The sequence below is a fragment of the Papaver somniferum genome, unplaced genomic scaffold (assembly GCF_003573695.1).
Source record: "Papaver somniferum cultivar HN1 unplaced genomic scaffold, ASM357369v1 unplaced-scaffold_21, whole genome shotgun sequence".
In the NCBI taxonomy this organism is placed as follows: Eukaryota; Viridiplantae; Streptophyta; class Magnoliopsida; order Ranunculales; family Papaveraceae; genus Papaver; species Papaver somniferum.
The window spans coordinates 1,497,444-1,569,532 of NW_020631041.1; the positions used below are offsets into that span (position 1 = coordinate 1,497,444).

The window sequence follows — 72,089 nt, forward strand, 5'->3', positions numbered from 1 at the left end:
GGTTAGGTGTTGTAGTGTAAGGCGGAGATATCAAACGTTGATGAACAGCAAGGGAGCGACCGTTGGATTCGACAACCATCTAATCTGAAGGCTTGGAATTTCAGCGCTGTGGTGCTCGGCAGAGACTTCAGATTTTGATGATCTATGAAGGAGCGACCGTCGGATGCTTCTGAGAACTGATCTGATGGCTGAGAACGGAGGCGCTTTTGTGTGTAGAAAATGAGGTTGTGCGCACCATTCTTCGCGGCTTCCTTGCGTAATTTCTCCCGGCTTTTCACTACTTTTCTGCTCTTTTCGCTCAGCGACTCATCCGAACTTTATTTATTACCTAAAAATGCAAAATTAATTAATAAAAATATTTATTCTTGAAAACAATGAAAATACAGAATATGGGATAAAATGTAGAATTAATGCACAAAAGATGAGTTAAATGCCAACAAAAAGGGATAGATATATACAATATTTGGCACTCATCAAATACCCCCAAACCTGAATTTTACTTGTCCTCAAGTAAAACAAAACTAAGGAAATCCTAACTATACCACTGTCACTGGTCTCTCGAATGCATTTAGCGTATGCACTAAGCCTTTTAAACCACTAAGTGTCCCTAGTGGACGAGTTGAAGTCTCGTGAAGGTTTACCAGAGGTGTGCCTACAAAACCTAAGGACAAAATATAAGCTCAGATTCCATCAAACGTGACATGTGCAAAACAGTTAAGCTCACAGCAAAATGGAGATGTCAATCTAGCTATCGAAGGCACAATCCTAGCACTGATAACAAATAAGGACATGTGATAAGAGTGTAAAGTGTATCTACACATGTGTAAAGAAAGATCTGAAGTCATGACTACTAATCACCAAGAGATAGTTTCTCAGGCTAAGAACTGAGGTCGAAATCTAGCTAGCTGTCCGGACTTTACGAGAATTGTGAATGAGTTGGAGGTATTTCACAATTACTCGCGTTGTACATCAATGGCATACACCCTTCCTTGCTTATTACAAAAAAAACAACAAAATGACTCTTTACATGACTCTTATTTACATTGACTATTCTCTTTTATTTTTGGAACAAGAGATGATGGAATTGATAAATACTTGATTTTTTTGTATTTTTCTGATATTTTTTTTCTCTTTTTTTTTTCTGAAAATATACATCCTTTTTTTTTTTTTTTTTTTTTTTTTTGATAAGGAAACACTTTTGATACATAACAAAAAGAAACAAAAGATTACATGACACTTTGCAAGAGGTAGCCCTTTTTGATGCACCCAGTTAAATTCGATGGTTGTCTTTCTTAATGTAACCTCCACCTTCTATCCCAACCAACCAAAGAACAAGCTAGTCAAGTTTCGTTCAGTATTCTAAAGTGATTGGCAATCGTAACTTCCTATCAAACACCTTGAAGATCGAGGCCATACATGTATTGGTAGATCGTGCGCGTGCAAATTTCTTATCACTATGTGAATTGTGCTAGAATCAGGGTGCCTAAATATCTAGACTAAGACTCCTAATAAAAATACATATTTGCACAAGAGTCAACATTTCAAGGTAAATGAGCTCCATTTTTTATGATTTTTCATTTTTTATTTTTTTTGGAATTTTTCAATTTTTTCAAAAAGATGGAGTTTTGTTTTCAATTATAGCATATTATCGTGGCATCTACTCTATACCCCCAAACCTAAACTAAACATTGTCCTCAATGTTTCAAAGTATGGAAAGAATTAAAATGCAACATATGGAAAGGGACATGCTGAGTAGAGTAAAAGGAGAGAGAATACCCGATTGTACGGCGAAAGCAGAATTAAAACTCCGTTATTCAAGGCAAAAATCCAACATATTTCAGCCGAGATCATATTGGATTAGCAAAATATATACAAAATGAACAAAAGGGTTTTTTTTTTTAAAATTTTAGCTACTGGATTATATACAAAAAAATCACCATACACCAAAAGTCTAAAGAGTTGAGGATCAACCCAAAAGAAAAAGTGTAGAGACATGGAAAGTTTCAAAACACTAAAATTGGACTTAAATGGGAGAAAATAAAACTTTTTTTTTTTTTTTTTTTTTTTTTAGAAAAAGAAAATAAAATTTGGTTTTTGAATGGGAGCCAAAAGAAAATTTTGGTTTTTTTTTTTTTTTTTTTTTTTTTTTTTTTTTTTTTTTTTGAAAAAGAAAATAAAATTTGGTTTTTGAATTGGGAGCACGCCCACTGTTGTCCTCTAATGGAATGGAAGGAAGGCTGCAGCCCACGAAACACTAAGTTTTAATTTTGAAAGTTTAATTTGGCCCAGTTGGTTAAGGCCCGACGTTTGTTTTAAAACTTTGGTTTCGAGGTCCACTCTTGAGTGGAAACAAGCCCACAATCGGTTACAAGCTCAGCTGGGTTTAAACCCAGAATACAAAATACAAGTCCAATGGAAGAATTTAAACAAGCCCACACAAAATAAATACAAGCCCACAAATTAAACAACAAGCCCACAAATAAATTATTACAAACCCAAAATAAAAAGATAAAAAGCCCAAAAAATTGGGTTAATTATTACAAGCCCACAATTAAAAAAATTTGGAAGCCCACAAGTTGGGTTCTCTTAATGGAATGGGTTTAGGCTTACCTTTTTAGCACAGCCCAGCTGCTCTGATATTGTTGCAAAAACCCAGTTGGGTTTTGGTTCTTTTCCTTGGTGGCGTCCCAGCAGAGGAAAAACAAGTTCAGACTCAGCAGGTCCAACAACAAATGAAGTGAAGCAGATGCAGATGGAAATGCTATGAAATGAAATACAAAATAGCTAAAGAAAAACACAGATAAAACACAGCACCAATCCCCGGCAGCGGCGCCAAAAACTTGGTAGTCCCCGGCAGCGGCGCCAAAAACTTGGTAGGCTTGAAAAAGGTCCTAAAAATTATCCCCGGCCAAAAACTTGGTGGGCCCGGAGATATGTATAAAATTAAGCGCAATAAAAACGGGGGCCTACAGTAATACCGCAAGTGCACGGTCGTCGGTTGTAGCTCGTGCAAGTACGGGTCGATCCACAGAGATCGGGAGTGTTTTGAGTGTTTCTAGCTATTTTGGGTTCTAGTTGCTATTGGGCTATGAAGCCTTTTGGCTTAAATTGGGCTTAATGGGTTTGTTTCAATAAAATGAACTGAGTTTGGGCTCAGTTAGTCTTTGAAATGTCAATGGGCTTTGATTGAAGTTGGCTTTGGCTTTAAACTTAGGCTTGGGCTGAACTGGGCCTTTTCTTGTTCTGAACCTATTTCTGGGCCTTAATGAACTAAACCTTGGGCTTTGTACCTTTGGAATTGCACTGGGCCTTGGGCTTTAAACCTTTGGTTTCAATGAACTGAATTGGGCTCAGCTTTAGAAATGAGCTTTGGGCTTGAGTGCACAGCAGAGCAGATGCAAGCAGTAGCAGCTGGGGCTAACAACAGTGCTGCAACAAGGGAAAACAACAGCTGCAACAAGGAATGGCAGCAGGAGAGGAAGCAGCAGCAGTGCTGCACAAGCAGTGCAAGGCAAGGGAAGAAAGCAATGCAGCAGTGGTGCAGCAGCAGACAACAGCAACAGCACAGCAGCTGCAGCAGCAGTGCAAGAGATGCAACAACAGGGCAAAAGCAAGGCAATGAAGGGAAAGAACAAGGAGCAAAGAACAAAGGCAGTTAACAGGAAAGACAATGGAGAAAAATTACAGGACAATGACTAAACAGGCAGAGAACAATGCAAAATAGCAAAGGGAAAGAACACAGCAACAATAAACAGAAAACAGTGCAAGATGAACCAAGGCCTAAGGCCAAGGGCAGGGATGAGGAGAAACTAACAGAGCAAGGCTAAGGCAAGAATACAGGCAAACAAAAATGGAATGGCAAGATAATCAGCTTGCTATGAGCACTGATTTCTTCCATTGCACAATCAGCACATTGCATCCTAAGCATACAAAAGGAATGGCAAGATAATCAGCTTGCTATGAGCACTGATTTCTTCCATTACTCAATCAGTTCAATGCTTCAAAGGTAACTAGCCTAGCATTCCATCAAACTAACAGCAAATTAAACATAACAGGAACATAAACAGGAACATAACAAATTAACAGGATATGAAACCAAGCACATTAACAGTGAACAACATTAACCTAACATGATAAACTAACACTAACAGGGACTCACAAAACAGAATGTAACATAAAATTGAAAATGAAATTAACATAAAATTAAAACTAACAAACATGAACAGAAATGAGTTTGAGCTGAAATTGAAAATTAACAGGACATGAAAGTCCTGGATGCCGGCTAATCCAAGCATGGTTTTTACAACACTCCCACACTACATATTTATACCCACAACATAATTAGGGTTCTACCCATTTTCACCCAAAATAACAGTAGCTAGGGCTGGTGATTACTCACCTAATTTGATGTAGCAACATCAAATTGAGCTCGACCCATTACTCTATTTGTTCTCCTGTATCACCTCCATGCATCAATTGCTTCTCTAGCACACGTTAATCCATCAACCCATAACCTAGGGTTTAGGTTAGGTAATGAGTTGATGGGATAAAGGGCTAGAATGATGGGGGAAGGTGTTCAATCACGTGTAGGATGATGACGGAGGTGGTATGGTGGTGTTTGGTGGCGACAGGGAGAGGTGGCGATGATGGTGGCGACAGTTGCAGGGTGATGGTTCTGCAGAGGAGGGGTGATGGAGGAGATGGCTCGACTGTTTGGGAGAAGGGGGGTGTTTGGTTAGGTGGTAGGGTTCGGTTGCTAGGGTGTTAGGCGGATCCATCGAGTTTGATGTTCTGCGACGCTGAGTCACTGGATGCGAAGCTGGTAGGTAGATCGGACGGTGATGTGAAGTGAAGCTTGTAGCGACCGTCAGATTTTTTTGATACAACGAAGTTAACGGCTCTAGATGGGGTTAGGTGTTGTAGTGTAAGGCGGAGATATCAAACGTTGATGAACAGCAAGGGAGCGACCGTTGGATTCAACTACCATCTAATCTGAAGGCTTGGAATTTCAGCGCTGTGGTGCTCGGCAGAGACTTCAGATTTTGATGATCTATGAAGGAGCGACCGTCGGATGCTTCTGAGAACTGATCTGATGGCTGAGAACGGAGGCGCTTTTGTGTGTAGAAAATGAGGTTGTGCGCACCATTCTTCGCGGCTTCCTTGCGTAATTTCTCCCGGCTTTTCACTACTTTTCTGCTCTTTTCGCTCCGCGACTCATCCGAACTTTATTTATTACCTAAAAATGCAAAATTAATTAATAAAAATATTTATTCTTGAAAACAATGAAAATACAGAATATGGGATAAAATGTAGAATTAATGCACAAAAGATGAGTTAAATGCCAACAAAAAGGGATAGATATATACAATATTTGGCACTCATCAGTGTAAGAACCCTAAAATGTAAATTGGGTATAAAAAGGGGACTGTGGTGTGTGTAATTTTCATGCTGGAATAGCCGGTGTCACCCAAGAGGACTGGACTAGCCAGTGCCTCAAGGGTCATAATTTCTATTAATGTTTTAGTTCAATTTGATGCTTTGTTTTATGTTCATGTTCCACTTGCAATTTCAATTACTCTTTATGTTTATCATGTCATCAATTACTGTCAACATGTTCTAGATCATCAGTTGGGGCTTAGATGAAGCCTGAAGACCTTGTTGGGTAGCAAAATCTTAGTGAACACTCTTGTAGGTATAACTGAATTAGGATGTTAGTGTTCTTGGTGATCGAAGTCACCTGTGATTGAGTGTGCTGTAAGAAGACACTCAATGCTAGGGGTGAACTAGAGAATTTAGGGACTTAACCATCCACATTTAACTGAAGTAGGGAAGTAATGAAGTTTAGGGATCAAACATCACCTGTGATTGAGTGTGCCTTAAACAGACACTCAATGCTAGGGGTAATGCTAGTGAATTAAGCTAATTATCTTCCACTAATGCAGCCCTGGACCATAGGCAGGCTTGAACCTTAACCTAGGTCCATTAGGGACAAGATTTTAGTTCACAAGTAACACTGCCTAGATAGGTTAGATGGTGGAATCAAATCCCTAGTGTTCTTTAGTGTTTTACCTCATCTTTGTTTACTTCTCTTTCACTGCCTTTGGTTATTTGCTCACTGTCCCTGCCCTTGGCTCACTGCCTTGGTCTTTCTCTTTGCTTCATTTTTATTGCCTCTGTAAATACCATTTTCACTGCCCCTGTAAACACCATCTTATTCATGTTTCATTGCTTTACTCCATTTGTTATGTAACTCACTGTCAAGGGAAACCACAAGCCCAGATCACTTTACTAAGCCCAGTACATTTCCAAAGGATTTAAAGGGTACTCAAAGCCCATTGACCACTCAAAAGCCCAACAACAAATTAGAACCCAAAATAGCTAGAAACTCCAAACACACCCAGTCTCTGTGGATCGACCCGTACTTGCACGAGCTACAACGACGACCGTGCACTTGCGGTATTACTGTAGGCCCGCGTTTTTATTACGCTTAATTTTCACACTTCTCCGGGTCCACCAAGTTTTTGGGGAATAATTCCTATGACTATTGACATCATGGTCTATGGGAGGTTCATAACGTGAAGTTTGTCCACACGCAAGTTCTCTAAGGGATTCGTTGTATTCCCCAACTGTAGCAAAAGATCTAGACATGATTGGGCTCAAAGGCTAAGTAAAGAGTTTACAAAGCTCAAAATTTGGTTTTTTAAGGGATTGGACTTTTTGGAAAAATTTGGTTTTGTTGGGAAAAATTTGGTTTTGGCGGGAGACATTTGGTTTTGATGGGAAAAATTTGGTTTTGGCGGGAGACATTTGGTTTTGATGGGAAAAAGAAAAATTTTGGTTTTTAGGGAAAGATTTGGAAAACTTTTTGGTTTTTATGGGAGAATTTTGGTTTTGTCGGGATAAGGAGGAAGAAGAAAAATTTGGTTGTTAATGTGGAAGCAAAATAAAATTTGGTTTTAGAATTTGGGAGCAAGTAAAGTAAATTTTTTTTTTTTTTTTTTTTTTTTTTAAATTATCCTAGCATAAATTAGCACAACCCAAAAAAGAAAATAAAAACAACAATAATAATTACAAACCCATAAAAGAAAGAAAAAGAAGAAAAAGAAAAATTATTACAAGCCCAAAATAAAAAATAAAGAAAAACAAAAATTATTACAAGCCCACAAATTAAAAATGGAAGCCCACAGGTTGGGTTCTCTTAATGGGTTTAGGCTTACTTGCTTAAGCACAGCCCAGCTGCTCAGTTAGGTTGCAAAAGCCCAGTTGGGCTTTGGATCATCCTAAGCTTTGGTTTTTCTGAGGCCCAGTTGGGTATTTCAGTTGCAAAGCCCAGTTGGACTTTGTTCTTTTTCAGCTGCTTGGAATCAGCCCAGTTGGGCTTTGGATCATAGCAACAGCAGGACCAGCAGGGGGTAGCAGCAGCTTTGGCCTGGCACCAGCAGGAGCAGCAGCAGCAGCAGGATCAGGAGCAGCAACAGGATCAGGAGCAGCAGCTCAGCTCTATTTGGGTTTCACAGCAGCACATCAGCACCAGAGGTTTGTTCTCAGCCTCACAACTACCTGGTAATTTCAGATGAGAGAATTAGTTCTCACAAATTTCAGGCATTCAAGATGACACTGCTAACTCAGTACACAACTCAGGCATTCACAGCAGCAAATTTCAGAGTTCAGTTGGTACAAAACCAAGATGACAATGACCGAATGACCAATATGCAGTAGCAGTTAAGATGATGTAGTAGCAGATAAACAAAAGAAATATGCAGCTAACTACAGACAGACAACTGCAGCTAACACAGGGTGCTGAGTTGCAATTACAGAAGTGCAGAAAATTGAAAATATGCAGTGATGCAGGACAAGATGCAGAGATGCTAATGCAAGTTACACTAAAATGCAAGAATGCAATGCATGATGAATATGCTAGAATGAAACAATATGCAAAAGAGTATGCAGTGATGCAAATGAACTAACATGCCAAAAACAGCCAAGAAAAATTCAACACAACACAACCAAGTCCCCGGCAGCGGCGCCAAAAACTTGGTGGACCCGGAGAAGTGTGAAAATTAAGCGTAATAAAAACGCGGGCCTACAGTAATACCGCAAGTGCACGGTCGTCGTTGTAGCTCGTGCAAGTACGGGTCGATCCACAGAGACTGGGTGTGTTTGGAGTTTCTAGCTATTTTGGGTTCTAATTTGTTGTTGGGATTTTGAGTGGTCAATGGGCTTTGAGTACCCTTTAGATCCTTTGGAAATGTACTGGGCTTAGTAAAGTGATCTGGGCTTGTGGTTTCCCTTGACAGTGAGTTACATAACAAATGGAGTAAAGCAATGAAACATGAATAAGATGGTGTTTACAGGGGCAGTGAAAATGGTATTTACAGAGGCAATAAAAATGAAGCAAAGAGAAAGACCAAGGCAGTGAGCCAAGGGCAGGGACAGTGAGCAAATAACCAAAGGCAGTGAAAGAGAAGTAAACAAAGATGAGGTAAAACACTAAAGAACACTAGGGATTTGATTCCACCATCTAACCTATCTAGGCAGTGTTACTTGTGAACTAAAATCTTGTCCCTAATGGACCTAGGTTAAGGTTCAAGCCTGCCTATGGTCCAGGGCTGCATTAGTGGAAGATAATTAGCTTAATTCACTAGCATTACCCCTAGCATTGAGTGTCTGTTTAAGGCACACTCAATCACAGGTGATGTTTGATCCCTAAACTTCATTACTTCCCTACTTCAGTTAAATGTGGATGGTTAAGTCCCTAAATTCTCTAGTTCACCCCTAGCATTGAGTGTCTTCTTACAGCACACTCAATCACAGGTGACTTCGATCACCAAGAACACTAACATCCTAATTCAGTTATACCTACAAGAGTGTTCACTAAGATTTTGCTACCCAACAAGGTCTTCAGGCTTCATCTAAGCCCCAACTGATGATCTAGAACATGTTGACAGTAATTGATGACATGATAAACATAAAGAGTAATTGAAATTGCAAGTGGAACATGAACATAAAACAAAGCATCAAATTGAACTAAAACATTAACAGAAATTATGACCCTTGAGGCACTGGCTAGTCCAGTCCTCTTGGGTGACACCGGCTATTCCAGCATGAAAATTACACACACCACAGTCCCCTTTTTATACCCAATTTACATTTTAGGGTTCTTACACCCAATTCCCAAATTTACCCAATTGAACAGTAAAATTAGGTATATGATTTTACCTAATGTAATGGGTCTAATTCGAACCCACATCCCTATTCTAGCTCCTCCATGCCTTCCTAACAGAAAATTAGGGTTTTCTATAAATATCCCCAAAAATTGAGAAATTAGGGTTTTTTGAAAGTTGAGAAATCTCACCTAATTCTCTGAATTTTTCTTCGACCCATGCTTTATCTTCTTCTTTTGCTCCCTGTTCCGCTGTCAATTGCCGTGTCTAGCTTGAATTGCTTCATCAACTCCACACCCTAGGGTTCAGTGGCGTGAGTGTGGGTTTGATGAAATAATTTTGGCTAGGTGAATAGGTTTTGCAGTATGGGATGATGGGTTTACTGAATTGGAGGTGGTTAGGTGGTTATGGAGTAGGTGGTGGCGATGGCAGTGGCGAGGTGGTAGCAGGTGGAAGGGGAAGGCTCTGCAAACAGGGTATGGTGGTGAAGGAGAGCTCGACTGTTTTGGGAAGAAGGGTGCGTTTGGGTAGCTGGTATAGGGTTTGGTGCTCCAGTGTGTGGCGGCTTCATCGATTTTTGATGTTCAGCGAGACTAAGCCGTGAGATGTGGAGCTGGTAGGTAGATCGGACGGTGATGCGGAGGCAAGCGAGGAGCGACCGTCGGATCAAGGGATACAACGAAACGAACGGTGCTAGATTAGGTTAGGTGCTGTAGTGTAAGGCGGAGATATCAAACTTTGATGAACAGCAAGGGAACAACCGTTGGATTCGACTACCATCTAATCTGAAGGCTTGGAATTTCAGCGCTGTGGTGCTTGGCAGAGACTTCAGATTTTGATGCTCTATGAAGGAGCGACCATCGGATGCTTCTGAGAACTGATCTGATGGCTGAGAACGGAGGCGTTTTTGTGTGTAGAAAATGAGGTTGTGCGCACCATTCTTCGCGGCTTCCTTGCGTGATTTCTCCCGGCTTTTCACTACTTTTCTGCTCTATTCCGCTCCGCAATTCATCCAGACTTTATTTATTACCTAAAAATGCAAAATTAAGTAAGAAAAATATTTATTCTTGAAAACAATGAAAATACAGAATATGGGATAAAATGTAGAATTAATGCACAAAAGATGAGTTAAATGCCAACAAAAAGATATAGAAATATGCACTTTTTAGGACCCATCAACAGGACTATTAACTTCTTCATAAACCTCCGCCTCCTCGATTGTTGCGGTGGTGGACTGCTTGGGATTTATCCTCCTCTTCTTCGTCACCTAAAAAGAAATGGCACAAGAATAAAAATCCCTAACTTTGAAAAGAATTAAAACTGCCTCAACTAAAGGACAAGGCATATAGAAATCTTACCTTGACAACCACAACATTCTTCGCCTGAAGATCATCACCGGAACTCTCTTTGTCATCTCCATCAACCACATCGAGGGCATATGGGAAATTCATGTCCTCAAAATTCAAATGCCAAGGACGGAAATTCCCATAACGAGCAGGAGGATACGCACGTATCTGGCTATCTGCGGTAGGACGCTATCCTTGCGGACCTGGAACCCACCCCCAAGCCCAGGGACCAACAACCTCAATAACAGTTGCGTGTCATTCATAGTCATGATCGCACTTGATCCGCTCACGAGTAGGAAACACCAGTTTGTTAGTAGAATTCTCTGTACCCGGGACGTACTTCACCTTAGCACCACTTACTTCACTCAGAAGGCGTACCTCACCACGAGGAGCGGCTATATTCCGAAGACTCACACTCCACGGTTTACGATTCCTACTGTTAATATAGTCACCGAAAGACTTGTTAAAATTCTCGGGCGTATATCACTCCCTTTCCTCATGGTTGGGAACATAAAGAGTCATCATTGTCTCTCCTTTGCTCCGAAGATAACACTCCCTCAGCGCACGAAGATAATTCCCATGAAGTTGGGAAATAGAGCGACATTGTGTGTTCTTCGAAGAACCCTCTCGACCAGCCAGCACATCATAATAAAAAGAATCCCCAGACTTGTACAAAGGAAACATAATACCCGCTTCGAAGGCCCCCACCGTGGTCAGCAGATGAAATTCGTCAAACTTATACGTCGATATCATCTCATAAGTAATATCATCATCAGCAGCGTGAAAACGAACATCGAATAGTTGAAGACCATGTTTTTCCTTGAAAACCTCAAGATCAATATGTTTGAAGGTCACTTTCTTCTCCCCAACAGCGACGCTGCGTATCTCCTGAGAAATATCCTCCTCCTCCACGGGATCAGACGCAGAATCCTTCGAAGGGTTTCTATCGGAAACTTTTCTCTTAGGCTGAACCTTAGACGCATCAGTCTTCGAAATCACTTCTTTCGAAGACCTTCCCTTGGATGGAGACACTGGAGGGGGAGGTAGAGGATGTTGGTGAGACGCGGAAGGAGGCGCCACTGACCATACAGGTTGGACATCCCGCGGTCTCTTAGGATCATCACGCGGATTAGCTGAGGGACGAGGAACAACATACCGAGAGCCAGGAATCTCTTTTGGCCGGTCCCCCTTCTGCGTATTCCCTCTATGCGACTCACTCCTCTTAGAAGTTAAGCGCCTTTGACCAGAAGAAGACGAGACCCTATGAACGCGGACATCACCTTGAGAAGATTTAGATGAACCTCCACCAGGCGGAGAAACATCAGGATCCCTACGCGGAGGAGATCCACGCGGACTAGGCGGTGGAGTTTGATAAGAAACCCGCGGAGGATCAGCCATGTCTGCGTAGTACACAAACAAGTTTCAGATTTCCGCGGATACGAAACGAAAATCAAAAAACCAAATTTCATCCAGTTCTTCAGAATCATGAACCCGATGGAAAATAAGAACAAAACCTAAATAAAAAGAGGAAGTAACAAATAGGGGAAACCATCCACGAAGGACGATATCATTACTGTTTATAATGACGAACAGGGGCAATCATACACACATCTATATATATGTTCTTCATCAAAAACACATATAGCAGCAACAGAAAACGTATATATTTTTCAAAAGATAATCATACACAATAGAACCACTTACCTATAAAGGAAAAATCAGGGTCGTAAAGAAAGCTCCGAGGAACAACAGCAGAAAAGCTCCGAGGAACAACAACAACAACAACAACAACAGCAGCAACAATTAATAACAAGGAAACAAAAGCAGAGAACAAAAGTTCTGAGGAAAGAGAAGGAATGGAATTTATGACTAGAGAATTTTCACATTCCTTCTCATATATATACACAGAGAAATAAAACCGCCCCACTACCCAAGAAGAAGTTATTGCAAATAGTGGGGAACGTGGGAACGTGCCCTAAAATATAGGAAAGTAATAAAGAGAAGATGAAGAGAGTAACACGTTTTTTCTTCCCACTTCGACTAACCGCCCAGTAGGATGAAAAGGGGCAAATTGTAGGTACACATTTCATCTTCCGCCACGTGTCCACAAAGACACACGTGGAGGACATGCAGCTGAGAACATCAAGGTATGATATCACACGCGGACATCCAAGAGACGCGCCTTATCAAGATAGAAACGCCACCCACCAGATCCAACGGTAGGGGATCGAGGAAGACGGGAACACTAGAACACTGCGAAGCACTGAAGGATAACCCGAGATTCACTTTATCCTATCCCCAGAAAGATCAAAGATCTACGGCTGGGGATAGTCAGACTGACGCAGACAAGACAGGGGCAGAGGACAGCTGTCTACCGCGGACAGACATCTCAACTACCCGCATTAAATGCCCTAAAACAGCATACGCGTCAGTCAGCCTGTGGAGGAAGCGCATATGGCGCTGAGTATTCAAACGGAATACGCAGAGAGAATCATGAACACGAAGACTTCTGCGTAAGCGGCACAAGTCACAAGAGGATAACGTTACAACGGGCTTCAGAAATGGACCCCACGTAACCACCCTATAAATACCCCTCTCTTCCAAGTGAGGAGGGCGGAGAAAGACATTGAGAGGAGAGAGACAGAGAAAGAGTGAGGGTTAGTTAGGTTCCTCCTGCTACGTAGGCTTATATCAGTCTCAAAGTCATTCGACTATTTCGGTAATCCCCACCATATAATGAAAAACCCAATCTCGGAGACAGAGATCTGAGTGAGAATCATATAAGTTAATTGTTTCCTCTATGTTCATACATCCATGCTTTATATATTCAATCGGTTAGCTATAGCATATATGTTCGTATATTTTATACTTCGTCCACTATTTATCTTATTGTATGAGCTAGGACAATGATTGTAATTGATGAGACGAGGAAGAGTATTAGAAATCTGAGTCAAGGATTCGACATAACCCATCTGTTCCCTTCAGGCGCAGCATATTTATTGTATTGTCATGAGTCTGCGCGCATTGTTTGTGAATACCCAGATAACATTGATCTGCGTATTTACAGCGATGAAGACATAATGGAGACTGGTGCAAAGGGAGTTGTGCGAAAGACATAGTATATAGCGCGAAGGATAATGACATCTTGTCAAAAGCCTGGCGAATAAGACAAACTGCAAGAGTATCGGTCAACAGATAGTTTACGTGTGAATCATAGTTGTCTTCTACTGTTATATTTACCTATATAAAGGTTCAAAAATGATAGAGAGAGATCAGTCAAGGGAGAGGTGCTAAGAAAACTATCAAGAGAACCAAGAAGAAGCCATTGGAACTTAGCTTCAATCTTATATCTCCCCATTTGATGTATACAAATTCACCTTGTGATCATTTTAATCCATAGATTCAATATAAAGTGTTTAAGAAGATCATACTAGTGTCAAAGTGGTGAATAATATCATTAATGTTTAAGTTGATCCATATAGTTTAAGGTTTGTGTTATTATCATTACAAAGGGTGTAGTTGTGGGATTTTCTGCAACTACCTGATTTATGTCATTCTTTCCTTTTCTGATTGACGAAACATGATTTCCATGTCATATAGTTACGATCTAAATTTTGAAAATGTATGTATTGTAGGTTGTTTTAGCGTTGCCAGAATTATACTGCGTACGTTACCATGGTTTTTAAGGCCCTTATTCAGACAGCTTCCTTGCATTGTTCACTTCCTTCTTTTTTTTAAACACACTTTTCCTATTTGATTTCAGAAATTCCCAGTTAAGATGATCTGGTCTCATTTTGGAGTCCTTCATTTGATAACTTTATAGTGGTTTTCCAAGAATCATACAAGATGCAAGTCTTATGGTTCATAATAGGCTTCCACGTTCCATTATTCAATTCAAAGACTGCATCTCATTAACAGCTTGATGCATCAAGTACACCCAGAATAAAGAAGAAAAATAAAATAAAGTATATTATTGAAACTTGAAATGACTAGTTACTCCGGTGTTTACGAAAGTAGCCAGTAGTAGCAATAAACTGAAAATTGACTGCAAACAAAACTCTTGAAACTTATTCACAATGAAATTAAACTTCTCTGTTTGGGTTTTACTTCCGACGGATAAGCTGCTTATGATCACACAATTTATAAGTTACCCCGAGCTTACACTGTGGCCAGAAACAAAACTTGGGCATTTGGGACTGAAGTAACTGGTAACAACCATAGAGTTCATTAGATCAACCATGGCAATAGATTTCAAGCATCCGGGAGTCTTGTACTGGCTTATTGAAGCACCTTGACTCTTGGCGTGCTCCATCATCTTTCTAAAACTTCCTTGTTTGACTACTTTAATCTCTAGAGAGCTTATTTTTCCAGCAACACGGAATGCACGATACACAGAGCTTAGGCACTCTTCAATTGTGATACAACAATCTTCAAACACCGACGACGGGATACCATTTGGGGCTACTGCTTGGCTATTTCCGAAAGAGTGAAGCTCCCAGTATAATACGTAGTGGCCTGGAATAATTGATGGATCAGCATAACTAGTGTAGTCTTCAAGTGATGCCTGCAACGGTAGGAGATGCTTGATGATGGCATTCTCAATGGCATTTTGCAGCTCGGTTTCATCTGTTTTATCAGCATCAATGCTCAAAACTACTCCTCTTCGGCATACAAAGTTGAATTGAGGAGCCTTGTTCATAAATCCAGTTACGCGGAGCACGTCTCCAACCCTGAAACGATACAACCCTAAAAAGCATATGCATGAATACAAGGAATCAAAATGTTTTTCGAATTATTCACCAGTTAGATATACGTACCAGCAATAGTGGTTACAACAAGTTCATACTCTTGTCCCAGCTTAACATCGGCGAGGACAACTGTATCTTGCTGCCGCTTTTCTCCACGATCATCACCGACACCATTTGGACTATGGTTTACCGATATGTCATTATTTTCCAGAGGCAAGAACTCGAAATAAGCCATAGTAGGGATGAGGGTATAAGATATTTCATTAGGTTTGCATAGAGGATTCAAATTTAAACCAAAGTGACCCTCAGTCGAAGCATACCTAGCAGAAACAATGGGCAGGCCATTGCTGTAATAATCAAGAGCTGGAATATACTTGGACATGCTGCCACTTACTATAGTCTCTATACACTTTGTGTTAGGCCATAACCTAGGTATAATCCCTTTCCACGATGATGAGTTATCCATACTACATTGCATCTCGATAAAGTCTGCCAATACAGGGTTTGGATTAAGTGCTATTGCCCTTATGATCCCTTGTCGAACCAATGGATCAGTAATTCGCTTGTCTATGGTTCCTGTTCGAATATCGTTGCACAGAAGGGTCCAGTGTTCTTCTAAGAACCTTATAACTAAAATGAAACTGTAGCAAAAAACTGTTCCAACTCGAACAACAGTGTCATTCTGACAGAGCCCACAAAGCAATTGTGAATACATGCTTTGGTAATTATCTTCGCAAAGTATAGTTTCGATAGGGCTAGTATAGTTGTAGTAAGGATCACCTGATGAAAGTAAATTCTTGAACTGTGAACTCTTGAAGAGGCTGGCAAGTGCCGGACGAGCTATCCACCCTCCCGGTGTTTTGGAGCATTTAGAAGTTGTAAACGTAAAATACATAGCCTTGCCTTTGTCTAAGCCGGGAATATGTTGATTCATCACAGGCATCACTAGGCTTCGGAAGAACCATACCTGTTCAGCTTGCTCTTCTGTTGTTAGCATCAATTTTGGATTTCCTGATGAAGTACCAGAGCTGTGCAAATGACCATTGTACCATTAGAATTGTCGGTTTCTAATCATAGAATAACATGTTTTTTGTTTTGATCTTCCTCGTCTCGATCTAACTGAAATCACCTAACTCATCTGAATTTGATTCAATATGTTTGTGTTTTTGAATCAGAAATATGTGAATCAGTGGTTTTGTCCCATGAATAAGGACCATTTTATCCCCTGACCCAAATGGGTCCGAATCTAGGGATAGGTCTGAGTCAGGTCGCAAATAAGATCTGACTCAAACCAAAAAACAAACGGTCGCGCATCTAACTCGTGCGAGTCAGAGGCCGAGTCAACAAAAAAACAAACACACTCTTATTAAGCTGTTAAAAACATAGTTCTGCTGCCTGAAACTGAAACTGAGAGAGAAGAAAAGTAACAGTAATGAGATCGGAATGATATATTACCTAACATAAAACTCTGAAATAGGCTGTGAGCAGAGGATCGGTGAAGTATCACCATTAGCAATACGTTGGATATCTGGCTTGAGATCCTCATAAGTGATGACTGGGATGACTTTCTTAAAGGTCGTCTCACGGTGATCTATATGTGTTCCGTTGACATCTAAACCATGTCTCCGCAAGTACTCGACATGAGCATTACGAGACAGTATTTCAGAGAGTAGACTCTTCTGAATTTCACCGGCATTTGTCGTCGCATCCTCTATGAACTGGAGTGCTTTCTTGTTCTTCTCCACCCAAACATCTTCAATAGTGGTGCTAGTGTTTTCGTGAACCACCATTATTACCCGTTGTTGATCTTCGATATATAGATTAATCCAAACTCTTCAATTTGATGTTGTGCTTGCTTCCCGAGAATCTGTCTATGTAAACTATATATAATCATATAATAGTATATCGAAACAAAACAATCATAATTATTATCCCATTTGCATAGAACAAGTCTATGTGATTACCTGATAGAAAAAGTTAGGAGGATTAGTTCTCACGAATGGGTTTGATTTATTTGAGAGACCACAGTAAGGAGAAAATACAATTAAATATAGAGATATCACTACTAAACCAAATTATATAAAAATAAAAATAAAGTGTATTTACTTTCTAAAAATCAAAATTATATATAAAAAAAGGAATATGATGCACCCACCCAATATAATTCTTCACACAACTTCTAGAGCCCAGTTCGAGAAAATAGAGGGTGCGGTTTGGGCCCCACAATAGTTTGTTTCAGTCGAGATTTAAAACGGATATTTAAAGCCGGTAGTTTCCAAAAAAAAATAAAAAATCTTAGCGTATTCACTATCTAAATATGATCTTCGGAGTCACACGTAACATCCAACAGTTACAAGATACACTATTACAAAAGATGTTTGGAGGATGATCTCGTCAACGACTCGAAACCTCTAATGGTACCCTAGGCAAAATAACTTATTCGATCCCATGGTACGTCAGTAAAATATCTCTCCTTCAAAAAAAATAAAAAAATAAAAAAATCTCTCCTAAAAAAGCTATCCTATGGCCATAGGCGTAATCCCCAATCTTTTAAATAATTGTTTTTTTATTTATTCTTAGTTGGTTTCCTATTTTACTTTCCCATCATTAGATATGAATTATTATCATTAAAGATTTGAGAGGGAATGCACCTGTTACTGAATTTTCATTAAATAATTATTTATGATTTCTTTGAGTAAGAATCTCATTGTGCAGATCTCCGGAGATAATTGATTAGAATTAATTAGGCCTTAAATTGTTGAACATGGGAAACGCGAAGTGCGGTATCCATTCTGTTCGAGTGGGGCCCAACGTTATGAAGCATATATGATTTTGCAGGGAACGAATCAATATTTTCCATTTGCAGTTTCCCACACGATTTGCCTTAACTGTGGTTGTCTATATTGAAAATTCATTAACAGGTGCTATTCCCTCCCAAATCTAAAACACTTCTACTATCTGAACATGGATAATAATACTCCCTCCATACTTATTTTATCGGCGGAATACTACTTTTTTCTTCTACCATTAGATAGACGGAATGACAATTCTAAAATGATTTTTAACTATTTTATCCTTATTTATGTTGTTTGGTTATCATCATAATTGGGTTTATGTCACTAATATAGGAAATATAACAAAGAACAAAACAGGAAAAAACATAGATATTTGTGAAATCAAAAAAGATTTCTTAATCTAAGAGAATTGGTCTCTCCGCCTATACATGTGGTATGGAGGTAGTAATATTCACAGGTTAACGAAGTGCTTAGCGGTGGATCACAGACAACAGAAGTATCATAATCAGATTCTTGGAAATAATGTTCAAGTTCTTTGTTTCGAAGGTCAATCGCAGGTTAGGGAGGCGACAAAGGAAATCGCAGCAATCGCAGCCGAAAAAACCTTATGATCCTATGCCTAAAGGAGCGATCGTATTCACAGGAGAGGATATCTGCTACCCCGAAGAACACCTTAGACCCCTTTACCTTACGGTTACTATCAATCGTCAACGGCTGAGGAGAGCCTTCGTTGATGGTGGCGCGTCTTTAGTTATGATCTCCACACACACCCTTAAGATTCTGGGAGTTCAAGGGTTAGCTATACGAACCTCAAATACATCTTTAACCAACTACCCCTCCATATAAATGTTTTGTTGACATTTTTATAACTTCAAATAGGGGAGCGCTCTGCCATAGGCCAAATTCAATCGCTTTTGCTATAATGACTTTCGAGTAATGCACCATAATGGTGCATTATCCAGTTTTGGCTCATTGGCGAACTAGCAACATAATGGTGTAATATTTCACGCGGCCAGCAGCCCACAAGCGTAATGCACTACAATGGTTTAATTTTGGTCTTGGACAACCTTTCCCTAAACGGGCAACACAATTTTCGGATGAACCTTTTTCTCATTTAAATGACGACACATCTTTGAGCATATATCATATGAAAAATATTCATCTATTTTATTTTTTTACTGCTTACTTTTGATGAAAACCAGAAGTTGGATGGGCAAAAAACTTCCATTATATGTTGTTTCACGACTAAATTTTTTTTTCTCTTTTTTGAAGGGATGTGTTGTTTGTGTCTCGGAAAATGATCAGCTTTAAGTTGATTGCGTGACTTGAGTCGTCCCAATGCATGGTTATCTATTGCAATCCTGGCTCGCAGGTCTTCTGGTGAAATTACGAGCTAACCATTGATAAAGAAACCAAAAAGAAGCTGGTCATTTTATTGGGACACAATGACACATTAGTTCTAAATAATTTCCAGTTTCGTACGTGGGTTTTTTGAGTCAGTGCAAGTAAACCGTTGGTCAAACATCCAGACGCAAAACAAATTAATTTTTCGAAGGCGTAAAAACGGAATGGAAGAAACTAAAGTGAGAGTATCGGAGTACTGACTCAAGGATAAAGTTTGTAATAGGACGGCCACATAGGATTGGTCAAGTATCACTATAAGCAATGACGATGACCAAATACAACCGTAACACCCATACTTTTCAAATGATGCATGTTCAAAGACGTGTCGTCATTTAAAAGTTTTATCTCAAAGTTGTGTTGCGTGTTTAAGGCGAGGTTTCCCAAGACTGAAATTACACTACAATGCATTACGTTTGTGGGCTGCTGGCAACTGTCTACCTTAATCAACTAATTTCACGTCATACAAAGGTTAACCGCACATTAGATAACACTAATCCTATTACTCTATCTACTTTAATCAATTGTCAAAAGTTGGCAGAAACAAAAGCATTACATTTGCCTTCTCCAACCATGTATCGTAAATGTTGACACATGAAATAATCACCCCTTAATAGAAATAGGGAGCCCGTAAAAGGGGGATAAATCCACTATAAGACATGGGGACTAAATCCAAAGTCCAAAAAATGAATCCATAAAGTAGGGAGACTTGGGGACTAAAGCCCAATTCCTAAAGAATGAGTTCATAGAGTAGGGAGGATAAGGGAGGAATTAATAGAGAAGAAGAAGGTCATGGGAAGAAGGATTTTCGGAAAAACATATATAAGGAAGGACATAGTACAATGGAAAGTAAGCTCTCTCTCATACTATTCTAGGAAAAGGTGTTGTAATTGTGTGACCAGGACTGGTAGGACCAATCTCATATTCACCCCTCAAAATTTCGCGACCACACCCGAAGGATCGTCTCTTGTCCACTTTGACACACCAAGACAGCACTAGCACAGGCGCTGGAGAAGCATCCAGTCGATCAACCGGTCAACCTTGAAGGCGGGAGAGTAGGAATATTAATAAGGCCGATTACACATGGAAGAATAGCCGAGGCACTACAAGAGAAGGAAAATAAACAAGCAGCCGGAGACATACCACCCGCGCGACCTTCTCTGCAGGAATTACAAAAAGAGTTGGAGGACCATACTAGGAAAGAGCAAGAATTAAGGAAGTTGCTGAAGGCGGCTGAAGTCGAACGAAATACCATGAAATGACAGAGGATCTGAGTGATGGGGTGGAAGCGGTCATATTCATGTCACAAGAGGCGATAGCAAACTATATGGAAACAAACTATCGAGTAGTAAAATAGGATAACTACGATTTCATGGACAATCTATATTCTTCTGAAGTCACGAGGTATCAATACCCTAAAGACTACACCTTACCAAAGTTCAAAATATACAACGGGCAAGGGAATGCGCGAGAACACCTTAGCCGATTCCTGTCGACCATGAACGATCGAGCAACCGTCGGAAAGCTATTTTCAAAGGAATTCTCGAAGCCGCTAACAGATACAATATTCACCTGGTACGATAACCTGAAGCCATGAAGTATAGACTCATGGTCGGCCATGTCCACCCTTTTACTCAGAAAATTCTATTCAGCAAAAAGAAAAATCACATCAATAGACCTGAGCATATGCAGTCAGCTGATATGAGAAGAAATAGGAAAATACATCACCAAGTTCCGTCACTATGCATTAGACTGTCATGTGTACATCAAGGAAGACGCATTGGTAGACATCTGCATACGAGGGATGACACCCGACTTCAAAAGAAACCTAGTTAATTTCCGCTTTCAGACTTTTGTCAAGTTAGGGGAAGCAACAACAAGGATCGTTGATTGTGTAGACGATTCCAACACCATACTCGCGCAAACAATGGTCAAGAAGGATGGACAGTTCAACCAAGCTATTCCTACAATCGGGAAGGCAAGAGAGACTTCGTTAAACCGCCTCCCTTACCATGTAGTCGAGATCGTAGGGTTGCTGGAGCAATGGGTAAAAAATAAGGAAATCCAATTGCCACCAGCAAAGGAGAACCCATTGCGGTTGATCAGAGTGATGCTAGGTACTTCCACTACCACCGCAGAATACAACATCCGACACAAAGTGTTTCAACCTCCGACGGATTTCCATAGAAATCACGCGACTGGAGAAATTGAATTGAATAACTAAGTAAACAATGGATCGAACCAACACTATGTTATGATGTTCTTGCATTACCCAAGCGGAGATACATGGATGCCATGGTAGGATACCTAGGAAGTATACAAAGCGGAGGCATAAATCTCGGCGTTTGAAACCACAGACGTTGTAGCCAGCCAGTTTGCGCAAACCATACTAGCCCAATAGTTTTTCGATTCAATATGGTTCGGTGAAAACCAGGTTAGGGAGGCGTCAAAGGAAATCGCAGCAATCGCAGCCGAAAAAACCTTATGATCCTATGCCTAAGTGAGCGATCATATTCACAAACGAGGATATATGCTACCCCGAAGAGCACCTTAGACCCCTTTACCTTACGGTTACTATCAATCGGCAACAGTTGAGGAGAGCCTTCGTTGATGGTGGCGCGTCTTTAATTATGATGTCCACACACACCCTTGAGATTCTGGGACTGTCATGGTTAGCTATACGAACCTCAAATGCACCTTCAACCAACTACCCCTCCATATAAATATTCTATTGACATTTTTATAACTTCAAATGGAGGAGCGCTCTGCCGTACGCCAAATTCAATCGCTTTTGCTACAATTACTTTCGAGTAATGCACCATAGTGGTGCATTATCCAGTTTTTGCTCATTGGCGAACTAGCAACATAATGGTGTAATATTTCACGTGGCCAGCAGCCCACAAGCGTAATGCACTATAATGGTATAATTTCAGTCTTGGACAACCTTTCCCTAAACGGGCAACACAATTTTCATATGAAACTGTTTCTCATTTAAATGACGACATATCTTTGAGCATATATCGTATGAAAAATATGAACGTTACTGTTGTATTTGGTCACCATCATTGCTTATAGTGATACTTGACCAATCCGATGTGGCCGTCCTATTACAAATTTTATCCTCGAGTCAGTACTACAATACTCTTACTTTAGTTTCTTCCATTTTGTTTTTACGCCTTCGACATTTTTCTTTTGCGTTTGAATGTTTGACAAATGGTTGACTTACATCGACTCAGGAAGACCCTCATACGAAGCTGGCAGTTATCGAGAACTAATGTGTCATTATGTCCCAATAAAATGACCAGCTTCTTTTTATATGTGTTTAGTATAAAAAAATAATATTATAACAACGGTATTGAAATATATTTTTCAAATATCTAGGTATTATATGTGTTGTTATAAAAATAAGCCAGCATAACAACGATAAAATGTCAAAAGCTAGTTAGAATAAAAACCCTTTTGTGAAATATACACAAAATGTGATGTATTGTGCATTGTTATATGGTATACTTGTGCATGTTATGACGTGCTTTCTTAACGTGTTGTGCTGGGCTGGGCCACGTGCTTATTCGTGCCACGTATTATGCTATGCTACTGTGCCGATTAGGCTAACCCAGCACAGCCCACGACACTAATGCGCTGGGCCATGCTGTGTTAAATCACGTGCTGGACTGAACTGGGCTATGCTCGTGGTGACACAGCCTAATTTGCACCTCTACTGGGACTCAAGTAATGCAATCAACTTAAATCTGATCATTTTCCGGGACACAAACAACACATCCCTTCGAAAAAGAGAGAAAATAAATTTAGTCGTGAACCAACTTATAATCGAAGTTTTTTGCCCATCCAACCTCTGGGTTTCATCGAAACAAGGGATAAAACAATAAAATAAATGGATATTTATAAATTTCATATATTTTTCTTAATTAAAGGATGTGGTTTGTCCGCCTATATGATTTTGACTCAAATCACATGAAATGCTGCTACTACGGGTTTAGTAAAAATTCCAAAACCACTTCTCCCATAGAATGATTTTTTTTTGTTTGACGAAGTGGTATTGGAATTGTTTATGTTTACTGCCCAAAGAGTTTTTAATGAAATCATCTTAAGATTGTCGTTTACACTTCCAACTTTCTCCACACTTATCCACGATTCCAGATTTTGGCAGGTGTATTCATGATTTTGTTGGTGAATACGATCAACTCATAAGTTCTGTCTCCCACCAAATATGATGTGATGGCACGTCACATGGTAGCAGTTGGCGGATTTTGCCTAGTATTTTGTTTGTCTCCTTGGGAATAAATAATTATTATGATTTTTTTGAGTAAGAATCTCATTGTGCAGATCTCCAAAGATAATTTATTAGAATTAATTAGGCCTTAAATAGTTGAACATGGGAAACGCCAAGTGCGGTATCCATTCTGTTCGAGTGGGGCCCCACGTTATGAAGCATATATGATTTTGCAGGGAACGAATCAATATTTTCAATTTGCAGTTTCCCACACGGTTTTCCTTAATTGTGGTTGTCTATATTGAAAATTCATTAACAGGTGCTATTCCCTCTCTAATCTAAAACACTTCTACTATCTAAACATGGATAATAATACTCCCTCCATACTTATTTTATCGGCGGAATACTACTTTTTCCTTCTGCCATTACCATTAGATAGACGGAATGATAATTCTAAGATGATTTTTAACTATTGTATCCTTATTTATGTTGTTTGGTTATCATCATGATTGGGTTAATGTCTCTAGCATAAGAAATATAACAAAGTGCAAAACAGGAAAAAAACGGAATACTACTTTTTCCTTCTACCATTAGATAGGCAGAATGACAATTCTAAGATAATTTTTAACTATTTTACCCTTATTTATGTTGTTTGGTTATCATCACAATTGGATTTATGTCTCTAACATAGGAAATATAACAAAGAGAAAAACAAGGAAAAAACATAGATATTTGTGAAATCAAAAAAGATTTCTTAATCTAAGAGAATTGGTCCCTCCGCCTATATATGTGGTACGCAGGAAGTAATATTCAGGGGTTAGCGAAGTACTTAATGGTGGGTCACAGACATCAGAAGTATCATAATCAAATTCTTGGAAATAATGTTCAAGTTCTTTGTTCCGAAGGTCAATGGAAATGACACGAGAGGCTTCAATGGAACATGCAATTCCATGCCAATTACAGCAGTTTTATGAAATTAATACGTTGAAATTCATGTATTTAATAAATTGGTATTCCAGTTTACGTATTATTGTGATACAAAATATCTGTATTTTATAAAGTTTTTTATTGACGTATCTTAACATGATGTATACAATCTTTCAATATCAATGAAATTGGTCGATGAAAAAGAAAATCAATGACATGAACAAAATGGATTACCAATGGATTAGTTTCCCGGATGAATTGGTATTCCTTGATGAAAAAATGTAAGATGACACTGGTTAACGATGATTGGGATATATATGTTTACGTAACAAGAAAACGATTCCGTGAAGATTTTACACACTCAAACAGGTATCCGACTCGATAGAATTAATGATTTCAGGATATTCAAAGGATTGATAGATTACTGCGGTGTCAGATGGATGTAACAACAAGGTTAGTCATGGTGACTCCAAATTCCATGTTCCAAACTTGATGGAATATAGAAGGTCTTTCAAAGCGTCTAGTCCATCTTAAACCACAAGACTTCAAACTGAACGGTCAAATATGGACTCCAAAGGGTTAAATCACTTGATGCCTTCCATCGGATTGGAGGCATCTTCCACGGGACCGTGGAACATGTCTTTGGAATGATGGAACTTGGAACCCTATTTGGAACCATAAGACTTGTATCATCTATGATTGTTTTTATGGAAGATGGAACCTGGACATCAGAAGTCTTTCTCGCACATGGACAAGAAAGACTGGGGGCAAAGTTAATTATCTAGGTTGGTTGATGATTGACTCTAAAAGGAACATCGCAAGGAATCTGAGAGGCGCTTGAAAACCATTGAACAATATATATGCAACATAATTCTAGTAACATTAAACTATCTAATAAGGTACATTCTCAATATTTAGGTTGTAAATATTGTCAATGAAAAAATAATAACATGGATCTCGTGTTTCAAGTTGTCAAGTAACAAGATAGTGCTGAAAAATTGAGTATGATACTAATTTTCGGGGGTGGGCAACCTACATAATGGTACAACATCAAAACAATCGTCATAATTGTTGTGAAAAGAGAAGGAGACAGAAAATAGGGAAAAGGGATAGACAGAATTCTCATTAGATGTGTATCATAGACAAACATTAGAGCCTCTATTTATAGGGCACAAGGGTATCCAAATAATAACGAGATTCATCCTAGATACTCTTAACATAATTACATGTTTATAACGCTCCCCTGATGACATTGTGTCTAAGCTAATTGACACGTTAAAACCTTGTCAGGAAACCCCAAAGGGACAAAACCTTATCGAAGGAAAAAGTGTACAATTTTGAGTGAACTTAGAAAAGATTTTGACATACAAATGTTGCCTCATTAAAACCTTGACAAGAAAAACCCAGTGGGAAAAACTTTGACGAAGGAAAAAGAGTACAAATCGATAAGTCCAATAGAATGCACCTTATGTGATGGTGCTCCCCATGATGAGTACTTTAGCAACTTCTTGGCTTGCAAATCTTTGAATCGAGACTTCCCAATTTCGGTGAACGAATTTCTTGAACGTAGGAGATATTAATCATTTCGTGAAGAATCTGCTAGTTAATGAAGTCTTCTTTTATGTAGCACAACCAGTATTTTCTTCCAGTAATTGTGTTCTCGAGTCTTCATGCTTCTTGTGGACTTATATCTTAGATTCCTGGCTTTTCAGTGATGATTTGAAGACGTAGTTGATGTAGTTTTTTCAACAATGGGCCAAGATATAGATACATTTTCGTAAGTGGACAAACTTTATTTGTGGTCATACCTAATGTGGATCAGAATAACGCCCAAATTCCCAAGGGATTGTTATGTCGATTTAGTTTAACAAAATGACCTAGTTAATGGTGAGAATCCACCAAACAAACAAAATTGTTTTTTTATCGTTCTTTATCTATTCTAACTTATCCAAGTATAAATTTGATCGTTCTTTATCTATTCTAACTTATCCAAACTTTGTTTTTTATTCTGGAAATGTAATCAATTTTATTTTAATACTAAAAACCGTGATTTATTCGATCGGGTACTATAAATAGGTGGGATCCCATTTGGGTGATCCAGCGGTCATGATCATATTCTCTTATATGATTTAGTATCCTCCTCAAAATATTTGTGTTTTGTCCTTACCAGTTGTGCTAAAGCCAACCAACTACATCTATCACAATACAATGTTTCCCGTTTTGTAAAGACACAAAACTATTATTTTCCACAATTATTCACTAACATCCACCACCGTACGTTAAAACCATCCACACCCACTTTTTTTTCCACCACCAGTAATGTTACCACCTCCACCACCCACTACTTCTTTCACTACCACCATTAAAAATTATTAATAGCCGGGGTCACTATAGTACAGTGTGAAAGTCATTGGGTGATGATACCAGTTACCTGAGTTCGAAACTCGACAACACCAAATTCTTTACCGATCAATATATAGAGTTTTTAATAAAATTGAGTTCGAAACTCGCCAGCACCAAATTCCTTACCGATCAATATATATACAGTTTTTAATAAACTTATTTATTAATAAAAATATGTATTTATTAGATTCATTAAATGAACATTTATCATGAAAAATTAATTAATCATTCACCATGAGCAACTAATAGGACACTAATTAATAAAGTATTTATAATGGTTAGTTGAAAAAACGACGGCCGTAAATTTATCCCTCCTAGACAAATCTCGGCCGCTCTTTATCTAGACTAACTTAGCGAAGTTTTGTTTTGTATTCTAGAAGATATAAGCCTAATTAGTCGGTGAGTAAATATTGAAATTTGTAGGTGAGTAAATGCTATAATTGTTAGAAACTGAAAAAAATAAGCCCCACGATACGGTTATAATTATTTGACTGTAAATTTTTTATTCTTTGGTTTTCCTTATTTCCCACACCCACTTTTGCCATTTCTTATGCTTTTCACAATTTATAAATCAATTTAATTTTTAATTTTGATTTTTCTTATTTCCTACCTTTCAAAAGTCAGATTTGATTACACCATGTCTGTTATCACTTCTATCTTCTCCTTCTTCGTTGTTTCCCTTTTTATTAAAAAATCATCCAGCTATAAACCCCTAAGTTTGATTTTTATAATTATAGTACCCTAAATCGTATTATATCTTGTGGTTGTTTTATGTCTGATGACTACTGTACGATGTGGTCGTTCGGCGTTTAACGGCTCTCCTCTCCATCTAATATTGGTTAACCATTAAAATCTACACACTGTATTAAGTCGACAAGAAATCACCCCTATTTAGTTATTATTCATTATCTTTGAAAAGAATAGTTGAATGAATTAAGTTTATGTAACAGCTCCATTCTCCCCTAGCTATACACCCTTGCTGAAGTCATTCTTAAAATAATTATCGTGGGTGGTGGGAATCTGAGCCATTAGCTAGCCATGGCCTATAGAGCTTGATCCTGATCGCACATGTACAAGATTGTTTCTTTTTTATCGCACGTGTAAAAAACTGTTGATACACGTTAACCTAGCAATTCTCATATATTATAAGATGGTGCAGCAAGAAGAAAAGGTGGTGGTGGTGGATGGATTTGAGGAGGAGCAGCAGAAGAAGAAATGGCTATGATCTTTGATGTTTACGGTTAAGTTGTATCTTGGTTGTTTGGGTGTATAAAAAAAGGTCAATGGATAGTATTTAGGAGATACAAAAACTAATTTGAGTGGTACATAGGATAAATGGGGATGGGAATTTATGGGATGGGAAATAGGTAAAATATGGGTAGCAAATAGGGAAAACTTTTTCTTTTGCTTTATGGTTTGTAATGGATAAAGGTTAATTTAGTCATGCTAAAAGTTTGAAAGTATTAACCCAATCTAAAACTATTAATCATGACCGTACATCTTATATTTTGGGCTAGACAAATATGTCATTTTATTGATGAGTTTCTGGAAGAGAGAGGGTTCAAACTTGGATTCCTCAGAAATTTCCACATGTACAGACGACATAAACATTAGTAGGTGAAAGTATAAGATGTGATTCAAACGTATATAACTTAGTGTAATAACAAAGGTTAAAATACATCCCTCGCATGGCTCGATCACTAAAGGGAATCTTAACCCACAATATATTAATTGTTCACAGACTGGAGCTACATGTTGATGACGTGTTATAAAAAGAGAAGGAGACATAAAATAAAGAGAAGAGATAGACAGATTCCTAGATGTGTATTATAGACAAACACTAGAGCCTCTATTTATAGGGCTAGACACAAGAGCATCCCAATAATAAACGAGATTCATCCAGATATTTTTAACATGATTACACGTTTATAACAATATTTATAATTATAACTGACGTCCCGGTACTTCACTAGAGACGGTATAGAAACAAAGTTTTCTCATAGTGATTTTGCAGAGTGGATGTGAGACCAGTATTCCTTGACGAGCTGCGCAAACAATGATCCGTCATCCTTCATCAACTTCAAAGGTTCATCGTACTCAATTTTCTTTCCTGCACAATGAAAAGAATGAACCCTTCGGAAAAATAGACTGATTGACGATCACATTATGCAAGAACTAATTATAAGCAAAGCAATTTCACATTCTTCGAGAATGAACACAAAGATGTACCATTACTGAAGGCAAGCACCGTGGTACTGCCCATAACTGTTGAGATTATTAGTCCCACATTATCTGGGCAATCTAAGATCCTGCGGTTTATAATCTTTAGGGCCTCTCCACTCATTGCCAATTGGTTTTGAGTTGGATGCCCATATTCTAACATGGTATCAGAGCAAGATATTTGCGACGAGTCATTTGACCGCGCCTTTACTCCGCGTCACCCGATTTAATTGTCCACGTGTTAGACCTCACGAGGCAACACGTGAGGGGGCGTGTTGAGATTATTAGTCCCACATTTTCTGGGCAACCTAAGATCATGCGGTTTATAATCCTTAGGGCCTCTCCACTCATTGCCAACTAAAAACCAATTGGCAATGAGTGGAGGGCCCATATTCTAACAATAACATTCGGTATTCGATGGGCCACTGTAATAACTGTGCGACTTGCAAATTATGTCCGTATGATTTTGAATGATTTTTTGGGGACTACTCCAAATAGGTGGGGGACTATTTTTCCATTTTGGGGTGGGACATTTGAAGTAATTTTGGGTCACCCCTTATCTAAATTCATTTTTAATACCAAATTTACCCTTGGTAGTTAAATTAGTTAGTTTATTGATTAGTTAGTGTTAGTGTAATGATTAATTACTGATTAGTTAGTGATTAGTGAGTTATTAATAGGATAGTTTTGTTAGAATCAGAATTATTGAGAGAGAAGAAGAAGAACAAAAAAAAAAAGATGAAGAAAAATAGGTTTGAACCCAAATTTTTTTATTTTGAGTTTTCTAAATATGATATGAGTGATTCTTGTGATGATAACTCCTCCTCAGAATCATAACTTCCTTCATCTACTAGAGTATTTGTCAGTACTTGTAACGATCCGGGTATGAGTCATTTGTTAGATGATGAATATTTTTTTCCCCAAACTCAAGCAAACGACCCAAATGATGAACTTTATCAGCCACAACCAGAAGATGAAGTTATCAATACTCAGGTATGGCTCAAATTTAGTTAATGTATGTTGAATTAAGCAAAAAATTGGCAAATCGAAAATTTCAGGAAGAAATTTTGGCTAGATCGAAGTAGTTCGGTTACCAATTCTGCAGAACAGGTAGCCAAACACTCCTGTATGTGCAGTTTGGTTACTCATTTCAGCATACGCAGGTAACCGAACTATGTTTTAATGGAGGTTTTTGAGAGTTCGGTTATCTTTTTCCAGAAAACGTTGCCGAACTAATTTTAGAGAGTATATAGTTAATAGTTCGGTTTAGTCGAGTTTATTCCCTTTGTTACCGAACATTTTGTTCGCCAAGATCGCAAATCACGTTCATTGAATAGCTAACCGAACTTTGTAGTTCGATTTAGTCGAGTCGAATAATTATCTTTTCGGACTATACCATATAAAATTCCAAAGAACAAGTTCGGCAAGATCACAATTTTTTTTTTCATAACCGAACTTTTTGTTCAGCAAGATCGCAATTTTATTTTCATAACCGAACGTTTTTTTTCGACATGATCGTATATTATTTTTACATCGCCGAAAATTTAAGTATTTCTTATTTTACGTTGGTATTGACGTTGTGCTATTACTCGTAGGTTGCATCTGATCCAATAGAACCAATGGAAAATCAACCTACCCCTGTTCATATTTTGTACGATGACACGACCCATCACTACATGAATGACTTGGTATTCAAATGTCCTTTAGAGGCAAAGAGTTGGGCTAGACAACATGCACAAAAAGACATGTGCGTATTAGTATTGAATGGGAGAGAAAGCAAAACCTGCTTTGAAATGGTTTGTGAGAGAAGCGGTGATCCCGATAAAAGGCACAAGAGAAAGGGTAATGTTTATAAAAGAAAGAAAACTAGGAAGAACATAACTTTCTCAAAGAAGATTAAATGCCCATTCAAGCTTGCATTTAATTACAACGAAGAATTGGGTGGATGGGTTCTATACAAGGTTATGGAATGTTCTTACAACCACCCTCGTCCGGAGTATCTTGAAGGACATTTCATGGCGGCCAAGCTAACTCCTGAAGAGATGGACAAGGTAGCCAAAATGAGGAAAATTGTTCCTTCTCCGATTCAAATGCTCCAAATACTAAAGGAGGATAACATGGATAACGACTCATCTACGTCCACCATTTACAATGCAATTGAGACAATTAGAAAGAAGGAATGGAGAGATAGACAAGTGATGCAACAATTGTTTTTTTTGGCCAAAGAGAAAGACTACGCGGTTCAAAGGATGTGGATTCGGACGGAGAGATAACACAACTCTTCATTGCGCATCCAACGAGTATTCAATTGGCTCAATGCTTTCATGAAGTTCTCATAATGGATTGTACTTATAAGACGAACAAGTACGAGATACCATTTTTGAATTGATGAATGCAATAGAGGTGATGATATTCCCGAGGTTATAGTCACCAACAATGAAGTCGCATTGATGAATGCAATAGAGGTAGTGTTTCCATTAGCACATAATATGCTTTATACGTTCTATATATGGTGTAATTTGATAAATAGGTGCAAGCCAATAATTTGTCCACCCAACAAAAAATGATATGAAGAGATTAAGATGCTACCGGAACATGAACGAGCGGATGCAAAAGAGGAAGTTGAAAAAAAATACTCTATAAATTATGCTAAATGGGTTGCTTTCAATGGTGAGTGAGAATCATTGTGTTGGTCTCTTACCGAGGAAGAGTATCTACTCCCGATTATCCCGGTGTTGTATCGTATGTTCTTCGCCAATGGTTGGAACCATACAAAGAGAGGTTTGTTAATGCCTATACCAACCAATATAAACACTCGGGAAATCAAGCGACAAGTTTATTAGAGTCGTCTCACCATCGGTTGAAGAAGAATCTATTTGGATGTGTTGATAATTTCGTAACCGTGTGGAATACTATGGAAAATTACTTCAAGCGCGACATTGATAGAATTAAAGAGAAATTCCAAAAAAGTCGTATATTCAGAATGACCGGAAAATATGCTGACCACCCATTCACTAGGCCAAATGTGGGATCTGGTGACGGTTTAAAATTTAATACGTTGACAGTTTCAACCACAAGCGTCATAATAGATTGTTGGTAAAGTATAGGTGACGCTTAACGTGGACAACTGTCATTACATGTTGTTCCATATGGTGACGGTTGGATTAACTGTCACTGAAACAAATTACTGTGACAGTTAAATGTAAAACTTGTCTGGATAGGCTTACCATACGGTGACATTTATGAACTGTTACATATTTTTGATGTATTGTGACGGTGTTTCATTGAACTGTTAAGTTAGCACAGGGGTCGACTTAGATGGCGGTAAAGATAGACAACCATTACATAAAATCTTATTATATAATGACGTTTATGTGACGAGTGTTGTCAATATCGGATTTCGGTGAACACCGGTCGAGTACCGAGACACGATATTTCGGTGAATATCGGTGAAATATCGGCCAATATCGGTGAAATACCGGTCAATACCGTCAATATCGTCATCTCGGTGAAACACCGAAACCGATATTATCGGCGGTATCTCGGCCATCTCGGCCGAGATTAACTACATTGGATGTGACCAACCATCACAATAACTCATAATTAATAAACCCCATGAATCAATGGTTATTAGTATGTATACGCCACTAAACACCAATAATAAGTGCAGTTCCACAATGTATACATTTTAAACTTACTTTGTTTGATAGTGGATCCATTGACACCAGTGCATGTGTATAATAGGCATTTAACCTTTACAGTCTGTTTTGCGGAGCACGTTTGAAGTACGATTAAATGACACGACGCTTAATGAAATATTCTTCTCTCGTAAAAAAATAAATTGTAAGATCGGCCGACCCCTACACACATGAAGAACTTGAAAAACTGAGAAGAACATATCATAAGAAGAAGAAAAAATACGTGCAAAACGATCAGGAATCTACACCCTACATCGTAGTTCCACGTACTGCCTACAAATAAGTGAAAACCCTAAACTCTAATTTCTCATTCTCCGCCGCTCTGCCCTCTACCTATCTCTTTCTCCTTCAACTTCTTCCCCCATTTCACAGCAAAAGAGCATAACTGCACAAACACTTCGTGTTGCTTCTTCCCTCATGAATCTCCTCCTTTAAGATTTGGAAACGAAAAGATGAACGAAGATGTGGAATATTAGTTATTTTTGATTGAATTTAATGGACCTCAATTCAGCAAAATCTGAAACGAAGGGTCAAAAAGAGAATACTGAGCGGATGCTGCAGCAATGGTAATGCTCACAAATCCTTGAAGCTTTAGAGGTGAACGAAAATTGCATTCCTTGATTCTGTTCCTCAATCCTTGTGTGTGGAAATCATCTTCGTCAATCCCCTAACCATCTCAATTCAGATGGAGTGATTGATTTTCCTAAACCCAATACAAGAAATATGTCATATTTAATCAAAGGACCTTATCAATTATACTAGCATCCGATTCATTTATAGATCTTTCTTTCAATTTGTCGCTTAATTTATACAGTTATATAATCTTTGAAGTGTCTTTTGCAGATCGTATTTACTCCAGGTAAAGAAAAAAATTTACTCCAGTGAGGAGAAGATAAAAAGTAAGGTTTTTCCTATATATTGTTTCTTTCTGTTCGTTGTGGTTGTTTCCATTATAAAGGAAAAGAGTAAAGTGAATTCTAGCCATGAGTAAAATTAATGGTTATTGATGTTATTGAGAGAATTTTCTAATTCATTTTGCAGTGGTGGTGTATTCCAGTAGTGGTGTATTTTATGGAAGATTGTAGCTCGTTTCCAGCTTTATTGAATCAGGTTCAAGCTCCTCCACCAAACCCAAGTTTGCTTATATATGATGTATCAGATCTGTGAAATTCGCACTACTGATCGGCGTTGGTCGGATGCAGAATAAAATTGGTATGCTGAATTTTATGCACATAATCATAAAATGCGATTATTCAAATGTTGAAATGTACTTTTATTTATTTATTTTTTGGATAATATGAGATTGTAAATTGAAGTCATTAATATAATATATATACAAGTATATTGTTGTTAATTTGGCTTCATATTTTGTTCTCAGTTTAAATTTTAAATAAATACAGATGAGAAAATCGATAAATTGTTATTATTTGATCATTCTTAAGGTGGCGGTTTGTGAAGAGTAGTGTTACATACTGACATGCTAACTTACGGTTTCCATAATCAACCGTCCCAGATCTTTCTTATGCTGACGTTTATTTGGGTAAACTGCCACCATAAGGCTGTTAAGGTGGCGTTTTCAATGAGAAACGTTGCAAATGTATCTTACAATGACAGTTTTAGATGTAAGAGCAGTTTTAGTGAGTTAATTGTGACGGCTGCACGACAGTTCAGAACTGTCACCATAAATGACCCCTACGGTGACACTGGATTTAGTGACACTTCTATATTTCACCAAAACCGTCACCAAACCGATACCTTGACAGTTCTGAAATGTCACCAAATCCATTACAACGTATCTCGGAAATGTATGAAATTGTTGATTATAGAAGTCGAGTTGATTGATAAGTGGGAAACCAAGAGGGATGAGGTGTGTGTATGTAGCATGAAGAAGTCTATGGGTCTCCCTTGTCGGCATATGATAATCAACTACGAGCATGGCGTAATCCCTTTAAACGACATTGATCCATATTGGAAGCATCTAAGTTTCATCCCTCCTCCAAAGGAAGAAGAATCCTTTGTCGCATCTAAGTTTTGTTAGTTAACAATGATCTTAAAGAATACCTTTGTCGCATAGATCTTCGTAGCCCATGAGTGTTTGTAACCAAACAATGTTGCCCCTCCATCATTTGGAGTACCATAAGTTGGGTTCACTGGTGGCAAACACAAATTATCAGGGGGGATGTGTGAGTATCTAGCACAAGGCGGCTTCGGCTTCTTTTTCTCTTTAACAGGAACAATTTGTTTCTCTTCTTCCTCTTCTTCCTCTTAATCCTCTCCCTCCTCTTCTTCCTCTCCTTTCTCATCCTTCTCTTCATATTGTCCTTCTCCTTCTTTGCCCTATCCTTGTTCTTCTTCCTCTACATTTTCAATGTGTTCTCTTTGTTGTTCAACCTCTTCATTTCCTTGCTCTTCTTCATCATCATTCTCTTCTTCAATAACATTATCAATTGTATTCTCCATCACCTCTTGATTGACATCTTGATTGACATCTTGTAACGATCCCCCTCCATGTTCAGCATTTTTGGCACCACGTTTCAGAAATCTAAATGTATTCTACCACGAGGGGTGGGAGTTTTCAAATCCTCATCTAAGTGTGGATTTAATCTTTTTCCTTTGTTCCTAATGAACAAAAACCAAAGCATTAGCTATACAAAATAGAAAATTGTGTTATCAAATAAAATAGAACTAAAGAATGAAGTTAACACAATATTTGGTGTCAACAGACATAAGTTCGGTTACCTGGTATAAATTATGAGGTAACCGAACAAACTATTTAGCCACTACCAGACTAAAGTTCGGCTACCAGATAAAACTTGCTAGGTAACCGAACTACATATTAGTAAAGTTCGGTTACCAGATAATACTTGCGAGGTAACCGAACTACATATTACCAAAGTTCAGTTACCAAAAAAATATATCGACAAAACCGAACTCATTTTTTTCCTTTGAAACAATGAGTTCGGTTACGAAGGTTTTTTCCGAGCTCACCGAATTATGAAGTTCGGTTACCAGATAACAGGCTACTTAACCGAACTGTTTTTATTTCTAGAAGTTCGGTTACCAAAATTAATGGTTTTCCTAGACGAAATTTCTACTGTAACTAAAATTTCATTGAGTTTTGATGATTTCTTATCGATTTCTTCAACAAATAACGAATTAAAAGGAATGGGTATGAAGGAAATTACCCGCGGATTTGCATTTGACTCGAATCGGACTCCTTTTTTTTCCTGTTGGATGCTCGATTTGGTTTCTCAACTTTTCTTCAAGTTGTTTATCAATTTGAATTTGCTTTCGGAGATTCGCTATTTTTCCGAGTCCCATACTCGAAACTGGAACTCTTGCAGTTTGCTTGGTACGCATTGTTATAAACGATTGATTGATCGACGATGAATTTTTTTCGAATCGACGATTAACGGCGATGTCTACGAAGAAGGAGAAAACAACAAGAAGAAGAAGAAGAAGAGAAAGTAATAGGTAAGGGTGCACACGGTACGGTTCGGCTCGGTTCTTGCCGAGGCCGAGTACCTGTACCTCCCTAGGATCGGTACGAAGATTTTGGACCGGTACCGTGTACCTCGGTTCCGGTGCGGTTTCGGTACGGTTCCGGCACCAAGGAGGAATAGGAAACAGAGAATCAGAGTAGTAGAACCACCAAATTTCTTACTGTAAAAATTAGAAGAGTGGCTCGTTCAGGCATTTGTACAAGCACATTGTGTGCGTTTTTGCTGGTGATTCAGATATGAGATTATTGGTTATTACTATCACCACTATATATCCTTCCCTGCATTCGACAACAACCCACATAAACCAAACCATTAAATCATTCATAAACATCACCGTTCAGTCATCATCACTAACAATGACACTATTTCTTCCCTGTTTGCTTCAGAACTCGCCATATAACTATTACCACCAACTCCATCTTCTTCTCACTGATTTCGTCTGGGAGTAGGGTTAATTCGTGATTTTTGAAGATATTGTCGTGTTATAGAAGTTAATTTGGCTGAGATGGATAGAGATTCCACTGAAATTGGTATAAACTGTTGTTGTCCGTGGAGTTGTGATTCTTGTGAAGTAAAGAAACGAATCACCAAGAGGGAATACGAATCAGAGAATCAGAGTTCTTCTGAGTTCTCCATCTCATTGAGAAAACGAAAAAAAAAAGAAAAATGAAAACCCTAGCGTTAAGGTTGTATATATACCCCTCCTTAATCTAACGGCTATTATTACTCTACTATCCCTAAATCTAATGGCTACAAATGGTCAGTTCTTTCGGTCCGGACGGTACGGGACTTGGGCAGGACCGTGTACCTGTACCTCCTCAGCCTCGGTTCCTATTTTTTGGACCGGTACCTGTACCCCCTTCCTCGGTTCGGGACAAAAACAGGTACGGTTCCGTCGGTTCCGGGACGGTTCCTCGGTCCGGCTCGGTTCCTGTGCACCCTTAGGAATAGGAATAGATTTGTTTTTGCAACTGATTTTAGGTTTTAATTTAGGTTTTAATTTAGTGGGTTAGATTAGCGGGTAATGGTTAAATTAGTGGGTTATTAGGATTAGTTATAACCTTAATTAGGATAAGGGCATATTAGTCTTCTCTAATCTTTTAGGACACCCCTTAAAATGTAGGGTGGACATTTCTATCACAAAATAGTCCCCCACCTATTTTGAGTAGTCCCAAATAATCGTTCATGATTTTCTGAAGAATAGAATCCGTTGCATTGTCGATGGAAGCAGTAGCTTCATCAAGAACCAATATCTGACTTCTTCTTAACAAAGCTCGACCCAAACAAAACAATTGTCGCTGTCCCATGCTCCAGTTTACCCCATCTTGCTGAACTTCAAAAAAAAAAGCCCAAACGTTATAGTAAGGAAGGCTGTTTTTTGGCATACCCAAAAATTTCAAGGCATACCAAAACACTGGTCCTAACTTGGGTGACCTTATAAGGGGTACCCTATGGGATAGTGCAATTACCTATATGCCCTGAAATCTTTTAAATTACTAATCTATCCCTAACACTAATACAAAAACCTATAATCAATAAACACAAAAAATCAGTTTCATTCAACCCCTCCTTCTTCTACCTCTCCACAACAGCCGAACCCACTTCTTCTTCTCCATTTTTTTTTTCATCGTATCATCGCCAAAATTTAATCTTCGATTCGTGAAAATTTAGTCGACGATAAAAATCATCTATATAATGGGTCTTCGTAAGCAAGTATCTAGTTCTAATCGATCGATTAAACAAACTATTGACGAAGAAGAAGATTTAGTGAGTGAAGAACAAACTCAAAATCAACCACAAAATCAACCGGAAGAAGAGATTCAAGAAGAACCAACTCCGGAAATTAGAATAAGAAGGTTAGTTCTACAAACCCATCTCGTATTTGATGTTTTTGATTGGTATGATAGATTTAATTCGTCAAAAACATGTTTGTGCGGCTGTTACAGGGTATGGTTCGGCGTAAAAAAACCTTAGATGTGCGCCGAGATGTTTTTGAAACTGAACCCTGAAAGTGCATATGAACGGTTCGGCTTAAATCTGAAATCCGTTTTGAGCCGAACTTAATAACACAGAGCCTTATATTTAGGATCGGCTTATTCGATGTTGTTAGTTTTGTGCCGAATATGTTTTGTGAATTTCAGAAATTTTGCATGTTCTTAGGATCGGCTTGTATGGTTGTATTAGTTTTGCGCCGATTAATGTTGTTTGAATTTCATGAATTCTGCATGTGTAGGATCGGCTTATTTGTATGACACCATTTTGCGCCGAATAAATGTTTCAATTCATAATCCTAGATTCGGCTTATTCGATAGTATTAGGGTTGCGCCGAATATCATTGTTAAAATTCCATTAATTTCACAAGTGTGTAGGATCGGCTTATTTCTATGATATCATGTTGCGTCGAATACATGTTTGAGTTCATAATCATAGGTTCGGCTTATTAGACAACATAGGTTGTGTGCCAAATATAGAAGATCGGCTTATAATTATTTTGTAGCATGAGCCGATCCTTTCTCTGTGTAAGCTAATGAAAATTTCAAGACCTGGTTCGGCTCATATGTGTTATTGAGGGTAAGCCGAGCCTTCTTATTTGTTGACAAGTTTTTGGCATTTCAAATCCATATTTCATATAGTTTGTATCCCTTTGTTGTTCGAAGCATACTTTTAACTTTAATACTTGTGTCAGGACCAATACAGCTGCAAAGAGGAAGAAGATGGAGGTAACACCTTCTACTTCTAAAACTCCCGATCCTCGAGGAGGAGGTAAGAAAAAATTGGGAGCGAGAGGTAGAGGAGGCAGTTTAGAAGAAGAAGATGAACAAGTAAGAGTTGAAATACAAGAAGAACATCAAGAAACACAACCCCAAGGAAAACCCAAGAAAGACAAAAAAGGTAAGAAGGTGGCAGAACCCGAGAAACAGAAGGACGATGATGATCGACGGATCACTGGTTTTCACATTCCTGATGAAGATGACGTAATTACACCTGGATCAGATGGTTTGCCTCATGGTCTTCCGGAAGATGGAGGAAATGTTTTGATTGGTTATGCCGAATCTTGGGCGAAGAGAATATATGAGACTCCTGATCACAACCGTGCAGTCCGAGTATTAAGACACCAGAGGGCAGCGGAATGGAGTCTTGATGAAGAGGTTCCTGCTGTGATTGCTTACGTACAAGCCAGTGCTTTATGGCCTGCCATCAATTATGGACATAAGGAATATGATAGTTTTTCGGCCTCTTCCTTTACCGAGAGATTCTGTCCAGAAACTTACACATTCCAATTACCTTTTGGAGAGATGACAATCACTCCTGATGATGCAAGTAAGATTACAAGATTTAAAGCAAGGGGTAGAAGTGTAGCTGCTGATTTTTATGACATGAGTTGGGATGAGCTCTACAAGTTGTACGAGGAAACTCTTGGTTGGGATGCATACAAAACTGAGTTGGAGTTTTGTCGGTCCGTCAGGGATGTCGATTCCGTATTCATACCCAGTGGCAGAAACAAGAAGAATAAGACGATCAAGCTGACTAACTTGAAGAAGGAATTTGAGAACACAAAGGAGAGAGTAAGGGAAGGTTTGTTGGTAATGGATCCCGTCAAAGTGAAGCAAACTGGAACTTCCTACTTGCTTTATACTCTTGATAGAGACATCTTTCTCGACCTTACCGGAAACAAGGTAAATGCTAATTATCTCCGATTGGTAAAGAATCTTGAAACTTGTAACAAGTATGCTTGGGGAACGTTTACGCTCGCTTACCTGCTGGACCAACTTGCCACCGCGTCTAGGTTGACAAGTACAAACATCGGAGGAAACTTCACTTTGCTCTAGGTAACTTTTGGGAGTTCAGAGTATGGTTCGGCTTATAACCATAAAATCGTATAAGCCGAACTTATTATTATTTGGTTCGGCTTTTAATACTTGATCCATATAAGCCGAACAGTTCTCTGAGTTTGCAAACTTTATTTTTACATTGATGTTTCCAATTAAAATTTTTTTATCACTTCAATTCTTTTAATTTTTGAATGTGGTTCTTTGAGATGTAGGTGTGGATATATGACTATTTCCCAATTTTGAACTTGGCCAAAGTATTTGAGAAGGATGTCGATTATGTTGATACAGAGCCAACTGTAGCAAGGTACGCGTACGAGGACTCGAAGAAAAGGAACAAAAAACAGTTGGTGGCAAGTTTGAGAGAGACGTTAGACACAATGGGTGTTGATGATGTCGTTTTTCAACCATATGAGAAGGAAGATGAAGTTGTTGAAGATGAGGAAATGCCGGTAGGTATGTATCATGGGCCATTGTTTTATCCCGGTGGTTATGTTATATACGATCCTCGGCGAGTACTCCGTCAATTAGGATGCGTCCAAAAGGTTTCTTTGTTTGATGAGAAATTCAGGTTGTTACCAAAGAGTGGTACTGGAACTAAAAGCACCACTTCATCTTGGGAACCAGAGTATGATCCTCGTCCCACCCTTCAATTTTGGAATAACTTAGACAATCACACATTAGATATGTCCAAGTTAACACCTTTAGTTGATGATCCATGTGAAGAGGATCCGGGCTATATGGATTGGTATAACCAAATTTCTCATCCCTTCGTTATCAATACCAAAAGTCAAAAGATTGCTGATAAGGGGAAGGCGAAGGCAATCAAGATCACCAACAAGTCTACTCCCGAAGATGTAGTCAACGCTTTCAAGATAATGGTAAGAATGACTTCACTTTATACTATTTTTATATATTAGTTATGGTAAAAATGTCTTCAACCTCACGGTTATATGTTGTCGGCAAATGAAAAAATAGGTTGCCGCGGGTAGGGAGATGTTAAAAAAAATGAAGGCCAAACTTGGTTGCAAAACACCATTGACCGTGGGAAAACAAAAATACATCTACAACAAGTGGGATGCAATCACAAACAAAGGACAAGGACCCGAGGAACTCGCACAAAGACCTACCACTAAGAGGTCTCAACAAGTTGGTGAAGGTACAAGTGGAGATGGTGCTACCGGCCACCCCGGTAATGATGCGTCGGAATATGAAGACCAAGGTGGAAGAAGAGGTGGTCGTGGAACTAAGAAGAGGGGTCGTTGTTAAGTGCCCTTTTATGTTTCCAAGTTCCTTTAATGTTTTCTTAAGTTTTATGTACACTTTTATGGTGTCGCAAACACTTTGGATTTTAGGTGCTGAACTTTGTTTTTAATGGTGCTGGGATTGTGTTATGGACACCTTGAATTTCATGTTTTAATCAATAGCGTACCAGCTAATTAGTTACTCATTACCTGGAATTTATAAAGTTCGGCTTATCCTGTAATTTTAGTTATGCGCCGAATCTGGAAAACTCTGATTCGGCTTATCCTGTATTATTAGTTACACGCTGAATCATTTGTCCTCTAGGTTCGGCTTATTCGATTGTATTAGTTTTGAGACGAACCTGTTAGTTACACGCCGAATCATTTGCCCTTCATTATTTTGGTTGTGGAGAATATACCCTTTTCATTCATGAACGAAAAGGGTAATTCTTCGAATATTAATATGGTTCGGCTTAGATCTGCAAACTAATATAAGCCGAACCTGTTAGAAGTTCCAAAATTTGAAATTCTAGCCGTTACTTAAACAAATTCGGCTTATGTTCTAACCCTCTTATGAGCCGAACATTGTCTTTTTCTGCACAAAAATCTATGAACGGATCTTGTTTGAAATATATAGCCGTTGGAACCTGTATTATATATAGACATACATGATGTTTCATAATCTTCAGAGCATATACTTAAAAAAAAATGGCACCCCCAACTCATGAGTTTAATTTAGAAGAAGATTTGTCTCTTTGCACTAATTACGTAGCATACTATCCAAAGAAGGGTGAAAAATGTCGAGTGAAGAGTTTGATGAGTATGTACTACTTAGTTAGAATTCATGAAGCCTTCAGCACCGAAACGGGTAATCCTCACAATCGGGATAGTGCGGCCTTGTTTTTCCGAATTGAAACTATTAAAAAAACGGTCAAAGACTTTATAGCTTTAGTTCGGATTGTGAGTCTATATCGTCTCAATGGTGAAACAAACTATGAAATTGAAGATCGAGATCTAGAGGAATGGAGAAGATGGAAAGGAAAGAATTTCGAATATAAAGATCACTACTATATTCTTAGAAGGTTTCTCATTACCCGTTTTGGATATTAGAAGAATTCGACTAGAAATTTATTGTTAGGCTATTATGTAACCGGTGCGTAATCAACATTTTCAATGAATTTGAAAATTCTATTTGGAATGATATGATAATTATTGTGTTCATGAATCATGCAAGGTTCGGCTTATCATGTAATTTCCGTTATGCGACGAATGTTCGGTTTTCTTTAAAAACTCTCATTTTTTTTGTCAGGTTCGACTTTCAGTGAAATAATGTTAGAAGCCGAACCTGATAAAAAAACTCTCTGATTTTTTTTGTCAGGTTCCGCTTTCATCAAAATAATAATACAAACCGAATCTGACAAAAAAATTCTGCATTTTCATCACTCTGCAAGGTTCGGCTTATCCTGTAATTCCCGTTATGCGCCGAATGTTCGGTTTTCTTTAAAAACTTTGATTTTTTTTGTCAGGTTCGGTTTTCAGTGAAATAATGTTAGAAGCCGAACCTGACAAAAAACTATGGTTTTGTTTTTGTCAAGCTCGGCTTTCATAAAAATAATAATTCAAGCCGAATCTGACAGAAAAACTCTAGATTTTCATCACTCTGCAAGGTTCGGCTTTCCCTAAACTAATGGTACAAGCCGAACCATCTCCTGTGTTCATGGTAATGTATTCTAGAAACAACACGTTCCATAACCAAAAAGTAAATCATTCAAGTATTTCGTTTTGATGGGTACATACAACTGCAATTCTAGTCAAAATATCATCCTCATCATACACGAAAATCAAAAGACACAAAATACGCGGATAAATCCATGAAACATTTTTATGGAGATCCTAAACGAATCTCATCCTCTTCACTGACCTCATTCTCATCATCTTCACTGACCTCTTGCTTATCATCCTCATAACTTGAACACATAATTGCTAGTCCACTTGGGGGCTGCACATTCAAAGAATTCTAAAGATCCATTTCCGTCGCATAATTTGCACACCAATCCATCGCATAATTATTTTCAAATCTAGGACAAAATGCTGCACTCATCAAGGGTGGTAATGGGAAACCGGGTCTAAGTTTGAGGCCGATAAAATGACAATTTTGAACAAATCCAATAACAAGTCTTCTTTCTTTTACACCATCATGGCAAGGTATTTTTGGAGGCGCGTAAGTAAAACTATTACCCGTCCACCCGAAACAATGTACGACGCAATCGAATGCCTCCGCTATTAAAAACCCACAAATGGGCATCATCATCCAATGTTCTTGGGTGATTATAAAATCCCCGTGTAGACGACGTTCGAATGCAATGTATTCTGCTGCCACCCCTGCATCTCCTCTTGGACCTCCTCTCATCATTGTCTTGTAGAATTCTTTGTTTCGGCGTAGCGTTTGTAACAATCGTTGCCTAATATAGTTGACTTCATTTTCACGGGGAACCGGATTGTTCCCTTCCTTAAAAGGACCAAGTTGTTCCGCCGTGACGTAATATCCACAATTTCCATCACCTTTTACGTCGTCCATTGTTAAAATATGCTCGTGAATTATCGGCGATATATCTTCCAAATAGTTATCGTATATAAAATTGATAGGCCTCAAATAGTTACCGGACTTATCTCTTCTTGGCCCTCTCATCCTACCAATTTCATGTACGGTCCTTTTCTCCTTTATGTTGCTTTGTGAAGGATACATCTTACTCTTGCCCTTTACATCCTCTTTAATATCCTTTGCTTGTGACGGACAATCATTCTCATCGACCTTTTTGTTACTTGTTTCGGCTCTTTGAATACTCGGACGACCACGTTTTTTTTTTGGAACTTTCACTACTTCCTCCTTCATCAACTTCTCAATTTCCTTCTTTGCCTTCTCATAGCTTGCATCATGGTAATCAACGCCGGATGGATCCCTATGAGTAGCCAATAGTTTCTTGTTGGCTTGTCTAGTTTGAAAATTATTCATTTTCTTACTCTTTCTACCTTTCGGTTCACTCTTCTCCGGTTCCAAAATATTTTCTTGAGTGAAAGGATACATGACCGGCATCATGTTGTCCCATAGGATTTTCTTTTGAGCTCGGAACATCTTCCTATACATATCCTCAAACTTTTTCTCATTTGTCGTGTCCCAAATTTCTAGATCATCCTCGTCGTCTTCGGTTGGAAGAGGATCAAAGCTTAATTGTTTCCAAAAATGATCTATATCCTCAAATGGTATAATACCATCCTTGTTCCGAAGTATGTCGTGGCGGCATGGAAGTCCCATAGATGTTTTCATTTTACAAACACATTCTTCCTCCAAGTTGGCGCCCAATATCTCAATCAAATTTACTTCTTCCATCAATTTGTCAATGCATAGATGGGAGACTCTATGACTTAATCCACATATCCATTTACTATTATAATTCTTGTGTCTGAACATAAGGTTATGTCCGAAATCCTCTTTAATTCTCACAACATCACTTTTGAAATATTCATCAATTGCGTTAAATACCGTGACAAAAGTGTCAACACATCCAAAAAGGTTCTTCTTCAACCGATAATGAGCCGACTCAACCATACTTGTGGCTTGGTTGTCGAAGTGTTTGTGTCGATTTGTGAAACAAGACACAAACCTTTCTTTATTAGGTTCCAACACATCTTTGAGCAAGTAAGTAATGACGTCATGGTAGTCGGTCCTCCAATGGTTACTAAGCATTTTCACATTTTCTTCGTAAACATCCTCGGTGATTGACCATACCAAAGTGTCCCATTCGCCATGGAAAGAAGCCCACAACATCTCATTATGTTCATATTGTTTCAAGAATTCCTTCTTTTTCTTCCCTCGAGTCTCCACCAGTAGTTTAGCAATATTCTGTAATTCTTTCATCTTAAGTGGTTGAATTAACGGTTGGCATTTTTTCCTAACATTGCACCATATATGAAACGTACAAAGAAAGTTGAATGCTTCCGGAAATACCTTGTTAATAGCATACATCAACGATGAATCTTGATCGGAAACGAACACTTTAGGAAGAGAACCCTCCGGGAAGATTAACTTTAATTGTTCTAACCCCCAAACATAACTTTCTTTCTTTTCGTTTTTCATGAAACAAAAAGCCACGGTGAATGGTGCCTTTGTCGACGTATTCCCCACAATGTTCATCAACGGAATCTCATATTTGTTAGTCTTATAAGTGCAATCCAATATAAGAACTTGCGGGAAGCATAGATCCAATTGGACGCATTCTGGGTGGGCAAGAAAAATGTGTGTCACTTGACCAAACTCATCCAAATTCTTTTGGCAAGCATAGTTATGCTTCACCCCTAACCACATCACTTGTTGCATCACCACCCTACCTTGCAAATTGAGTCTACTAATCTTATTTCTTGCATTGTAGATAGTTTGCATAGTCGACTTGTTATTCTTGTCGTCCTCCTTATATTTACTAAGAATCCTAGACGGTGGCAAACGTGCTCGTGTCATTTTATCCACTTCTAGAATCTCGTTGGGTTTGAGTCGCGCTACTTTTGCATGTCCATGAAGGTCATGTGGACGTGGGTGGTTATGACGACAATCCATTTCTTTATTCATAACCCAATATTCATCATCTTTGTTCAAAGACTTATTCTTATTCTTGAGGTTGAAAACGATCTTGAAAGGGCACTTTGTTTTCTTCGTCTTTGTCCTATTCTTTCTCCCGGTCTTCCCAACATATACAGAACCCTTTTTAACCTTGCTATCCCCAGTTCCACTTTGCTCACAAATTAATTCAAACCGATTCCCTCGGCTTTGTCGTCCTTTAACTAGTACACAGTTTATCTTCATCGCGTGTTCCTCAGCCCAAGCCAGTGCTTCGGGTTTAGTTTTCCATCTCTACATTCATTCAAACACAAATAATTAGTAAGAAAAACTTCGGAACATTCCTACAAGATTAAGGTAAACACCAAGTTCTTACATACCAAATCATTTTGGAAGTGATCCTTAGTATCTTCGTGAATTACTTCTACTGGAACAAGTTGATTTTCCATGGGTACAAGTCCGTCAAGCACAATCTACAAAGAATATCACAAGGTTAAATACTAAAAAAGGAATATAATAGAAATGTTCGGCTCATTCGATAATCATATTATGTGCCGAACCATGAACATTTACAGGTTTCGGCTTATACGATATTCTAAATATGTGCCGAACCACGAAGAAAAAATTAACCCAAAAATTAACAAATTCATGTTCGGCACATACGATAATCATATTATCTGCCGAACCTTGAACATTTACAGGTTTCGTCTTATACGATATTCTCAATATATGCCGAACCAATAATAATATTTTAGCCCAAAAATTAAAAAATTCATGTTCGGCTCATACGGTTTTGAATATATAAGCCGAACCGGTAATTATTTTCATTCCGGGCTATTCAGGACGTTGTTCGGCTTACTATGAAACTTTCATATAAGCCGAACTAATGTCTAGCAAAAGGGTTGGAATTGAAAATTTTTGTTGTTCGGCGCATGCTGTAAACAGATTCAGTGAGCCGAAGCATTCATCATTTGGTTGATTCGGCTCATACGATAATCATATTATGTGCGGAACATTGAACATTTAGAGGTTTCGGATTATACGATATTCTCAATATATGTCGGACCAATAATAGTATTTTAACCCAAAAATTAAAAAATTCATGTTCGGCTCATACGGATTTGAATATATAAGCCGAACCGGTAATTATTTTCATTTCGGGCTATTCAGGATGTTGTTCGGCTTACTATGAAACTTTCATATAAGCCGAACCGTTCATCATTTGACTGATTTGGCTCATAGATGTGAGCGGAATCTCAACCTGATCCGCCGAACCATGAAGCAAAAATCCAAACTTTTGATAATTTCGACCTATAAAAGTGAGATTAAGCATAGTATAGAAGTATACCTGTGTACTAGAAGCATTGAGTTCCTCATCAATGTCTTCATCATATGGATTTGGCTCATAAAAATCACCAACTTGAGTTTGTTCTTGAGTTTGAGTTTGTGTAAAATCATTATCATAATCTAAGAAATCAGCCATTTGGGAATCATTGTTGTAGTTGATATGTATTTTCCTTGTTTTTTTTATGAATTATGACCCTCCTCATCCTCCATTGAATCAAGAATTAAAATTTTCTCACTTTCTCCTTCTCTTTCTCTCCTTCTTAACCAAAACTTTGATTTTTTTCCCCCAAAATTTTTTCATCTAAACAACCTTATAATTCTGAAAATTAACTTAATCACTAATCCAGATTATTAACACTAATACATAAAGGGCAGATTTATCATTATAAAAATTTTTGGTTAAGGGGCTTTCTGATTTTGTTATTTAACATCCCCTTTGATTTTCATTTGGTATGCCTAGAAATTATTGGATATGCCTAAAAACAGCCTTCATAGTAAGGATCCCAAGACCGAAACACAAAAAGAAGAAACCAAGAACCTTGAATACAAACATACCTGAACTACCCAAACCATGTTCTTTCTCTTGTACGGTCTCTCGAAGTTGACATTTGCCAAGTACCTCCCAAATTTCTTGGTCAGTATGTTGCTCAAGGGGATCCAAATTGTATCTCACTGGCCCCTCAAAGAGTGTAGGATCATGAGGTATTACCCCTAAGCGGGACCGCAAATCCCGATTATTGAGATGTCAATGCCATTAATTAATTATTAATTAATTAATAATAATAATAATATGATTTCAGGTGAATTTTATATGTTGTGGTTAAAAGCTTAATCAAACTCTTTTCTTAGAGTTTTTGGGTCCGCCAAAACAATATAGATCAATAGAAATCTACCGTTTTTTCACACCACTAATACATCTTACGGGAACACCATATTTACCATATTTTTACTCAACCTTGCGTCTCAATCATCAGAGATAATTTTCTCTCTGCAACTAAACCTTAATAATGATTCACCGTAGAAAAAAAATCCAAATAAACAACAAATCATGTCTGTTGCGGTAAACTGTGATTCATAAATAAACTGTCGGTGGTGAGTGAACTGCGCCATTTTAACTTCCTTTAGGAACCCGAAATAAGAAGAGTATATTTCAAACTATGACAAGATAACACCTACTGTACAAAATATTCTCCATACCCTGGTGAGAATGTCTTTCTTTTTCTCCATACCCTAATTATATTCCCTCTCTCTTTTCTTTCAGGCCGTTTGTTCTTAATTCTCAATGTTTAATTCATGTTTTGATTTAATCTTGAAACAGGAACTTTTGCTTCTTCAATTTCTTTTACAGGTAAAAGATGATAAACGGAGGAAAAAAAACCCTAAAAATCATAGAAAGAAAATCCTGAAATTTAGAAACCGGGTGATGATGCAGCCTGAAGATATTGTATTCAAGGTTAACTTTTTTATCACCTTCAAATTATAGTTTCCTTCTCTTTATTGTATAGTAGAAAAATTATTATAACGTTATGAAATCAATAGTTTTATTTTTACTAGTGCAAAGAGGAACTGGAAGAAACAGCGAGAAAAAAAGAGAGGAGAGAGGATAAAGATGACTTTTGATTTCATTGCTTCATTAGTGCAATTGTAGATCGTATATTTTTCATTTCTATAATGCAATTATAGATTGCAGAGTTGTCCCTTAATCTAAGCAGAACCCTTTTAGCTTGATTTTAGGATTCTTCGATATTGCAGGTGGTCGTAGCTTCATATGAGCATATGAGCAAAATTGTGACTGGACTTTATGGGAAGGATGTCAAACAGAGTTCTTACTTATGAAGGGTGATTGGATTCTTGGATCATAGACCTGGATCTATTTCTTCAGGTAGTACTTCTTTTGATATGTGTCACTCCCTGTCTTTTTATGAGAAACTGAGAATCTATGAGTTAATGACAAATTTGAGTATGGCATTTTTCTCTTTCAAACATTTTAGGAAATGCCTATTGGAGAGAACAAAAACTGTTAATTCCATAAGAAGGTTCGGCAAACTGTAGATTCCATAAGAGGGTTTAGCGTTTGATTATCGGGATTCTTTTGTATTCATTAAACTTGCTTTGATTTTTGTATGTATTTTTGATTGTATAGACTCCTGCACTTAGTTGTGGAATGCATCACAACTGGAGATGGTCCATCATGAAAGAATGCAAGATCCTGAGGTAATTATTAAAACTTTGTATTGGTTTTAGTTCTTTCAACGGTGAAGTTATACTAAAGAGCAAAAAAATATTTTTATTTCCGTTAAAAAATAAAGGATATTGGTTATTGTCTCTATCGATTAGTTTGTGAGGTGAAAGATATATTAGTTTAAATTAATTGTTTGGAATATATATCGCTTCACCCATGGAAAGTTTTTTTTTTTTTTTTTTTTTTTTTTTTTTTTTTTTTTGTTGTTGTTGTTCTTCTCTTTTCTGTATGTGCTCAGTATCATCGCTGCAAAAATGGTTCCAAAATTGCTGAGCTAGATGTGGCGCCAATATTGTTGCATACTTTACAAGTTCAGTTATATCCGGTTATAGAATTTCAAAAAAAGAATGTATGATGGATATATATATGCATGTGTAGGGTTAATGGGGTGGAAACAATTAAGTCAGAAGAGAGGTTCATATATGTGGACCGCAAAGCAGGAACATTTTAGGTGATCAGACTAAACACATTCATGTGCAAATTAAAGAAATTCATTGCTTAACTGAACTCAGGAGCTAAGATGTTGACCTGTAGAATAGTTTCTTGGAAAATGGTAGCTCTGACTGAGGTGAAAATATATAAAAAATATTTTAGCATTGAGGATTTAAAGAGCAATAGAAGGAACTACCCGTAATCTGTAGGTGGTTTGCTTTGTAGAGTAGTAAGATTAAACATCTTCATTTGTACCAGCATTTGAAGATTAGAGATATTTGATTAAACACGTTGCAAATATTTTTAAACATGAGACTTTAGAGTTAGACACTACATGCTTAAAACAGTTTTCTAAAACGTTTCGTTTTATGTTTTTGCATTCTCTGCTGAATTGTAGGTACAACTACGGGATCCCTTTATTTTTATACATGCATATTTGTCTGCCATGCTGGATCCAGGGTTATCTTATATTGGGATACCTTGGTGCATTCTTATTTTGGCATAATTACTGTCTCGGTATGGGGATATATGATACAAACAATTTTTATTTGCGCCAGGCTATATCTTTTCCGATATTTTACTCCGATAGCAAGTGGTTGGCGGATGTTTTGTCTGGTGGGATTTCACTCTCATCCCGATAATAGATGATACCGGATGTACACATCCTATTTGAGAATCGAAGCAGTATTTGTAGCCAAGGTGAAAGGTTGCATGACTTTCAAAGATTCTAAGGAGCTGAGGTTTTAATGTCTCACAAGTGTGTAGACTGGTTGATATTTCATTAAGTATTTATATGCATGAGTTGTTACAATAACCTAACAGATAGAACGAGTTTACATGAGTTGCTACAATAACCAAAAGAACAAAAGACTCGGATTTACAACAGTTTCAAAAACTATACTCCTAAAGACTTGGAGTAAAACTAGACTGGCGTTGTAGCTGTGCAGTCACAGCTGCACAAACTATATACACGTCTAATCCCCCCCCCCCCCCCTCAAGTTGCTAGCAAGTCGGCGAAAATGATCAACTCCCAGCGGTTTTGTGAAAAGATCAACTAACTGTAATGCTGACGGTAGATAAGTAGGCTGGATTAGACCAGAAAGTAGTTTTTCACGTACGAAATAGCAATATATTTCAATATGTTTAGTTCGTTCGTGAAAAACTGTATTGGCCGAAATATGAATAGCGTCTTGATTATCGCAATAAATAGGAATAGGTTTGGGAATAATGATACGAAGATCGGTGAAAAGATAATGCAACCATTGCAGTTCAGAAGTAAGTCGTGCAAGAGCACGATATTCTTCTTCAGCAGAAGAAAGAGATACTGTTGGTTGTTTCTTGGACTTCCAAGAAATAGGACTATCTCCTAGCATCGTAAAATAACATGTCGTTGATCGACGAGTTGTAGGGCAGCCTGCCCAATCAGAATCGGTGTAACCCGAAAGAGACAAAGTGCTTGAGGCAGATAAAAAAATACCATAACTAACGGTACCTTTAAGATAAAGAACAATACGATGTGCAGCATCCAAGTGACCAGAGCATGGATGCTGCATGAATTGACTTAAATAATTAACAGAAAATGTTATATCAGGACGAGTCACTTGAAGATAGAGAAGACGACCTATGAGACGTCGATAAATACTAGGATCAGATAGAGGATCACCAGAAGATGGAAGTAATTTTAGTTGGTTCTCCATTGGAGATAGAGCAGGTTTAGCTCCTAAAAGACCAGAATCATTAACAATGTCAAGAATATATTTGCGTTGACTGGGTAAAATACCTTTGGGAGAACGAGATACCTCAAGGCCCAAGAAATATTGTAAACGACCAAGGTTCTTGAGAGAAAATTGTGATTCAAGTTTGTGCTTGAGGTCCTGAATAGAAGAATCATTATTACCAGTGATAATAATATCATCAACATAAACTAAAACATAAATAGAGATTTTACCAGAATAAAAAATAAAAAGAGAGTAATCAGCACGAGATTGTGTGAAACCTGCTTTGAGAAGAGCTGTGGAAAACTTAGAAAACCATTGACGAGAGGCTTGCTTAAGGCCATATAAAGATTTATTCAGTTTGTAAACACGAGTTTCTCCATTTTTGTGAAAACCTGGAGGAATCTTCAAATAAATATCTTCTAGGAGATCACCCTGTAAAGAAGCATTGTTAACATCAAGTTGATGGAGGGACCAATTAAAAATAGACGCAATGGATAAAAGAACACGAACAGTAACCAGTTTGGCCACTGGAGCAAAAGTGTCATGAAAATCGATGCCTTCTTGTTGCGTATAACCCTTAGCAACAAGACGTGCCTTACGACGTTCAATCGTACCATTTGGGCGATATTTGGTTTTAAAAACCCATTTACATCCAACTGCAATTTTTCCAGGTGGGAGATCAGTGAGATGAAGGTATCATTGTCCTCTAAAGCCGTATGTTCCTTGAATATGGCAGCTTGCCAATCTGGAAGCTTAATGGCTTCTGAAAAATTGCGTGGTTCATCATTAGTGAGAATAGATGAAAGGAAAGCACGATGTTGTGGAGTGAATTAAGCAAATGAAATACATTTGGTAAGAGGATAAGGAGTTGATGACTTACATTTCTCAACGGAACAGATATAATCCTTTAAATGTGAAGGACGACGAGGTTCTCGTGTAGAGCGACGTAGAATAACATCAGGCACATCAACAGTGGGTGAAGAAACTGTGTCTTGAGTGGACGTAGTGTCTACTCTTGGCATAGAAAGTGCCGGAGAATGAGTAGTAGACGAAGAATGACTAGGAGACTGTAGTGATGAATCAGGAGAAGACTGAGAAGAAGTCTGAGTAGGACATTCCAAACGAGAAACATGAGGAGAATAAGACGATGGAAATTCTAAACAGGTACTTGAATCGTCATAAAAAAAATCATCTTGAAGAACAGGTTTAAAAATATCAGTAGTAGGAACCTGTGCATCCTTAAAGGGAAAGATATGTTCATGGAAAATAACATCACGAGATACATAAGTAATCTTTGTGGAAAGATCAAGAAATGATATAACCTTTATGGTTATATGGATAACCAAGAAATACTCCTGGCGTAGCACGCGGATCAAACTTGTTGGTGATCTTAGTATAGCAAAAACAACCAAAAATACATGACGAAAGTTTGGTTTCGTACCTAATAAGACCTCATGAGGTGAACGTTTAGAAAGCACTGGAGTTGGCATTTTATTGATGAGATAAGTTGTTGTTAAAATGCACTCACCCCAGTAGGCTATAGGAAAATTGGCCTGAAAACGGAGAGCCCTAGCAACAGTCAGTAGATGATGATGTTTCCTTTCAACCACTCCATTTTGTTGTGGAGTATAAGTACAACTGCGTTGATGGTGAATACCATTTTCATGGATCCATGCCTGAAACTCACGGGATAAAAATTCAGTGCCATTATCTGATTGGATGCGTTTTAAGATTGGAAAAACAGGTAAAGAAGTACCTGTAGAAATGATATGAAGTTGCTTAGAGTACTGAGTCACAACATGTCGAGCAAAAAACTTGAGAAATTTGCATGTTTCACTCTTGGTATGCATAAGATAGACCCAAGTACATCTGGAGAAATCATCCACAATGGTGAGAAAATACTTGCCACCAGACATAGAAGGGGTACAAAAAGGTCCCCATATATTACAATAAATAAGTTCAAAACAATTATGAGAAGAAATATGATTTTTATTAAAAGGTAAACGAGTTTGCTTAGCCCTTGGGCACACATCACAGGAAGTAGAAAAACTTGACTGAATATAGTCATATGAGTTACATAGAAAACGAAAAACGATCTAAACTAGGGTGTCCGATCCGGCAATGCCAAGTATCGAAGGACGTCTTATGATTGAAAAGAACTTTAGATGGTACTGAGCATGATGTAGAAGCCCGTAGATGATAGAGACCAGAGGTGAGTTTACCCTGACCAATCACTTTGGTCGTGAGCAGGTCCTGAAAAGTAAAAGAATTATGTGTAAGAACAACTACACAATTCAGAGAGCGAGTTAATTGGCTCACAGACAATAGATTGAACTTAAAATTCTGGATATGATAAACATTAGAAAATTTCAAAGTTGGTGAAGACTACTTCACCAATATGCTTGACAATGGATAGAGTGCCATCAGGTAGTTGCATTTGAATCAAAGAATGAACAGGAGAGTATGAAGTGAAATAAGACAAGGAATTACAAATGTGGTGAGTAGCACCACTATCAACAAACCAGGGTTCAAAGAAAAAAGTGTTCAATAACTTACCAGCAAAGTTCACCCTTGGTTCCATAGGAGTATCCTCAGATGGAGAATCGATGAGAGCCAATATACGAGAATATTGTTCAGCTGAGAAAGTAGGAATCACAGGTGTACGTGCAAGATGAGATTCCGAAGTGACAGCAGTGGTATTGGTCGCAACTGGTTGTGATGCAGAGGAAGTAGGGAAGCCATGTAAACGATAGCATTTGTCTCGAACATGTCCATGGAGATTACAATAATCACAGTGGGGTCGAGGCCTTTTGTTGTGGCTGACAGCAGAACGAGAACCAGCAGATGATGCAGCATAACAGTTTGTATTTAAAGCAGCAGACTCGATGTTGGGAAGAGTACTGGAAGTAACATGTTGTTGTTCTTCCTCTTGCTGCACCATGTTGAAGATGCGCAGAGCAGTTAGGAATGGATCCATCAATAGGATTTGACTTCTGAAGTTAGAGAATTTATCGTGCAAACCCTGAAGAAACTCCATGGCTCTGTCACGTGCTAGTCGTTCAAGTAATGGCTTCCCAGCTCCACAAATGCACACCTCAGTGACAGCAACAAGTGAATCATATTGATCCCACAGTGTCTTCAGTTCTGTGTAATACAAAGACACTGACATAGATTCTTGTCGTATAGCAGCTATTGCAGATTTCAAACGGAACAAAACAGGTGCGTTAGAAATACAAAACTTCACTTGCAGATCCTTCCATATTGCATGAGAAGAATAAGAATATAAGAAGCTTGCCCGGATATCAGGTTGGCATGAATTAAGAAGCCAACTTCCCACCAGATCATCGCACCTCTTCAGCACTGATAGGCGAGTTCATCAGTAGGAGGGGGGAGAGTACCATCCACAAATCCAAGTTTTCCTTTGGCGGTGAGGGCCTTGGTGATTCCTCGTACCCAAGATCCATAATTGTCACCTTGTAACAATGGAGAGAACAACACAGTGGACAGATTATCACTGGGATGTATAACGTATGGATCTGAAATTCTAGGGTTTCCTGAGGTTGGAACGAATGTGGTTTCAGGTGGTGTTTGATGAGGAGGGCTTTCTGGTGAAGTTTGAGAGACGGATTCAACCATTGTGAGAATACAGAGAAAGACTTTGCGGAAGATGAATTAGGTCCTAGGATGGATCAAGCTGATACCATCAAAGATTCTAAGGAGCTGAGGTTTTAAAGTCTCACAAGTGTGTAGACTGATTGATATTTAATTAAGTATTTATATGCATGAGTTGTTACAATAACCTAACATATAGAACTAGTTTACAGGAGTTGTTACAATAACCAAAAAAACAAAAGACTCGGATTTACAACAATTTCAATAACTATACTCCTAAAAGATTTGGACTAAAACTAGACTGGCGTTGTAGCTGTGCAGTCACAGCTGCACAGACTATATACACGTCTAATAAACTTTGTTCAAGTTGAATGGATTATTTTAGACAGAAGCAATATTACTCAGAAATAAGAAGGATGTGAAGCCGCATCGTTCATAAGGATATGTAATCCACTAATGGCGGACGTATTATCTGTGTGACAGCCAGGCAGCTTCAAAAGCAATATCACTTGGAAATTGATAGAAGATAGAATTCACTAATATGTATCCAGCATCACAAGAAGATGGAATTTAGCAATGACGGAGTCATAACATACGTGCAATAGTGAGCAGATTCAAAGTCCAAGGACATAAACTGCCTACACCATAAGAGGGACTTGAAGTAGGGATTGATCTACTGACATATGTCCAAAGTTCTATTTTGTCTGCATTAAACCAGTAAACCCTCCAACTGAGTAAACATATATTTAGTTTATTTTTACCAAAATTTCCCCCGACCATTGCAGTTTTTTTTTAATCTAAAAGTCTAATGCAATTGAAATATTTTTTTCATAATTTATTTAGCACAAAATGGCATATGTCACATGCATCAGTTTAGTCGGTAGATGGAATGGAAGAACCAAATTGAGCCCGTGCAATGCACAGGGGCACCACCTAGTCAATAATGATTTTTCCCATTAATGGTTCTACAAGCCGAAACAAAGCAACTATCAGAGTTGATTTCCAGCTGCCTGTTCTCCCGACAATCCCAATTTTTTGTCCTCCTTCGAACGTGCAAGTTATTCCTTGTAGAACAATTGGAGCATTGAGCCTATATCTGATCTGCATGACATCAGAGTTTTTTTACTCCTATAATCTTTGTTAGAGAAAACATTTAAACGTTATATACAAATTTCACATGGCATTGCTTCTTATACCTTCAAATCATGGAACTCCACTACCCACATTAGGCCAACTTGGTACAGGCGGATTTCCTTCTATGACTTCTGGAGCTTCACTAGGAATGCTCGTGTACTGGATTAACCTTTCCATAGAAACAATGTTATCTGATAGTTGGCACTGACATCCGATAAAAGCAACAACGAACTGACTCATGGAAAGGCCATATGACAGTGCCATGCCGAGAAATCCTGCAAACAGAAAGATCAATTGGAATATTAGACAACCCTCCTAGTAAACCTGTTGCAGCTAAGCGTCTATGTTATTTTTTCCACTATGTCGACTCCAGATTAGAAGATGTAGGATGGATCAAGAGAGATGAGAGCACACGCGTAAGTATAAAACGACTACATTGATAAACAATTCGGTGTACAAATTCTCATGCCTCAACAACCTATTTATATTTTTCACAAACTTGACGACCACTCAAAGCACTTTCCCAATAAAGATCAAACTCTAAACAAAGACACTTTCCTAACATAAATCAAACTCTAAAATAGAACTCTTCTATAACTCTCTAGAACCAAACACCTTGTTTCTCAAGTAAACTCGATTTCCAAAACCAAACTTCACCATATCTTGGTTTAACTTCCAACATCCTCCCTTAAACCAAGATATCACTCAACAATAATTCCATAACCCTTTTCTACTCCTCAGCTTCTTCCATTAATCAACGTCAACACGTCCTTGTCTTTTCTCATTTTCTGTTCCTCTTCTTCCATTGATAAACGTTAACATACAACACTATTAGAATTACTAATAGTGATATTAGCACGTTATTGTCTTTTATCATCTTTAAAGATACCACCAACTAAACCTTACTCATTGATACTCAATTATAGCTTATCCCAATTTCATGATCCCACCGGAATTCCGTCATCATTATCCAATCAATAAACTCAATTCACAAACCGCAACACCAACTCCAACTCAGCTGACAAACCAATCTTCTTCTCATCAAACACTCACTGCTATCATACTATAACAACCATCAGAAACTTTTTTTCTTCTTTATCACAGCGGAACACCATCCTTAACAAGCCAGAAACCAATTTCTGTAACTCATCACTAAGCATTGTAGCTCATCTGCTACTTTTGTTTACCTACTTCACCCTTTGTCACTACTTCACCCTTTGTCACTACTTCAATGATCCATCTCACCTCATTTTCTAATATTTCCCGGTATCATTGGCATCTACAACTCACGGGATATTAACCCACTATTGTTGTTCTCTACAACTCATGGGATTCTAACCCACTATTGTTGTTTTCACTTATCAAATTCCACACTGGAATTGCTTCACTTCTCTTCTCAAATCCCCACACTGGGATTTCTTCGCTTTTCACAACTTTTTGTTGTTTCTTCTTTTCTTTTCTTCTTTGTTTCTTCGTATTTATTTCTTTGTTCCAGTCACTTCACACTTTTTTCCTCTTTAAGATTCTCTCACAATCTTGTCGTCACGCTTCTGCCACAAGCGTACTCCTTTTACAAAGTCTGCCACACTTTGTAGGTACTCCAATTTTCTGCCACAAACTCTTCAACCACCATGTTTGAGCTTAACATGATACCAAATGTAGGATTGTGCAACAGAGAGGATAGCACAACGCGGAAGCAAAAATGACTACATTGATAATCAATTCGGTGTACAATTCTTATGGATCAATAGCCTACTTATAGTCTCACAAACTTGACGATCACTCAAAGTAAACTTGACGATCACAAAGACCAAACTCTAAATTAAGACTCTTCTAGAAACACAAAGAAACTCTAAACATAGTAAAACTCTAAAACCGGCAAGCGGAACAACTTGCTTCTCAAGTTAACTCGACTTCCAAATATGACACGCTGTGTCAACTTCTCTTGTTGATCCAAACTTACTGCGTCAACTGCAGTATTTGAACTCTTCTTCATACTGCGTCAACAATACTTGTTGATCCACTAACCAAATCACCATATCTTGGTCTAACTTCCAACATCCTCCCTTAAACCAAAATATCATTCCACAAGAATTTCGTAACCCTCTTCTACTCCTCATCTTCTTCCATTAATCGACGTCAACACGTCCTTATCTTTTCTCATTTTCTATTCCTCTTCTTCTATTGATAAACGTCAACGTACAACACTATTAAAATTATTAAATTTTTTAATAGTGGCAGTAGCACGTTCTCGTCTTTTCTCATCTTGAAAAATACCACCAACAAACCCTTACTCCTTGATACTCAATTATAGCTTATCCCAATATCATGATCCTACTGGAATTCTGTCAAACACTCACTTCGTAATGATATCATACCATAGCAACCATCACAAACTTCTTTTCACGTTCTTCTTCATCGCAACAGAATACCATATTTAACAAGCTAGAAACACTATTGTTGTGATTTATTCAACTTGCTAACCAAACATAAATTCCACACTGGAATTTCTTCACTTCTCACGAGCACACCCTTGTGACGCCTCTTCTCTTCATTCTCTCATCACCTCCTGATGATAACTTCTCTTTCTTCACAACCTTTTTGTTGTTTCTTCTTTTCTTTTCTTCTTTGTTTCTTCATCTTTATTTATTTGTTCCAGTCACTTCACACTTCTTTACTCTTCAATATTCTCTCACAATCTTGTCATCACGCTTCTACCACAAGCGTACTTCTTTTACAAAGTTTACCACACTTTGTAGGTACTCCAAGTTTCTGCCACAAACTCTTCAACCACCATGTTTGAGATTAACATGATACCATCCTCCCCTAATCTCAAATATAACCATCCAACATTCCTTGTCATTCTAAGTTTCTGAATTCGATCAACTTAATCAAACTGTACCAGTCCTTCTTGACTGCAGTCACAACTTTGATCTTCTAATGCGTTTATTTCGGATTCATAACCTAACCCTTTGAATCAACCACTCACCTTAAGCTTCTTTACCTTACCTTCTAAAATCAACCAATGCTCTTCCCCAAAAACCCTTGTTTACTACCATACTACCAATCATAGCAACACCAATTTCCACAAGAACCATAATAGTTAACTTTTTTATTAATTGTTGAGCAATAGTATTTCATCTCTGTTTAGGAAACACACAAAGCATCACATCACCGTGTCCATCTCCCATCTGTACATACTTCACAACATCATCTTCATCGTTTTTTTTTAAACCTCCACCATCAACTTCCGGTAATGGTAGCATCTTCCTTCGTTCAGGTTTTGTCCCATGTGGTTTTCCTGACAAGGTTTTAATGAGGCAACATCTCGTTGATGTTTAATTTTCTTTCAAAATGTTGATATTTGTGCTCTTTTTGTTTCGTCCAAACTTTTTCCCATTGGGTTTTATTGGAAAAGACTTAGTGAGGAAATTTAGTTCAACATGGTGGTCATCCAAGGGGGAGTGGTATCAATTTTGTTTGTTTGGTGGATTCTCACCATTAACTAGGTCCTTTTGTTAAACCAAATCGACATAACAATCCCTTGGGAATTTGGAATTCTGATCCACATTAGGTATGACCACAAATAAAGTTCGTTCACTGACGAAAATGTATCTCTATCTTGGCCCATTGTTGAAGAAACTACATCAACTACGTCTCCAAATCATCTCCGAGAAGCCATGAATCTAAGATACAAGTCCACTATGTGTTTAAAGAAGCATGAAGACCCGAGAACACTATTATTGGAAGAAAATACCGGTTGTGATACATTAAAGAAGACTTCATCAACTAGCAGATTCTTCACGAGAGAATTAATATCTCCTACGTTCAAGAAATTCGTTCACCGAAATTGGGAAGTCTTGATTCAAAGATTTGCAAGCTAAGAATTTTCTAAAGTACTCATCATGGGGAGCACCATCACATAAGGTGCATTCTATTGGACTTATCGAGTTGTACTCTTTTTCCTTCATCAAAGTTTTTCCCACTGGGTTTTTCTTGTCAAGGTTTTAATGAGGCAACATTTGTGTGTCAAAATCTTTTCTAAGTTTATTCAAAATTGTACTATTTTCCCTTCGATCAGGTTTTGTCCCTTTGGGGTTTCCTGACAAGGTTTTAACGTGTCAATTAGCTTAGACACAATGTCATCAGGAGGGAGTGTTATAAACATGTAATTATGTTAAGTATATATAGGATGAATCTCGTTTATTATTGGGAAGCCCTTGTGTCTAGCCCTATAAATAGAGGCTCTAATGTTTGTCTATGATACACATCTAATGAGAATTCTGTTTATCTCTTCTCCCTATTTTCTGTCTCCTTATCTTTTCACAACAATTATGATCATAGTTTTGATGTTGTACCAATATGTAGGTTTCCCACCCCCGAAAATTAGCATCATACTCAATTATGCAGCATTATTTTGTTATTTGACAACTTGAAACACGAGATCCATGTTATTATTTTTTCATTGACAATATTTACAACCTTAATTTTGAAAATGTACCTTATTAGATTGTTTAATGTTACTATAATTATGTTGCATATATATTGTTCAATGGTTTTTAAGCGCCTCTCAGCTTCCTTGCGCTGTTCATTTTAGAGTCAAATCATCAACAAACCTAGACAATTAACTTTGCCCCAAGTATTTCTTGTCCATGTGCGAGAAATACTTATGATGTCCATGTTCCATCATTCATATAAATAATCAAAGAAGACACAAGTCTTATGGTTCCAAATAGGGTTCCAAGTTCCATCATTCCAAAGGCATGTTCCACGGTCCCGTGGAAGATGCCTCCCAATCCGATGGAAGGCATCAAGTGATTTAACGCTTTGGAGTCCATATTTGACCGTTCAGTTTGAGGTCTTGTGGTTTAAAATGGACTTGACGATTTGAAAGACCTCTATATTCCATCAAGTTTGGAACATGGAATTTGGAGTCACCATGACTAAACTTGTTCTTACAGCCATCAGACACCGCAGTCATCTATCAATCCTTTGAATATCCTGAAATGATTATTTTATCGAGTCAGATACCTGTTTGAGTGTGTAAAATCTTCACCGAGCCGTTTTCTCGTTATGATACATCCCCATCATCGTTAACTAGTGTCATCTTACATTTCTTCATCAAGGAATTCCAATTCATCCGGGAAACTAATCCTTTGGTAATCCATTTTGTTCATGTCATTGATTTTCTTTTTGATCGAACAATTTCATTGATATTGAAAAATTGTCTACATCATGTTAAGAATACGTCAATAAAAAAGTTCATAAAATACAGATATTTTGTACCACAATAATACGTAAACTGGAATATCAATGTATTAAATACATGAATTTCAACATATTAATTTCATAAAACTTCTGTAATTGGCATGGAATTGCATGTTCCATTGTACCCTCTCGTGTCATTTCCATTGACCTTCAGAACAAAAAACTTGAACATTATTTCCAAGAATTTGATTATGATACTTTTGTTGTCTGTGATCCACCACTAAGTACTTCGCTAACCTATGAATATTACTTCCTCCGTACCACATATATAGGAGGAGGGACCAATTCTCTTAGATTAAGAAATCCTTTTTGATTTCACAAATATCTATGTTTTTTTCCTGTTTTGCCCTTTGTTATATTTCATATGTTAAAGACATAAACCCAATTGTGATGATAACCAAACAACATAAATAAGGGTAAAATAGTTAAAAATCATCTTAGAATTTTTATTTTTCCTATCTAATGGTAGAAGGAAAAAGTAGTATTCCGCTTTTTTCCTGTTTTGTACTTTGTTATATTTCCTATGTGAGAGACAACCCAATCATGATGATAACCAAACAACATAAATAAGGATAAATTAGTTAAAAATCATCTTAGAATTGTCATTCCATCTATATAATGGTAGAAGGAAAAAGTAGTATTTCGCCGATAAAATAGATATGGAGGGAGTATTATTATCTATGTTCAGATAACAAGGGTGTTTAAGATTAGAGAGGGAATAGCACCTGTTCATGAATTTTCGATATAGACAACCACAATTAAGGTAAATCGTGTGGGAAAATGCAAATTGAAAATATTGATTTATTCCCGGCAAAATCATATATATATATATATATGCTTCATAACGTTGGGCCCCACTCGAACAGAACGGATACCGCACTTCGCGTTTCCCATGTTCCACAATTAAGGCCTAATTAATGCTAATCAATTATCTCTGGAGGTCTGCACAATGAGATTCCCAAGGACGCAAACAAAATACGAGGCAAAATCCTCCAACTGCTACCATGTGACGTGCCATCACATCATATTTGGTGGGAGACAAAACTTATGAGTTGATCGTATTCACCAACAAAATCATGAATACACCTGCTAAAATCTGCGATCGTGGATAAGTGTGGAGAAAGTTGGAAGTGTAAATGACAATCTTAAGATGATTTCATTAGAAACTCTTCGGGAAGTAAACATAAACAATTCCAATACCACTTCGTCAAACAAAAAAATGAAAAGAAAATCATTCTACGGGAGAAGTGGTTTTGGAGTTTTTACCAAACCCGTACTAGCAGCATTTCATGTGATTTGAGTCAAAATTATATAACAACTGTATTGAAATATATTTTTCAAATATATAGGTATTATTTGTGTTGTTATAAAAATAAGCCAGCATAACAACAATAAAATGTCAAAAGCTAGTTAGAATAATATCCCTTTTTTGAAATATACACAAAATGTGATGTATTGTGCATTTTTATATGGTGTACTTGTGCATGTTATGACGTGCTTTCTTAACGTGTTGGGCTGGGCTGGGCCACGTACTTATCCGTTCCACGTGTTGTGCTGTGCTACTGTGCCGATTAGGCTAACCCAGCACATCCCACGAAATTAATGTGCTGGGCCATGCTGTGTTAAATCACGTGCTGGAGTGAACTGGGGTATGCTCGTGAGAGTATCACTATAAGCATTCAAACGCAAAAAAAAATGTCGAAGGCGTAAAAATAGAATGGAAGGAACTAAAATGAGAGTATTGTAGTACTGACTCGAGGATAAAATTTTAATAGAACGGCCATATCGGATTGGTCAAGTATCACTATAAGCAATGACGGTGACCAAATACAACTGTAACGTTCATATTTTTCATATGATATATGATCAAAGATGTGTCGTCATTTAAATGAGAAAAAGTTTCATCTGAAAATTGTGTTGCCCGTTTAGGGAAAGGTTGTCTAAGACTGAAATTATAACATTATAGTGCATTACGCTTGTGGGCTGCTGGCCGCGTGAAATATTACACCATTATGTTGCTAGTTCGCCAATGAGCAAAAACTGGATAATGCACCACTATGGTGCAGTACTCGAATGTCATTGTAGAAAAAGCGATTGAATTTGGCCTATGGCAGAGCGCTCTCCCATTTTAAGTTATAAAATGTCAATAGAACATGTATATGGAGGGGTAGTTAGTTGAAGGTTCATTTGAGGTTCGTATAGCTAACCGTTGCACTCCATAATCTCAAGGGTGTGTGTGGAGATCATAATTAAAGACGCGCCACCATCAACAAAGGCTCTCCTCAGCTGTTGCCGATTGATAGTAACCGTAAGGTAAAGAGGTCTAAGGTGCTCTTCGGGGTAGCAGATATCCTCTCCTGTGAATACGATCGCTCCCTTAGGCATAGGATCATAGGGATTTTTCGGCTGCGATTGCTGCGATTTACTTTGTCGCCTCCCTAACCTGGTTTTCACTGAACCATATTGAATCGAAAAACTGTTGGGATAGTATCGTCTGCGCAAACTGGCTGGCTACAACGACTGTGGTTTCAAACGCATGGATTTATGTCTCTTATACTTCCTCAGTATCCTCCCATGGCATCCATGTATCTCCGCTTGGGTAATGAAAGAGCATCATAACATAGTTTTGGTTCGATCCATTGTTTACTTGGTTATTCAATTCAATTTCTCCAATCGCGTGCTTTCTATGGAAAATCCATCGGAGTTTGAAACACTTTGTGTCGGATGTTGTATCCTGCGGTGGTAGTGGAACTACCTAGCATCACTTTTATCAATCGCACTGGGTTCTCCTTTGTTGGCAGCAATTGGATTTCCTTATTTGTTACCCATTTCTCCAGCAACCCTACGATTTTCTCTCGACTATATAGTAAGGGAGGCGGTTTAACGAAGTCTCTCTTGCCTTCCCGATTGTAGGACTAGCTTGGTCGCACTGTCCATCCTTCTTGACCATTGTTTGCGAAAGTATTGTGTAGGGTCGTTGATATGGTATTGACTGAATGACGCCAAGTATAGTCTGTGTTGGACTTGTCTACACAATCAACGGTCCTTGTTTTTGCTTCCTCTAATTCGACAAAAGTCTGAAAGCGGAAATTAACTAGGTTTCTTTTGAAGTCGGGTGCCATCCCTCGTATGCAGATGTCTACCAATGCATCTTCATTGATGTCCTCATGACAGTGTAATGCATAGTGACAGAAGTTGGTGATGTATTTTCCTATTTTTTCTCATATCCGCTTACTGCATATGCTCAGGTCTATTGATGTGATTTTCCATTTGGATGAATAGAACTTTCTGAGAAAAAGGGTGGACATGGACGACCATGAGTCTATACTTCATGGCTTAGGGTTATCGTACCAGGTGAATGTTGTATCTGTTAGCGGCTTCGATAATTCCTTTAAACATAGCTTCTCGACGGTTGCTCGATCGTTCATGGTCGACAGGAATCGACTAAGGTGTTCTCGCGCATTCCCTTGCCCACTGTATATTTTGAACTTTTGTAAGGTGTAGTCTTTAGGGTATTGATACCCCGTGACTTCAGAAGAATATAGACTGTCCATGAAATCGTAGTTATCCTATTTTACCACTCGACAGTTTGTTTCCAGATAGTTTTTTTATCGCCTCTTGGGACATGAATATGACCTATTCCACCCCATCACTCAGATCCTCTGTCATTTCATGGTATCGACTTCAGCCGCCTTCAGCAACTTCCTTAATTCATTCTGTTTCCTAGTATGGTCCTCCAACTCTTTTTGTAATTTATGCAGAGAAGGTCGCGCGGGTGGCATGTCTCAGGCTGCTTGTTGCTTTTCCTTCTCTTGTAGCGCCTCCGCTCTTCTTCCATGTGTAATCGGCCTTGTTACGATTATTACTCTCTCACCTTCAAGGTTGACCGGTTATTCTTTTTATACTAAACACATATAAAAAAAAGCTGCTCATTTTATTGGGACATAATGACACATTAGTTCCCGATAACTGCCAGATTCGTATGAGGGTCTTCCAGAGTCGATGCAATTCAACCATTTGTTAAACATTCAAAATCAATAAAATTAAAAAATGTTGAAGGCGTAAAAACAGAATGGAAGAAACTAAAGTGAGAGTATTGTAGTACTGACTCGAAGATAAAATTTGTAATAGGACGGCCACATCGGATTGGTCAAGTATCACCATAAGCAATGACGGTGACCAAATACAACTGTAACGTTCATATTTTTCATATGATATATGCTCAAAGAAATGTCGTCATTTAAATGAGAAAAAGTTTTGTCCGAAAATTGTGTTGCCCATTTAGGGAAAGGTTTTCCAAGGCTGAAATTACACAATTATAGTGCATTACGCTTGTGGGCTACTGGTCGCGTGATATATTACACCATTATGTTGCTAGTTCTCCAATGAACCAAAACTGGATAATGCACCACTATGGTGCATTACTCGAAATTCATTGTAGCAAAAGCGATTGAATTTGGCCTATGGCAGAGCGCTACCCATTTGAAGTTATAAAAATGTCAATAGAACATGTATATGGAGGGGTAGCTGGTTGAAGGTGCATTTGAGGTTCGTATAGCTAACCGTTGCACTCTCAGAATCTCAAGGGTGTGTGTGGAGATCATAATTAAAGACGCGCCTCCATCAATGAAGGCTCTCCTCAGCTGTTGACGATTGATAGTAACCGTAAGGTAAAGGGGTCTAAGGTGCTCTCGGGGTAGCAAATATCCTCTCCTGTGATTGCTGCAATTTCCTTTTTCGGCTCCCTAAATTGGTTTTCACTTTACCATATTGAATCGAATAAACTGTTGGGCTAGTATCGTCTGCGCAAACTGGCTGGCTACAACTTCTATGGTTTCAAACGCCGGGATTTATGCCTCTGCTTCGTATACTTCCTTGGTATCCTCCCATGGCATCCATGTATCTCCGCTTGGGTAATGCAAGGGCATCATAACGTAGTGTTGGTTCGATCCACTGTTTACTTGGTTATTCAATTTAAATTCTCCAGTCGCATGCTTTCTATGGAAAATCCATCGGAGGTTGAAACACTTTGTGTCGGATTTTTTATCCTTCGGTGGTAGTGGAAGTATCTAGCATCACTATGATCAACCGCACTGGGTTCTCCTTTGTTGGCGGAAATTGGATTTCCTTATTTGTTACCCATTGCTCCAGCAACCCTACGATTTTCTCTCGACTACATGGTAAGGGAGGTGGTTTAACGAAGACTCTCCTTCCTTGCCGATTGTAGGACTATCTTGGTCGCACTGTCCATCCTTCTTGACCATTTTTTGCGCTAGTATTGTGTGTGGTTATTGATATGGTATTGACTGAATGACGCCAAGTATAGGCTGTGTTGGACTTGTCTACACAATCAACGGTCCCTTTTTGTACTTCCTCTAACTCGACAAAAGTTTGAAAGCGGAAATTAACTAGGTTGCTTTTGAAGTCGGGTGTCATCCCTCGTTTGCAGATGTATACCAATGCGTCTTCATTGATGTCCTCATGAAAGTCTAATGCATAGAGACAGAACCTGGTGATGTATTTTCCTATTTCTTCTCATATCCGCATACGACATATGCTCAGGTCTATTGATGTGATTTTCCTTTTGGCTGAATAGAATTTTCTGAGAAAAAGGGTGGACATAGCCGACCATGAGTCTACACTTCATGGCTTCAGGTTATCGTACCAGGTGAATGTTGTATGTGTTAGCGGCTTCGAGATTCTTTTAAACATAGCTTCCCGACGGTTGCTCGATCGTTCATGGTCGACAGGAATCGTCTAAGGTGTTCTCATGCATTCCCTTTCCCGCTGTATATTTTGAACTTTTGTAAGGTATAGTCTTTAGGGTATTGATACCCCGTGACTTCAGAAGAATATAGACTGTCCATGAAATCGTAGTTATCCTATTTTACTACTCGATAGGTTTTTTCCAGATAGTTTGTTATTGCCTCTTGTGACATGAATATGACCGCTTCCACCCCATCACTCATATCCTCTGTCATTTCATGGTAATTCGTTCGACTTCAGCCGCCTTCAGCAACTTCCTTAATTCTTGCTATTTCTTAGTATGGTCCTCCAACTCTTTTTGTAATAACTGCAAAGAAGGTCGCGCGGGTGGCATGTCTCTGGCTGCTTGTTGCTTTTCCTTCTCTTGTAACGCCTTCGCTCTTCTTCCATGTGTAATCGGCCTTGTTACTATTCCTACTCTATCGCCTTCAAGGTTGACCGGTTGATCGAATGGATGCTTCACCAGCGCGCCCGTACTAGTGCCTTCTTGGTGTGTCAAAGTGGACAAGAGACGATCCTTCGGGTGTGGTCGCGAAATTTGAGGGGTGAATATGAGATTGGTCCCACAAGTCCTGGTCACACAATGACAACACCTTTTCCTAGAATAGTATGAGAGAGAGCTTACTTTCCATTGTACTATGTCATTCCTTATATATGTTTTTCCGAAAACCCTTCTTCCCATGACCTTCTTCTTCTCTATTAATTCCTCCCTTATCCTCCCTACTCTATGAATTCATTCTTTTGGACTTGGGATTTAGTCCCCAAGTCTCCCTACTTTATGGATTCATCCTTTTGGACTTTGGATTTAGTCCCCAAGTCACCATGTCTTATTTTGGATTTATCCACCTTTTACGGGCTCCCTATCTCTATTAAGGGTGATTATTTTATGTATCAACATTTACGATGCATGGTTGGAGAAGGCCAATGTAATATTTTAGTTTCTACCAACTTTTGACAATTAATTAACGTAGACAGAGTAATACGATTAGTGCTATGTAATGTGTGGTTAACTTTTCTATGGCGTGAAATTAGTTGATTAAGGTAAACAGTTGCCAGCAGCCCACAAGCGTAATGCATTGTAATGGTGTAATTTCAGTCTTGGGAAACCTTTCCCTAAAAACTAGATAATGCACCACTATGGTGCAGTACTCGAAAGTCATTGTAGCAAAATCGATTGAATTTGGCCTATGGCAGAGCGCTCCCCAATTTGAAGTTATAAAAATGTCAATAGAACATGTATATGGAGGGGTAGTTTGTTGAAGCTGCATTTGAGGTTCGTATAGATAACCGTTTCACTCCCAGAATCTCAAGGGTGTGTGTGGAGATCATAATTAAAGATGCGCCACCATCAACGAAGGCTCTCCTCAGTTGTTGCCGATTGATAGTAACTGTAAGGTAAAGGGGTCTAAGGTGCTCTTCGTGGTAGCAGATATCCTCTCCTGTGAATACGATCGCTCCCTTAGGCATAGAATCATAGGGTTTTTTCGGCTGCGATTGCTGCGATTTCCTTTGTCGCCTCCCTAACCTGGTTTTCACTGAACTATATTGAATCGAAAAAACTGTTGGGCTAGTATCGTCTGCGCAAACTGGATGGCTAAAACGTCTGTGGTTTCAAACGCCGGGATTTATGCCCCCGCTTCGTATACTTCCTCGGTATCCTCTCATGGCATCCATGTATCTCCGCTTGGGTAATACAAGAGCAACATAACATAGTGTTGGTTTGATCCATTTTTTACTTGGTTATTCAATTCAATTTCTCTAGTCGCGTGTTTTCTATGGAAAATCCATCAGAGGCTGAAACAATTTGTGTCGGATGTTGTATCCTGCGGTAGTAGTGGAAGTATCAAGCATCACTATGATCAACCGCAGTGGGTTCTCCTTTGTTGGCGGAAATTGGATTTCCTTATTTATTACCCATTGCTCCAGCAACCCTACGATTTGCTCTCGACTACATGGTAAGGGAGGCGGTTTAATGAAGTCTCTCTTGCCTTCCCGATTGTAGGACTATCTTGGTCGCACTGTCCATCCTTCTTGACCATTGTTTGCCCAAGTATTGTGTAGGGTCGTTGATATGGTATTGACTGAATGACGCCAAGTATAGTCTGTGTTGGACTTGTCTACACAATCAACGGTCCTTGTTTTTGCTTCCTCTAATTCGACAAAAGTCTGAAAGCGGAAATTAACTAGGTTTCTTTTGAAGTCGGGTGCCATCCCTCGTATGCAGATGTCTACCAATGCATCTTCGTTGATGTCCTCATGACAGTGTAATGCATAGTGACAGAAGTTGGTGATGTATTTTCCTATTTTTTCTCATATCCGCTTACTGCATATGCTCAGGTCTATTGATGTGATTTTCCTTTTGGCTGAATATAATTTTCTGATAAAAAGGGTGGACATGGCCAAACATGAGTCTATACTTCATGGCTTCAGGTTATCGTACCAGGTGAATGTTGTATGTGTTAGCGGTTTCGAGAATTCCTTTAAACATAGCTTCCCGACGGTTGCTCGATCGTTCATGGTCGACAGGAATCGTCTAAGGTGTTCGCGCGCATTCCCTTGCCCGTTCTATATTTTGAACTTCTGTAAGGTGTAGTCTTTAATGTATTGATACCCCGTGACTTTAGAAGAATATAGACTGTCTATGAAATCGTAGTTATCCTATTTTACTACTCGATAGGTTTTTCCCAGATAGTTTGCTATCGCCTCTTATGACATGAATATGACCTCTTCCACCCCATCACTCAGATCCTCTGTTATTTCATGGTATTTCGTTCGACTTCAGCCGCCTTCAGCAACTTCCTTAATTCTTGCTATTTCCTAGTATGGTCCTCCAACTCTTTTTGTAATTCCTGCAGAGAAGGTCGCGCGGGTGGCATGTCTCCGGCTGCTTGTTTCTTTTCATTCTATTGTAACGCCTCCGCTCTTCTTCCATGTGTAATCGGCCTTGTTACTATTTCTACTCTATCGCCTTCAAGGTTGAACGGTTGATCGAATGGATGCTTCTCCAGCGGGCTTGTGCTAGTGCCTTCGTGGTGTGTCATAGTGGACAAGAGACGATCCTTCGGGTATGGTCGCGAAATTTTGAGGGGTGAATATGAGATTGGTCCTAGAAGTCTTGGTCACACAATGACAACACATTTTCCTAGAATAATATGAGAGAGCTTACTTTCCATTGTACTGTGTCCTTCCTTATATATGTTTTTCCGAAAACTCTTCTTCCCATGATCTTGTTTTTCCCTATTAATTCCTCCCTTATCCTCCCGACTCTATGAATTCATTCTTTTGGACTTGGGATTTAGTCCCCAAGTCTCGCTACTTTATGGTTCATTCTTTTGGACTTTGGATTTAGTCCCCAAGTCACCATGTCTTATAGTGGATTTATCCTCTTTTAACGGACTCCCTATCTCTATTAAGGGGTGATTATTTCATGTGTCAACATTTACGATGCATGGTTGGAGAAGGCCAATGTAATGCTTTAGTTTCTGCCAACTTTTGACAATTGATTAAAGTAGACAGAGTAATAGGATTAGTGTTATGTAATGTGCGGTTAACCTTTGTATGACATGAAATTAGTTGATTAAGATAGACAGTTGCCAGCAGCCCACAAGCGTAATGCATTTTAGTGGTCTGATTTCATTCTTGGAAAATCATTTCCCAAACACGCAACACAACTTTGAGATGAAACTTTCAAAAGACGACTCATCTTTGAACATACATCATTCTAGAAGTATTGGTGTTACAGTTATAATTGGTCATCGTCATTGCTTATAGTAATACTTGATCAATCGTATGTGGCCGTGCTATTACAAACTTTATCCTCGAGTCAGTACTACGATACTCTCACTTTGGTTTCTTCCCTTCTGTTTTTACGCCTTCGAAAAAATTAATTTGTTTTGCGTTTGGATGTTTGACCAACGGTTGACTTGCACCGACTCAAAAGACCCACGTACGAAACTGGCAGTTATTTAGAACTAATGTGTCATTGTGTCCCAATAAAATGGCCAGCTTCTTTTTGGTTTCTTTCTCAATGGTTGGCTGGTAATTTCACCAGAAGACCTGCGATCTAGGATTGCAATGGATAACCATGCACTGGGACGACTCAAGTCACGCAATCAACTTAAAGCTGATCATTTTCCGGGACACAAACAACACATCCCTTCAAAAAAGAGAAAAAAAAAATTAGTCGTGAACCAAATATGATGGAAGTTTTTTGCCCATCCAACTTCTGGGTTTCATCAAAAGCAAGCAGTAAAGCAATAAAATATATAAATATTTATAAATGGGGTGGGATCCGTTGACATTGTTATATTAACATAATCTTCATATTTTAGCGCCATTTTTTCTAATGAGCCCAATCGGCAATGAATTTGAAGTTAATTTTTTGGTGACATGTTCTTCTTAAAAGTCTCTACATTCCGACCAAAAATGAGATCATTCCAAGATGTATAAAG

General features: G+C 38.3%; 1 protein-coding gene and 2 long non-coding RNA genes across 8 annotated transcripts; 2 read left to right on the plus strand and 1 right to left on the minus strand.

The window, feature by feature from the left end:
• Positions 1-14,453: 14,453 nt before the first annotated feature.
• On the minus strand, positions 14,454-17,358 carry LOC113340229 (indole-3-acetic acid-amido synthetase GH3.6-like). 5 transcript variants are annotated; one of them, XM_026585432.1, is made up of 4 exons: positions 17,223-17,358; positions 16,714-17,129; positions 15,328-16,286; positions 14,454-15,256 (listed from the first exon to the last, which is right to left on the minus strand). In XM_026585432.1, the coding sequence occupies exons 2-4, from the start codon at positions 17,046-17,048 to the stop codon at positions 14,658-14,660; spliced, it is 1,893 nt and encodes a 630-aa protein (XP_026441217.1). In that variant the 5' UTR covers positions 17,049-17,129; positions 17,223-17,358; the 3' UTR covers positions 14,454-14,657. The 5 variants fall into 5 exon arrangements, with proteins under 5 accessions (XP_026441217.1, XP_026441219.1, XP_026441218.1 ...); XM_026585434.1 differs by having other exon boundaries at positions 16,714-17,125; positions 17,223-17,331; XM_026585433.1 differs by having other exon boundaries at positions 16,714-17,138; positions 17,223-17,311.
• A 15,724-nt stretch (positions 17,359-33,082) lies between these two features.
• Positions 33,083-34,297, plus strand: LOC113339265. The gene is made up of 3 exons (XR_003355014.1): positions 33,083-33,499; positions 33,777-33,832; positions 33,975-34,297. It is a non-coding gene; the product is annotated as an uncharacterized LOC113339265 (long non-coding RNA).
• A 14,229-nt stretch (positions 34,298-48,526) lies between these two features.
• LOC113339974 lies at positions 48,527-50,959 on the plus strand. Of its 2 annotated transcripts, XR_003355217.1 has the most exons (6): positions 48,527-48,667; positions 48,785-48,919; positions 49,219-49,348; positions 49,458-49,502; positions 49,610-49,680; positions 50,698-50,959. It is a non-coding gene; the product is annotated as an uncharacterized LOC113339974 (long non-coding RNA). The 2 variants fall into 2 exon arrangements; XR_003355216.1 differs by lacking the exon at positions 49,458-49,502.
• Positions 50,960-72,089: the final 21,130 nt, after the last annotated feature.

Coding starts and splice junctions, on each gene's coding strand:
- LOC113340229 (XM_026585432.1), bottom strand. CDS start 17,048: ATGGTGGTTCACGAAAACACTAGCACCACTATTGAAGATGTTTGGGTG. Junction 16,287..16,713: donor ATTTCAGAGTTTTATGTTAG/GTAATATATCAT, acceptor TCATTTGCACAG/CTCTGGTACTTCATCAGGAA. Junction 15,257..15,327: donor TGTTGTAACCACTATTGCTG/GTACGTATATCT, acceptor TATGCTTTTTAG/GGTTGTATCGTTTCAGGGTT.